Here is a 71,907-nt window from a genome sequence, read left to right as displayed (position 1 = left end):
AAGAAAGAGCAAGGGAACTGCATGGGTTCGTTAAAAGCTTAAGCAAAATAAAATTAAAAGGCTTAAAGCCTAAGCACATGGGAACATGAAATTCAGCTGAGTGCAGTCAATCTTACACAGTTTTCTTTACTATTAACAACAACCCTGTGTGAGGCTGTTATTGACCCTGCTTTACAAAGGAGGATGCTGAGACCACACAAGGCATGCAGTGAAGCTGGCATCCTAGAATGACATCACTGCACTGACGGCCATCGCTAACATCCATGCACTTACTGTACACGGAGCACTTTATATCCATTTTAACCCTTGAGTCTTACAAAGGTCTTCAAGCCAAGCTCCACTTACATCGGGGGGGGGGGTGCTCAGTGAGATCTGTTACTTCCTTCAAGACAGAGAGGAATCGGTCAGCTGTTTACTAGGAGTCTGACCCCAGAATTCAGGAACCTGGCTCAGAAAGAGATAAAGTTGGAAACTGGTTTGCTAGCGTTCTGGCTGCCAAAATCTGATGCTGGGAGCGGCTGCTCTTAGAGCCATTGTATGTGGCCTTGGATTGTGTAAGAGACATAGTAGAATATGTATACACACAGTTCCCACATGCAGAACAGACACACTCATAACATCTATATACACACATGCATTCACTCATCGCATCATCAGTATAAGATGCCCTCAGTTCAGAACTTTCCAGTTAGGCATGGTGGCACATGCTTACAATTCCAGCATGCCCAGCAGACAGGACAATCATGAGCTGGAGGCCTGGACTATAGCAAGACTCTGTCTCAAAAACAGGGAGATGTAGCCTAGAATAAATCAACTACACTCCAGTGGAAGGCCACACATCCAAGAAATTTTGGGCATCGCAAATTGGTCTTGATGGAGGGAAGGACACAAAGTGAGGAGTGAGGAGGGCAGGGGGTGGGGGTCTGGGGAGAGTGGGGGAGGGGTGGATGTGATTGAAAGGCAGTGAGTGGAATTCTCAGAGAACTAATGAAAAAGGAGGAGGATAGGGAGGAGCAGGGAGAGAAGGGAGAGGGAGAGGTGCGGAGGAGGGAGAGAAAGAAGAAAAACAAGTGATGATGGTGGTGGTGCTGATGGGGGTTGGGTGGTGATGGTGATGGTGGGGGTGGGGATGGTGGGGGTTGGGTGGGGTGAGATGGTGGTGGTGAGGGTGAGGTTGAAAGGAGGGACTACAGAACTACTCCATACCGGGAACCCTCTGCTCCCACAGCCTGACCTGTGCGGGAGCTCTACCACCTGCCTGTTCTGCGTGCAGATGAGAGCACCATTGCCTGCCCGTGTCTGACTGTACTGTCTCTCCCCAGCCTTCCCCTCCCTGCTCCCCATGGTGGGGGTAAGCACCCTTATCTCCCTGCAGAGCCAGGGCCTTCGTCGCGGTTGTGGCCTCACTTCCGTGTACCATGCGGGAGGAAGCCCTGTTGTTGGGTCTGTAGGACAGTGCGCTGTGTTGACACTTCCTCTTTCTCAATGCCTGTGCCACTCGCTCAGCTTCTCCTACCACAGTCCCCTCCCTCAAGTCCCTGGGGCCTAGGATCCTAGTCCCTTCCCCCTCCACCACTGATAATGCCCCATCTCCAGATGTCCCGTCCTTCCTGCATCTTGGGAATCCTCTCAGACTCCGCTCAGAGGCACACGTAGCCTCTCCTGTTGCCAGACATCTGCTGGAGAAACAGAGTGAGAGGAAGTTCTGGGGGGCTGACATAGCCACAGCTGGAGGGAAACCAGCAGCAGAATGACAAGGAACTCATTTTGTCTGATCACCATACTTAAAGACGGTTCAAAAAAGAAAAAAAAAAATTCCTGCTATCTTGATCCCCGCTCCTTACAAACCTAACACATGCTCTGTTGTCTGTGGGTCCTAGCTCCTTACAGTCGTAACACAAGCCTAGCTCATGGGCTGGTATCAGTTCAATTTTGTCTCCAAAATTTGACAGGGAACTTGAGAGTACACATTACTTGTGATCAAGGTCGTTGCTGATACAATTCATCATACCGGGGCTCAGAAGATGACTAATGCAACCACGGAGACAGCTGGATGGATAAGAGCTGCTCTTGTGGAGTGCCTGGGTTTGGTTCCCAGCATCTGCTTGATAACTGCAGCTCTGTGGGATCTAGTGCCTTGTCCACCTCTGTGGGAACCAGGCACATCCATGATGATACACAGGCATGATGAAACATAGGCATATATACAAGCAAAACATCCATATACCTAAAAAGCAAATAAATTAAACTACAAGACAGAGAGCCTTCATCCAATACGAGCAACATTCCCATAAGACCCTGCAATAGACACACTGGGGTGGTGGGAGGTGGGCAGGGCACAGCATGTAATGAAGGAGTCAAAGACGGGAGCTTTCTGTCTACAAGTCACTAGCAACACCAGAAGCTGAGAGGAAGGCATGAAGGCTTCCTCTCAGAGCTCTCAGAGAGAGAGCACAGTCCTGCCCTGCTGACACCTTGACACTAGACTTCCATTCTCTATGTGAATCGATCCTCTGTCGTATGCCGCTATAAGAACAATAAAGAGCTCAGATAAATCGCCTGGCTCAGAACGCCTCCTTCTGATGCCCCCTCCCAGTGGAAGACACGTGTGTTTCAATCCATCACACCGAAATGAAAAGTTTCTGGTTGAAGCCTGCCGTGCTCTCACCTGCTTACTGTCACCTATCAACAGAGCTTCCAGGAACAGAGACAGGATACCGCTGAAGAAAGACAAGTGGCCACAGCAAGCAGGGTACATGGGTTGACAAATCCTGCACGCAAAAAAAATGACATAATCGCTCATCTAGAAAACTTGCGCAAACACTTGCTGGAAGACACGGGAAGATTCCCAGACCAGTCAGTCAACCTGTGCATCCTTCACTCTGTCATTAAGCAATAAAAGGCTGGACCCAGAACCGTATGCTGAGCTCACAGGCATCCCTGGGACCCAATATCTGTCAACATGTCGTCTCTGGCTTTGACATTGATTTATTGAAGGTTTTAAGGAGGTGGGTATTATTCAAGGATTCAAAATTTTCAAACGCTATCAGTATTCTGAAAAAGAAATTGCTTTCAGTGTTGTAAATAGAGTTGTCCAGTAAAATATAGGAGACTCAATTAAATTTTAATTTTGGACAATGAATAATGTTCTGGTATAAAAGCACGTGCTTTTGTGTGTTTGAGGGGTTTTCACATCTTTTGTTAATCCTGTGAACGTTTCCTATGTGCTTGTAATGTATTTTGATCATAGCCATTGTCTTGCCCCACTCTGAACCTTTCTTCTTCTGAAAGTTCAGCTTCTACTTTCATGTAATGTGTGTGTGTGTGTGTGTGTACTGTAAGTGTATCTCAAAATATGCATTCATACCTCACGTATGTAGTGGTGTGGAGATACACACACATACACACACACATGTTTATCTTGTATATGTGCCTGAACATACCTATCCACACCATATACATGCAGTGCCTACAGATGCCAGAAGGGGACATCAGATCTCCTGGAACTGGAGTTACAGGTAGTTATGAGCCATTATGTAGGTGCTAGGAACTGAACCCAGGTCCTTGGCAAGAGCAGTAAGTGTTCTTTAACCAATGGGCCATCTATTTTGTACCTGGGATGGTTTTAAATAGCCAGATTGTATTTGCCAAAATTCTCTGAACTGTGCATTTAAAATGCGTAAACAACATCTCTAAAAATAAATGCCCTGTTTGCCTAAGATTGGGGAGTCGGGTTTCTGTGAAAGTGGCTGACCGTAAGCCCTGGCTAATTAGAAGATGAGAGCGGTGAACTGAAAGCAAGTGGAACCTGGGATTCTCAGCCCACTGGGTTCTCAAGCCTTCAGAGGGAGTGGTACTGGTTGACTAGGCACTTTCTTCGGGCTTCTGGTTCTTTTGGGTGATAAAAACTACCCAAAAGACTAAGATTTGGGACAAATTCGGTTGGGTGAAAATGAGACCATATATGCTTATTCCAAGGGGAGACTGAAGGGCCAGGAGAGTTAAACTCTCTGGTATGTACAGGCAACTTGGGAAAGCTTTAGAAACTCGCAGCCATGAAGTCAGGTGTTTGAACCAGACATACTTAAGTTTTTGACACACAGAGGCCCAAAATGGCACCTCAGTTAGATGGAGGGGAGGTGGGGAGGGAGAGACGGTACACCTGGTGCTCTTGTTCCCACCAGCAGCCGGCAGGTGTCTCTGTCCCTGCCCTTTCTGGACTCATCCTGAGTGGTTTTAGGTCAAAGCAGCTTTTGCGGCCACACAGGACCCTCCTGTGGCAGAGCCTTCCCTTTGCTCATCATTCTACCCAAATCCGCTGTCCACAGGGGGGCAAAGAGTCTGCTCTGCAGGTCCCTAGCCTTGCTGGTAAGAAAAGTTTAAAAATAACCTCGGAAGGGAACGGGAGGGAGTCAGTGAGCTAAAGAGCAACATGCCAAGCAACAGGGAGATGCCAGCAGCTGCCAAGAGGATATGAAAAGAGGGACAAATAGAAACTCAAGGTCCTCACAGAGACAACTAAACGACACTCTGTGGAGGACAAGGTGGGAAAAATCAGGAAAGAGAAAGAGAAAGAGCCCGGTGCTCAGAGCCCCTGCTTCTTCCGTGTGTGAAGGAACACAATGTTGCTTTCTTCTCCGGGTAATGTGGATCTTGAGCACAAACCCAGCAACATCTTCCTTTCAGATCAATATAGGAGGAAGTATTTAACCTTAATATTAGTTAGGATAGTCTGGCAGCCAGCTAAAACCTTGCTGGGGTAGCCTCAGACTCAGGACAGGTCTAAGAGAGGAAGGTATCTTCCTGCTGGCCATCTTTACTGCTGTCTGCTTTGCTGGTGAGCCATAGCTCTGGGCCAGGAGAGAATCACTAAAAGCAGTGATGGCTGTCGGCTTCCCTTCAAGTTTTGTCAGCTTTGAGTCACTCTAAGGCCAATGTCCTCGGTTCCTCTTCAGTGCTGCAGTTCGTTTCAAGCTTCTTGTGGCTCTTCACCACCTACAGAAGACCGGTGCCAGCTTTTGTTAATATAGCAATGGGAGACTTGTGATTAAAGATGAGTTAAAAGCAACATGCAAGTTTTTTGTTGTTTTATCAATTGGCTCTCTCTCTCTTTCTCTCTCTCACTCTCTCTTCCTTTATAGTTAGTCAATCATGCCACTTGCCTCAGAGGAAGCCACTATATTGGAATTCATATGAGGGGTCACCCCCAAGCTCCTTATAGTACTCCCTACTCAGCCAGTCCTAGTGGAGACTGCGAGAACAGAAATCTGAAGCTGTCCTGTCTAAACTGCATGCCTTTTGGGGGCTGTGCATGTCAAGCTACCAAGTACAAATCCCAAGATGTCTGCCAGATTCCTGGTGGAATCCAAATGGGGTGGGGAGGAGGTGTCTTAGTTAGGGTTTCCATTGCTGTAAAGTGACACCCTGACCAACGCCAACTCTTATAAAAGACAGCATTTAATTGGAACTGGCTTATAGGTTCAGAGGTTCAGTCCATTAATTATCTTCAAGGTGGGAAGCATGGCAGCGTGCAGGCAGACGGGGTGCCGGAGAAGGAGCTGAAAGTTCTACACCTTACTCCAAAGGAGGGAACCAGGAGAAAACTGTCTCCCATGTGGCCAGGAGGAGGGTCTCAAAGCCCACCCTCACAGTGACTCGCTTCCTCCAACAGGGCCACATCTCCTAATAGCAGCACTCCTGGGCCAAGCATATTCAAACCACCACAGGGGTGTGGGGATTCTATTCCTAATCCCTACTTCTGATTGCTGGGAAGACGCCAGGCAAACGCTGCTGCTGCTGCTGCTGCTGCTGCTGCTGCTGCTGCTGCTGGCAGTAATGACGGTGCTTGTGATACGAATGGCACTATGGGAAGATAACACTCTCGGAACCACACAGAGGAATACATGAGCAATATAAAAGTAACTTTCTTTTTATAATAAAGCGGTTACCTAAATTGGTACTACCAAGCTTACACAGCCAAGATGGCCTCCGTCTTTTATCCCTAACTCATGTAGAGACTGTATCTGATTCTACTGGAGGGAGATCAACTTCACAACCACCCAGAAGAGGAAGGAGAAGGCTCAGGGAGCATTCAGTTCAGTTTGAACGTTCCCTCCAGTTGGTGGCACTGTTTGGAGACATTTAGAAGGTGCTGGAGGAAGTATGTCACTGGGGGGGGGGGGTTAAGAACTTGAACCCTCACCTACTTCTTCATGCTTGCGGCTTAAGATGAGAGTTCTGCCAGGTCCGCTTCCCACCTGGCGCCATGGACTCTCACCCTCTGACACTGTAAGCCAAAATAAACCCTCTCTTCTCTAAGTTGCCTTGGTCATGATGTTCTATCACAGCAACAGAGGAAATTGCCAATACGGAGGGTGATCCATTTACTAGAAGAGTTATTATTGCTGCCACAGGCAGATGACAACATGGCAGGAGCTCTGAAGGGAGGAAGTGAGGGATCACGGGGCACAAGTGGGAATTTCTTCCTTTTCTGAGGATGGGTGTGGCTTCGCAGCATAAGCCCACAGCCAGGCTCTCTGATTCCCCAGACAGGAAGCAGGCAGGCTGGTGTGAAGCAGGGTTTGTGGCCATTAGTACCCATTTGGATGTCAACTCCTGGCACCTGGGAGCGTGTTAGCTAGAGATTCACAGTCAATGTTCCTATGAGAGGAGAAGGGCTGAGGCAGATTCTGTGGCCTGTGCAGCAGCTGGATGCTAACATGACATCCACATTTTTTTTAAAGAATTATTTATTTATTTTATGTATGTGAGTACACTGTAGCTGTCTTCAGACACATCAGAAGAGGGCATCAGATGTCATGACAGATGGTTGTGAGCCACCATGTGGTTGCTGGGAATTGAACTCAGGACCTCTGGAAGAGCGGTCAGTGCTCTTAACTGCTGAGCCATCTCTCCAGCCCACATCCGTATACTCTTAAGGTGGGCTCCCAGGTTCAGAGCAGAGGAACCCTCATCTTCCAGCAGAAGTGAACAGTGGAGGCTCCAGCTTTTTTTTTCCCACTCCCCAATCTAAGGAAGGTAACTTGACTTACCCAACCTGGAACTGTGAGAGAAACACACACACACACACACACACACACACACACAAATGCAGATGTGCAGCTCCGCCCCTTCCCAGCCCCATGGTCAAGCTGACTTGTTCCTAGCTGTCCCTCTCACCAACCTTTTCCTGCAGGTGGCAAGATGCAACATGGCATACAAAGCTTCAAACCTTCAAATGTCAGGTAAGCACATCATTTCAGAGCGATAGGTGAGATTGTGCTGAGGTCTAATCCCCGACAAACCACTCTGGCATTCCTGTGTGAACTGCCTGGCTGTTAGTCCCTTTCTTCTGAGGAAGCTGTTTTCTACAGGAATGGTATTACCATCTGCCATCATGGCTGTAGTGGAGACCTCCAGAGTACATTGGCCCTGCCGAATACTCTGCCCCTGCTGTAAGTCTACTCGGCAAAAACAGACAAACATGCTTGTGTCTCTCCCCGATGTCAGAACGTATTGAATAACAATACGTTCACAAGCTGTATCAGTTTACCAAGCAGTTCCCGTTTCCCTTGATAGCTGGCTGTTGGCAAACATGAGTTCTTTTATTCTGATCTTCAGTGTTAACGCTCAGATCACACATTACACATCACACAGGAGGTATTTTTATATATGTTCATATGCATAGATGTAGATGCAGAACCTGTAAATGTTGAGGAGGCCACAACAGCAGTTGCCAAGTTCAAAGAGGTCTCACTAGAGGCAGAGGCACAGCTGGATGCTAACATTGAATTTTCATACACTTAACCTGGGCAAATACAGGTGTTTAGATATTAGCAAATTCAGGCCTATCCTGGCAGTATACTTCCTTAATCCTAGCACTCAGGAGGAAGAGTGGGGTGGATCTCTGAATTCTAAGCCAACCTGGCCTACCAATGGGTTCCAGGACAGCCAGGGCTACATAGTGAGACCTAGAGGCAGGCTGGAAGCTTTTGGGGATTGGGCCAGGTTTCCAGCTTGAGTGAAGCTAGAGGTGAGGAGAAAGACTGGGTTTGGATGGATGGATGGATGGATGGATGGATGGATGGATGGACAAGTGGGTTGACGGGTAAATAGATAGATGGGCAGATGGGTGGGTGGGTAAGTGGATGGAAAGGTGGGTGGATGGATGGGTGGATGGATGGATGGATAAATGGGTAGACGACAGACCAGACGGGTAGGTGGAAAGGTGGGTGGGTGGGTGGATGGATGGACAGGTGGGTGGGTAGATGGATGGATGGATGGATGGATGGACAAGTGGGTTGATGGGTAAATGAATGGATGTGTGGATGGGTGGGTGGGTGAGTAGGTGGATGGGAAGGTAGATGGGTAGATGGGTGGATGGGTGGGTGGATGGGTAGATGGATGGATGGACAGGTGGTAGGTAGATGGGTGGGAGGGTAGGTGGATGGGTGGATGGGTGAAATGGATGGATGGATGGATGGATGGATGGATGGATGGATGGATGGATGCAATTCAACTAATGCAATGGTCACTGAGCTCAGGTAAAGTCCTTGGAACAGCTGAGTGTTCTCTACCCATGTGTCCCTTGATGGCACACTCTATGGGCAGATAAAATACCAGTAGGGTCTTATAGTGTTAAATACCCTCCTCTCTATGGCATTCAGGCCAGGGTGCTGCACCCTATGACCATCTGGTGGCTTCAAGTTCTCCAACCTAGATTTTATGACATGGATTTAACATGTCCACATGGTTATATGATCCAAATATATTCGAGTACGTTCATAGGTAGCCCACAGTTACCATTCTTAACCTGTGCCCCCCAAAAGCCAGATTTAATTAATAAGTCAGCAAAAAAGAGCCAAATGAAGAGTAAAAAGCAGAAAAGGGAGATGCATTCAATGTGGCCACACTGAGAAGAGGAACACAGAGAGATCTAGCAACCCCAAGACCATCTTTAGGATGTTTAAGTAGAGGGCTGGGGTTATGTGTATTCAAGCAGTCCTGGCCAAGGTGTGGTCCATCACTGATGGACACTCTCTCTCCTGTAAGGTGGTGGTTTGACAATCTGTAAGTCCCTTTCATGAGAAAAGTTTCCCCAGACTGGCCCAGGCTTTCAGCTTTCTGCTCTTCCTGCATGGAGTTCCTGGGGACATTGTAACTTCTTGGACATCTATTGTTTCAATGGTCTGCGAGGCAAAATGAGGGACAGCAAGTATCTCTTTTTACTATGGTAATCCCTGCCAGACTGGACAGGGGACATTTGACTTATAGGAATAAGTTATCAATCTGTGTTTCCTGGATGGTTACAATCCAGTCACCCTACCTCTATATTTATGCTTAGAGCCGAATGCTGCTTGTTAAATTAGTCACAGCAGCCAGGAAGCAAAGGAAGGAGGACATGGTCCCAATGTCTCCTTCAAAGGCCTGTCCCTACGAACCTAACTTCCTCTGCTAAGCCCTGCCTCCTAGAGGATCCATCACCTCCCATTGGAACCGCAGGCTGGAAGCGAGCCCTAGGCAGACCCATACTGTATCAGTATCAGGTCTGAGTTAGCAAGATAGTACTCCTGTGAGACAGTATCTTCCAGAGAGCAGAGAACGCACTCATTTTAATGTTTGATTATCATGAAAAGGAAGACACGATTTTAAAATGCTTGCATTGACCTTCTTCTCCACGGCAGTCGTGTCTGCTTTCCTGGCCCCAGCAGAATCTAATTTAGAAGCTCTTCACCCTTTCTCGTCTTCCTTCCGTGTTTTCTGGCACGGTCCCAGATCAGACTTCATCTGGTGCAACAAAGCATGATACGAATCCCAACGGGGTTGGCTTGGGGCCTGTTGTGAGATCTGTAGAAAACGATGTTTACATCGTGGTGTTTTTGATCGTCCCGTATCACCTGGACAGGTATTCCCTTCAGGCTGTCTGTAACTGTCACGGAAGGCAATTTCACGAGAGGCGTCCTTCCACTTGGGATTTCTGGGCGGAGGGGTTGCCGTTAGCATCTGATTTGCGCCGACTCGGTTGGCCTCTGCTGCCAAAGAGAGAGGCAAGAGACAGGCTTTCTGTAACACTGGCAGTCTGACTTCATCTCCTCCAACAGATCGGCAGCAGAACAGGCTCTTGCCTGTCAGACCTATCTGAAGTGCCCTCTTTCATGCAGTCCTATCTGTCAGCGGGAGGACCAGTTCTGGGAGGTGGATGTTGTTCTTCGGGCTCCAAAGGCCATATGCTAAAAATACTGATGGCAGAGACTGAGACGGACACCCGAAGAGCACTTGGCAGTGAGGATACTGTGCTGTGTGGAGCCTGTCCTTCAGGGGAAGATCTCCCGCTGCCCAGTGTAAACAAGCACAGTGCCCCGCCCTACGTGAGCTCTGAGAACAGGAGTGGGGGGTTCTCACTCTGGGTGACAGGGGACCCCTCCTCTTTCTGGCCTCTCACCCTCTGCTTCCTGGTCTAAGTGTCCTCTTTGGGTACATGAGATCTTGATACCCCATAGTTGTGGGTTGAGTATCCCTCTAAATCAACCCGTGGGAACACGTGGAGGTTTCAGTGGATGGCTTAATGTCTTTCTTGTGTGTTTTGGGTAGTTCTCAGGAAAGCTAGTGAGTTCTCACTCCCGTGGTGCCAAACTAGTTCCTGGATCATCAAGTTCTGAGAAGGAGAGGCAGCCTCCTTTGAAGCAGCACACAGCCTTCACCAACCAGACATGGCTGTCCAGTCTTGGACTTCTCAGGTTCCAGAGCAATCAACCAAAATAAACAAGTGATTTGGGCCTCGGGTAGTCTCTTTAGTAATGGAAAACTGAAAGGTCCCGAGTATGAGACTCAAGGGGGATAAATGGGCAGATTATCTCTTCAGGTGAGAAGTTTACTGTGGGCTGAATAAGATGGCTCAGAAGCTAAGGGTGAATGCTGCTCTCCCAGAGGACCAGAGTTCAATTTCCAGCACCTGCATTAGGCAGCTTACTCAAGTACAGCTTTGTGTAGAATTCCAGCTCTAGAGGAGGTGACTCCTGTGACCTCTGAGAGCATACACAGAGAGGGGAGGGGACGGAGGGAGGGGGAGGGGAGGGAGAGAGAGAATAATGTCTTAATAGCAGTTTATTGGGCTAGAGAGAGTGCTCAGTGGTTAAGAGCACTGACTGCTCTTCTAAAGGTCCTGAGTTCAATTCCCAGCAATCACATGGTGGCTCACAACCACCTGAATGGGATCTGATGCCCTCTTCTGGTGTGTCTGAAGACAGCGACAGTGTACTCATACACATAAAATAAATAAATAAATCTCTTTAAAAAAAAAAAAGACTGTTGTCAGATACACAGGAAGGTAATAGATTGACTTCTTAGCCCGAGGTCATCTTAGCTTCAGACTTGTAACATCCTCCATACCTAGCAACAAAGTTCAGCTAAATCTACTTTTCTAGAACTTGAAATCTAACAGGCACCTTTCACTGTCCCTTCAGATTGCCTCGGCCCTTGACTTTATCCTGAAGTATCTCCTTCCATTCTCACTAAACAGACTTTCCATGCCCTCTGTCTGCAGGATTTCAGGACACCCTTAAGCCATGACTCTGCCTCTAACCTCTCTCTTGGCAACCCAGACATGCACAGAATTCGCACTAGTCTTGGCTTTGCATCTCTTAGAAAACATTACCCCGTTGTTCACAAAACAGTGAGCAACACCTCCGTGTCTCTATTCAGTTATCCATTGCTGTGTGACAAGTTACTTCCAAAAGTTAGCGACTTGTTATAGCAATAACATATCATCTTTCCAATTAGAGAGATTGGCTCAGCTGTTAAGCGCACCCATCAGTCTTGAAGAGGACCAGGGTTTGGTTCCCAGTACACACGCACACACACACACACACATACACACAGTGGCTTACGACCCTTTTCTGCCTCTATGAGTGTCAGATGTGGTGCACATACATAAATGCAGGCTATCACTCATGCATTCATAAGTAAACAACTAAATCTAAAGATTAAAACAAAAGACAGGGGCCTGGAGCGAGCAAGGGGGTGTGGGGAACAGAAGACAAAAACAAAAACAAAAAAAAAACAAAAAAAAAAATTATCTCATTTTTCCTGTGGCTCAGAACTCCAGGGGTATCTTAGCTGAGCTTTCTGGCAAAGGGTCTCTCTGGGGTCAAGATATTGGCTGTGGACATAGCTATCCTCAACCTTGGTTTGTTCTAGAAGAATCTCTGCTATGACGGCTTGCTCACATGCAGAACAAGTTGCAGCTGGCTGTCAGCAGGAGACTTTATTTCCTCCTCTGGGTGAGCTTCTTCCTAGACCTTCTGCCTCCTCATGACTGGGCAGCTAGCTTCCCACAAGCAGACAGGAAGGAAGTGGCTACGCCTTCTTCAACCTGGTCCTAGAAGCGCTAGCCCATCTTTCCAGCCATAGTCAGTTGCTGAGTCAGTCACCAGTGATTCAGAGATGAGCAAGACACTTGCAGCTGGTTTGAAGGATGCGAACAGGTTCACAAACGAATGCTGGGCAGCAGCTGGCATTTGGAGGGGGCCAAGGTATCATTGCAGACTCCAGGGACGGTGCAAAAGAGGTGTCTTCAGGTCAGGAAATTAACTCTGCTGCAACAGGCTTTGAGAGCAACAGCAACCCTGCAAAGAGTACCAGAGAAATGGAGTATGGTGTGTCCATTTCACCTGGACCATCTTCTGAAGCCCCAAATTAAACAACCTCACCAACATCACCCTCTTTCCATGTAGAGAGATTAAAAGAAGACAATAAAGAAAATAGAGGGGGCTGGTGAGATGGCTCAGTGGGTAAGAGCACCCAACTGCTCTTCCAAAGGTCCGGAGATCAAATCCCAGCACATGGTGGCTCACAACCATCCGTAACGAGATCTGACTCCCTATTCTGGTGTGTCTGAAGACAGCTACAGTGTACTTACATATAATCAATAAATAAATCTTAAAAAAAAAACTGCTAAAAAAAAGAAAATAGAAAAGGTGATGACCTAGGTGTGGTAGCGCACATCTTTACTCACCGCATTCGAGAGGCAAAGGTATACAAACCTCTGAGTTCAAGACCAGCCTGGTCTACAGAGCGAGTTCCTGGACAGTCAGGGCTACACAGGGAAACCCTGTCTCAGAAAGCCAAAGGAGGTGGCCAGGGGAGACAGGGGACAAAGCAAAAGGTGATGTTTCAGCATTTGCTAGTGGAAGGAGTCATTGGCATATATGGCATATGAGTTGATGCAAAATGAATCAGTTCCCCTCTGCAGAATCTCATAGCTGCCCTTCCTCCTGTACTGGGAAGCCATTAAGGTGGGTCAATCCTTGTGACTCCATCGAATCTACAACTTGACGACCTAATGAAAAAGCCAGACATGACAGCATATTCCTGTAGTCCTAGCACCCAGGGCGCAGAGCAGAAAGATTATTGAGGCTAACCTGGGCTATACAGAAACACCCAGAGCAGACTCAGAAAACTACAAGATCAGACCAGAGATACAGCTTAACTGGAGAGTACTTGCCTAGCAGGTACCAGGCCCTCTGTTAAACCCCGAGCACCAGGAAGAGAAGACATGAAAACATCAACACAGGCATCAATACTAGCCCTATAGGACCCTTACTTTTGAGCCATGACTCAGAACACAGTACAGTACCATTATTTGACACAGGGGTTCAATAGCAGGATGGGGTGTTTCTCTCTATTTTGGATTTCTGAAATATCCTCACACGCGCTCATTTATTTTTAATGTACGTTCACCCGAGTCCTACACACATCATGCACATAAAAAGTGTTCGTAAGATCTATGAGCATTTGAAAACTTAATCAAAAGAACACCCATGTATTTACCACCTGCTTGGGAAGTGTATATCAACTTATTATTAATAATAAGTTCCTACTATTTTCTAGGTATTTATGATGTGCCAACCCTGTTGCAAGTATTTTGCATATATTATCTGCTGGGTCTTCCTGCTACCCTTGTGAGTTAGCTACCATTAGCATCATCTGACTAACAGAAGAGCAGGTGGGGAGGGGGCTTTAGAGAAAGAGCAGCGAAGCCCAGGGTACCAGAAAAAGCATACTTAGATCCTGGCAACAAGCATCTGAAAAAGACATAAAATGGAAAAAAAGAAAAATGTACACCTTTCTGACTCAAGATGAACAGACCAAGCTGAACCTCCCGGTGGCTCGATTCATAAGGACTGCACTGTGTGTGTGTGTGTGTGTGTGTGTGTGTGTGTGTGTGTGTGTGTGTGTGTGTGTGTTGGGGATTCTCCTGGGGGTGGTCCCTCCGCCAGGTCACTAACCCGTGCCTCTGAACTGTGAGATCTCCACCTAGGCCAGAGATTCTGGTCTCTCGGCCAGAAGTGTCTCCTTACTGAGCCTTTCTTGCCCTGCTAACATTGCCTCCTCCAAAGTGTTTGCCTACAGATTATAGCAGCCATCTACACTGCAAGGTAGCCCCGAGGGAGACTGATGAACAAGGAACAAGATCGTAAATACTCTAATCCTGCAGTTTAAAAAGGAAATCAAACTACCGGGGGCTGGACAGATGTCTCCGTGGTTAAGAACACTGACTACTCTTGCAGACGACCCCGCCCAGCACCCAGGTGGCAGCTCACATCCGGAACTTCAGTTCGAGGGGATCCGATGTCCTCTTCCAACCTCACCTCTGCAGGCTCCTGTAAGTGTGTCTACAAGCTGCATTTTTGGTGGAGGAGAGAATTGAGGAGTCTTCAGGGAAGCTTGTTCTCCAGGCTTCTGTAGAACCAGTGCCTGAGAAATGGGCCTCTCTTAATTGCTTGTCCCTGCTGCCAGGAGTCAAAGCTCTGAGCTTTGCTGCTCTGCCGTTGAGCTGCATCCTCTGCACTGAGCTGCACCCATCTCCTCAGCTAACACTGACCTCTTAAGAGCTATGCTCAGAAGAGCTGGCTCCACAGTCAAGAGCATTAGTTTTTCTTGCAGAGAGGACCTGAGTTCGATTCCCAGCACGGTGACTCCTAATAGCCTGATAGCCTCCATGGGGACCAACTATTCACTCAGTGCACAGACACAAATGCAGGCAAAATATCCATAAACATAAAATAAAAGTAAATAAATATTAAAAAAAATCAGACAACTCTGCCTCAGTGACCCAGGGGTACACAGTGGTCCGATACCCTGGCCCCTGCCACCGTGTCCCCCGATCTTCTGCTTCTCAAGGCCTCATTTTGAAATCACCAGCAGTCTGAACTCCAGCCATCTCTCCAGCCCGCAGTGGGTTAGTATCATTTAAAAAAAAAAATGATGTCAGTTGATTATACAAGTAAAACGGGCTCACCGTAGGACTGCCTGTTTATTAAGAGAGTAAATCAGCAGAAAGAAAGCACGGCCCCAAAGCAATTAAAAGAAACACAATTGTCTTTCTTTTTTTTCAAATGGAAGATACACTTATGTGTGTCTTAAATTAAGAAAAATCAATAAAAATGATAAAATGCCATGCCAGAGTGACTCTAGGAGAAGCTGTCTGCTTACACAGCATGGTGGGGGGGAAGCTGCCGTCACTACAGAGAGAGAGACCTTTGTGAGAGTGAGTCAGAGAGGCTTTCCTGTCCTTAGTCCACAACACCTGCCGTCCACCGAGAGCTTCTGTCTTCCCCTGTTAAAATTCTATAAAATGTGTCTGTCCTTTGTGCCCTTATCTCATTACCCACCAGGTACAGGATGAGACCAACGGCAAACCGACCACTGATCTGTATCTTACATGAAAACACCCTGCTCCTTACACTGCCAGGGAGATGTGGTGTACATTGCCCCCGAGACAACAGATCTCAGACCACTCCATCCACCTGCTCGCACTCTCTCTGCCGCTGCTAGCCTGAGTCGGAATCTCCCACAGTCAATGCTGTGTGCTTTGCATCAGCCCTCTTCGTTCCCAATTAAAACCCCTACTGGAGTCTTGGTTCTTATTCCTGTAATCATGGTCGACGGTCCTTTTGTTGGATATGGCTGTCTTTTTGGAGCACCACCCAGGCACACACAATAAGACAGTTTCTGGGATGTGGGCGTTGCACTTGGCATCCAGGTGTCTTGCCAGCCAGTTCCCCTCTCCACACCCACTCTGCTGCTGCTTCTTCTCCCTTGGCTCACCCAGCCTCCCTTCACAGTGTGCGTGGAGCTCACCATCATTGTCCTGCCTCACCTCCCTCTGCACATGAGGATCCTTGCCCTACCTGCGTTGGTTACTTTTCTTATTACCGTGACTAATTACCTGACAGACAGAGCATCTGTGGAGAGACTAGCTCTTGTATTGTATGGATGCATCACCTGTCAATTAAAAAAGCCAGTAACCTATGGCAGGAAATTTAGGAGGTGTTACATCCGGGAGGCAGAAAGGATTCTAGGATACAGCCAGGCACACAAAGAGCTGCCTGGGAAGATGTGATGAGATGGACACGTGATACCTGAGCATAGTTAACCAGCCACATGGCAGAATGTAGGTTAAAATAATTGGGTTATTTTAGTTATGATTCTAGTAGAGCACATAGAAGAAAAATAAGAGAATTCTACAATTCAAAAGAAGGGCCCGGAAAAGAGGCGGTACTAGTAGAAGAGTAATGTAAAACACTTCCATTTAGGATGGTTGTCAGTTTTAAAAACGTGAAGAAACTGGAAACTTGTGAGAATATACAATCAGGCAGACACAGATATTCAACTTTTGGAGTCAACAAAACTAAGAGACTCAAATAGATGTCAGCACAGCCTTCTTCCTAGAAGTCAGCCGCGGAGAGCTGAAGGACCAACAAAGTGTAGTGCAGATATGTAGCTAACTAGTACTCAGCATAGAAGGAAATCATGGTTAGCGCTACTGTACAGATACGTCATCAGGACATCACTGAGACCAGCCAGTCACAAATGGGCAAAGACTGGGTAATTCCACCTAGGGGAGTTACTTAAGAATAATTAAATTAGTAAAGATAGAAGACAGAATGAGGCTTATTAGAAAAAGAAGGGGGAGCTGGGAGTTGTTTAATGGATGGGAGTATTGGTAACATATAAGTGCACTTAATTCCGTTTGAACCGTAAGCTTTAAAGGGGTTAAAATGGAGATGGAGGTTAGGCGGTTGAGAGCTCCACTCTTGCACAGGACCCGCACTCAGTTCCCAGCACCCACCTTGAGGGACTCACAATCGCCTCCAACGCAGGCTCCAGGAGAATGCGACGCCCCGTTTGACCCCGAGGGCGCTGAACTCAGGAAGCACGCCAACACCCAGATACAAGATTAAAATAAGTCTTGAAATATGGCTCAATTTATACCAAGAGAGTAGCAATAGCTAAGTGGGAAGAGCCAAACAGAGGAGGAGGAGCAAGAGGAAGGGGGGGGCAGCATTTGGGATGTAAATATATGAAATAATTTTTTTCTTTTTTTAAAAAAAAAGGAGGAAGGGTATGGAAGCTTGAAGAGCGGGACCTGAGGTCTGTGAAGTTGCCCCCTCCTCCCCTTCCGGTCTTTGGGGTGATGGGGAAAGGAGAGGTCTGATAGGGGCTCGGGCAGGTCTATCCAAAGAATTATCCTTTCTCCCCCTCCCTTCTCCCTTCCTCCTTCCCTTCCCTTTTGCCCCCTCCCCCTCTCCCCCTCCCCCTCCTCCGAGTGGGCACAATGCTACCTACCCCAACCCTCCCAAGGCAACCCCAAGTCAGTGAGTTAAATTCAGAAGTCAGGGGAAGGCCTAGACGTCACTGGCTATTTAAAAAGAGCGTTTTAATCGCCATAAATCCGTTTCTGCTGTCCCCCTAAGCCATGAGTGCTCGAAGGAGGCTCCAGTCCGCTAAAGGGGTGTGAATTTATTCCCAGGAGGAGACGGGGGAGGGCGGCGCGGTAGGTGTTTAAACGTATAAAGTATAAGATTCCCATGGCCCACACAGAGATCCAGTTTATCAACCACACAGAGATCCACAGTTTATCAACCTCGTTAAGCGGGAGGCGACAAGAACACTAAAAGGGGAGGGGCGGTAACAACCTTGAACAAGGGCAGGGCGCCCTGGCTCGGAGCCCACGCAGATTCCCGGAGCCTCACCCGGCGCCGCCCTGCTCTGCGGAGGATTTGCTGGGCTCGGCGGCTCCTCCCCTCCCCGCCCTCGCGCAGCCTCAGCCCGCAGGGCTCAGCAGGGCCCGGCGCCTCCCGGGAGTCCGAAGCGGCGACGCCCATGCTGGCCGCGGCAATGTGTACAAAGCTGACGGCGGTTCAGGCAGCTGTGTCTCTGTGGCGCAATCGGTTAGCGCGTTCGGCTGTTAACCGAAAGGTTGGTGGTTCGAGCCCACCCAGGGACGGCAGTGTTTCTTTTTGCAAAATTTAGAAATGCTTTCTGCCATCCTGGGACGCCCAATCTGTTGGATGGCTTTCTAGGGCTCAAGCTACAAGCAGGCCTGCTGCTTCCACTAATTTTCAAGAGGGTACATGCAAGTCTGTTTCTGGAGCTTCGTCCAATCCTGCTCAGGAACGGCTAGCTGCTTTTTGCACTGGAAACCGGCAACCGGGACCACCCAGAAACAGCACCATTTGTGTGGCTCAGGAAAAAACAAAACAAAACAAACAAACAAACAAAACGACCCGCGGAACCTACTAATACAGTCTACTTCCAAATGGATGAGCAAGAGATAACATTGTGGGCAGAGAGTTTGGGGACAGCAGGCCATGCTGACTTTAGCTAAGTGGCTCCCAGACTTGGGCAATGGGTTTGAATCTATCTAACTACATTATATTTAACCTTAGACTGCTGTCAATTTCCCCCCTCACATTTAACTTTATCAGAAATTGTATAAGTTCGTGTTTAAAAGAGAGCCAGGAGTGGCGGTGATGCCTTTAATCCCAGAACTCAGAAGTCAGTAAGACAAATCATGGTGAATTCCAGGACAGCCAGGGGTACATAGAGAATTCTTGTCACAGAGGACGTTTTATGTTTTTTTCACGAAAGACTTTCCATAAAGACAGGAAGTTGTGACGTGAGGGTTTTGTATCTGGATCTACACCCACTCCTGTAGAATAGAGAGAACGGGAGTCTACAGAGTGGTTCTCAACCTGTGGGTCACGACCCCACTAGGATCGTATAGCAGGAATCCTGCATTCAAGATATTCATAATGATTCATAAAAGGAGCAAAATTACAACTATGAATGAGATAATTTCATGGTTGGCAGTCCCTGCACCATGAGGAATTGTATTGAAGGGTCACAGCACTAGGAAGGCTGAGACCCACTGTCCTATGATGACGTAAACATTTCCGATCTACACTGCAAGAGCTCTCACTGCTAGCCACATCTGGCTTCTGAGTACTTGAAATGTGGCTAGGACAACTGAGGGATGAGTGTCAGAGTAACGCCAGGCCCTGGAGACGGTGCCGTGCACTCTATCCTAGCACTAAACAGAAACAGCAGGAACAGGGCCTTACTGTGAGGGCCGGACTGGCCTAGAACTCATGGCCCGGCTGCCTCAGCCTTCTGAGTGCTGGGATTATAGGTGTGTGCTGCCATGACCAAGAAAGACTGGATGTCAGTGAATGTAGACAAATGCAGTTTTAGTTTTTAAATATGTCTAATTTTTATTGCATTTTTATTGACACATATGTGTGTACATGCAACCGCATGCACGTGGAGGTCAGAGAAAACTTTTGGAAACTGGTTCTCTTCTGCACCCTTAAGGGTCCCAGACACTGGACTCAGGTCTGTAGGCTCTGCAGGGAGCACCTTCACCTACTGAGCCATCTCACTGGGTTAAATTTAAGCAAATTTAAGTAAATGTGAGCAAGTAAATTACAAACAATTCAGGATTAGAGGATGAAGTTCAAGACTGCTATGGGTAGGGTGTTTGTGTTCCCCCACCTTCCTGTGTTGAATTCCTCACTGTTGATAGTCCTGGGCCCTCATGAGGGGGTATGGCCCGCACAAGAGGCCAAGGGAACTGGTTTGTCCTTACTACCACGGGGTACAGTAGCATCAGAAGCAGATGAGACCTCACAGGGCACCAAATCTGCTAGTGTTTTTGTTTGTTCATTTGTTTGTTTGTTTTTGTTTTTCTGACACAGGCTTTCTCTGTGTAGCCCTGGTGTCTGGGAACTCGTCAAGCTACCCTGGAACTTGAATGCTTCTACTAAATACCTGCTGACTTAAAAAGCCCAAAGGAGCCTGGGATGCTAGGCAGAGTAAGAGAATTCCCCAGAATGTTCTTAGGTTCATGCCTTTCTGAAGTCTCCATAATGCAAGGCATGAAGATTCCACACTGCCTATTGGTATATACCTCACAGGAGAAGCAAAGAAAGAGAGTTGGGCCACATGATCATGTCTACACTGTAGGGGTTTTGTTTGTTTGTTTGTTTGTTTGTTTGTTTGTTTTGAGACAGGGTTTCTCTGTGTAACAGAGCCCTGGCTGTCCTGGAATTTGTAGACCAGCCTGGCCTTGAACTCACAGAGATCTGCTTGCCTCTGCCTTCAGAGTGCTGGGGTTAAAGGTGTGTGCCACCACACTCAACTTACACTGTAAATCTTACCTAGCACATCTGCTATTGTTAGAATTAGGAGGGCTTCCGTCTTGATACTGAACATAGTTACCAGAGGGTACAAGCTCCACAGAATGGGACCTGGCTGCTGTGCCAATGATCATTTTTAGGCCTGTAGACTTCGTTCCAACACCTGAACTGAGCACACAGAGCCTTGTCCTGTGTCCCTCTGTGAAAATTCCCTGCTGACTATAGGCTACTTCCAGGGGCCTTTCCCTAATATGTCCTTGACCCCATTTGTCAGAGTAACAGCTGAGCAGTCTCCTTCTATGAACTGCCATACCACCCTGAAACCAGCAAACTGCTTGTCGCCAGCCCTGGGAAACAAAGTCACCGAGAGCAGTGACTCCGTTGTCCGTGGGACACAGGGCTGTCACAAGATCAGTACAGAAGCAATCCTGCTTTGCTCAGGGTTGGATGATGGAGAAAGACATGATGACACCTGATTGGTGGTCAGCATGAGACCCACAGAATTATTTCTAGGCTGTTGAGGAAGCAATCATCAGGGCTGGACCTGTATCTTCCTGACATGGACCAAGTCTTCAAGACCAAACAGGAGGAGGAACATTTAAGACTGGAAAACTCAAGCTAAGAAAGCAGATAGGGGGTAAATGCAAGAAGCACGGGGGACAAATGTCCTTCACTGAGCTTGTAGGTCAGGCTCTGGAGACCCCTGGATGAGGCCACACCTCAGGTGAAGTTAGGAACTAACTCCCAGAGTTCCTGCTTCAGGAACAAGAGGTAAAAGTGAGGCTACTCCGTCTCGTGATTTGAATATGCTTGGCCCGGGAAATGGCACTATTTGGAGGCGTGGGCTTGTTGGAGGAAGTGTGTCACTGTGGAGGTGGGCTTTGAGGCCCTCTTCCTAGCTGCTTCAAAGTCAGTCTTCTGGCTGTCTTTGGATCAAGATGTAGAACTCTCAGCTCCTTCTCCAGCACCATGTCTGCCTAGATGCTGCCATGCTTTTTGCTATAATGATAATGGACTGAACCTCTGAAGCTGTAAGCCAGCACCAATTAAATGTTGTCCTTAATAAGAGTTGCCTTGGTCATGGTGTCTCTTCACAGCAATGGAGACCCTAAGACACTAGGCTAGTTTGGCAATAGTGCCAAGAAACAAGAGATCAGAGACTGGCTGAGAGACAATTATATGTCAAGGGCAAGGAGAGGCAGTTCAGGGCTCAGAGTATTAAAAAAAAAATGGATGTGACTCTAGAAGACTGGATGAGCAGGGGGACCTTTATTTATTTCCGCCTCTGTTTCCAGATGTTGCTCGTACCCTGGACTACAGTGATCTGTCAAAGTCACTGTGAGCTACTTTACTGAAAGTTCTTAAAGAAGTGCCTTCTGTAACTGAGACTGTAAAGTGATTTGGGGGTGTATTAGACTCAGGGCTGAGAGGAGAGCTCACGCAAGGTTGCAAACATTCCAGCCCAAACATGCATGGTTCACCGTGTCTCTAACGTCTCGAGCATCTGAGCGGTCTTTGTGAAAACACATCTGATCTGCGAAGGCAGTTCTCACTCCCTTACGTAGCGTAATTTCCTGACTCTTCCTAGGAAGTTAAGGCAGGTCGCAGGGAAGGGACATCTTGCTCCCTGGGGTGGGGGTGGGGGGTGGGGATTAGTATCCTTGTCCTTCATTTAGGTATGCAAAGTAACTAATATGAAAGGTTTGAAGGTAACACAAAAACCTGAATAGAATAAAAAGCCAGTTGGATCTCTCTCCTTTTTCAACTAGATCAGTTAATAAGATTTGAGACAGTAACAGCTGTCTTGATGGCTTAACACAATGCGTCCTTGTTTCACTGTGGAGTGAGTGGCTCAGAAGGGCTTTGAGGGTGACCCTCTCAGTGACTTCTGTGGAGATTTACATCAGCAGGTACAGATTTGCACCCCTTTCTCTCTGGCTTCCTTCAATGACGGCACTCGGCACTCGTGGGAACTGAGCCAGTTCTTACTGTTTGGCTAGGGTTCGTTTGTTTTGTTTTGGTGTGGATGTAGGGGGTCTCTGCAAATACCACAGCCAGCAGCTGTCAATCCAGGGAAAGGAAGAAGGGAACCCAGCTCAGCAGGACTCAGTGGCCAGTGTTAGTGCGACAGTCTGACACCAGCGTTTACTGTAGGCATATTTAAGCACAGCACAATTTGGAAACGTTTCCTGGTGATGATGAACCTAATCCCATGTGCCCAACTAAACTTAAGACATGTCTCCATCCAACTCTTGTAAAGTACACATGACATCTTCCATAAAGATGGGTTCTACAGACAAGTAGGGAAGCAGGCTCCATCTAAACAATGCTCGTAAGGGTCTCAGGCAAGATAGTGTCGTAGATGGACTGTAATACACAGGCTCAAGATGAGGGCCTGGGAGAGTCAGGTGTGGCCTGGCCATGCACACAGCATGGAGGTTACTAACCACCTCCAGTCCCAAGTCTTCTAGGTTTATACGTCTCTCCCATCGTAGGGATGACATGTTTACCATTGCTGGTTTCCCTAGTGCTTTTCTGTGATCACCGGGACCTTCATCCCTCCTTCAGGTGCAGATGGGTGTGTAGTGCTCAGAAGCCAGAGGAGGAGGCTGGCTGGATCCCGTGAAGCGGAGTTCCAGGTAACTGTATGCACATACCCAGACACCTGGCGAAAAGCAATTTAAAGACACATTTATTTTGGCCACACATCTGGAAGGCATGTAGCCCCAGCACAGCAGATAAGCATGGAAGCAGGAGCCTGAGGCCATGGTCACTGTATCCAGTTAGGAAGCAGAGTGACCAGGAAATGTTGGCAGGCTCTGAAAGCCTAAGACCCACCGAAGTCCCACACCCTTCCCCCATGCTACCATCAGCTGGGAATCAAGTGCTCAAACCACAATCTGTAAAGGTACCCCTAGAAATCAACATGTGCAATGTTGGGCGCCATTTTGGTCCTGGTTTGGGCCTTGAGGACAAACCTGAGCCTGGCTCAAGGTTTGAGACCTGTCTCAGTCACTTCCATATCGGGGTGACTCAGCAAGACCTGTTTGGCCCTGCCTCTGCCCCACCATTGCTGATGTAGAGCTTTGCCATTGGCCCCATCAGTCACTCCATACCCTCCGTCACCCTTCCCTGCCTTCTATGTCATCTTACCCCACCTAACCCCTCCCCCCCCCCCATGTTCCCAACCTATATAAGCAAGAGGCTAATGCCATAAAGTTGAGTTCCTGCTTCATTAAGACTCCTGGCTCGGTGCGTTTCTTTTGGGCCATTCTGCTCAGGCCCAGAGAGACCCTGGCAGGACCAGGACCTCTCTCCTCTTTCCTGGACCTGACAGCAAGGAGCCAGCAGACTGGTCCTCCAGGTGAGGAATCCCTCCCTCCTGACAGAAGAACACTGACGGGCCAATCTGTCTGCAGGTAAGTGTACCGCCATAAATTATGGGGCAGTTCTTATCCAGGTCTAACCACCCCTGCACCCCCTGTGACCCTATATCCTATATCCCTCACTCAATCCCTTTGATAGCACCCTTTGGTCCTCCAGTAGACCCCCAACCCCAAGACCACCTCCCTTGGACACCCCCCCAACTGACCCCTTCCATGTTCCTCCTTCACCTCTGCCTTCTGCCCTGCCACCTTACAAAAGGGAAGGGCTCCGTACCCAGTACACCACCAACCTTTACTCAGTGAATGTCAACCCCAGCCAGCAGCTTGGTATCCTTGGGACCCCCAAGAGATTAAATAACTCAAGAAGGCAGTGGCTGAGGACAAGCCCCAATTCCCCCTGGGCTAAGACTAGCCTTGAGGGCCTGGTGTTGCCTGACTGGAAGGATTTGGCTAAGACTGCCCTCTCAGGGTCGGCCTACCATAAATGGACTGCCTATTTTCAAGAAGAGTGTCGGGTTCAGTGGGAGTGGAAAAAAGTGCTGAGCCCCCAATCCCCATCACTGCTGGCATGCATCACTGCTTGGCACTGCTGATCAGTACCCTACCCATCCAACAAGCAGCCATTCCCCCTCCTTATCAAGATCAGATTCGAGCCTTAGGCTTAAGCAGCCTGTTAGAAGCTCGATGAAGGGCCGGCTGAGTCCCTGACTTCGGGAATTAATCAGAAAGTCACTGAGGACCTTCCTCGTGTTTTTTTTTTTTTTTTTTTTTTAAAGATTTATTTATTTATTATATGTAAGTACACTGTAGCTGTCTTCAGACACACCAGAAGAGGGAGTCAGATCTTATTACAGATGGTTGTGAGCCACCATGTGGTTGCTGGGATTTGAACTCTGGACCTTCAGAAGAGCAGTCGGGTGCTCTTACCCACTGAGCCATCTCACCAGCCCCGACCTTCCTCGTTTATTGATAGGGTTCATAAAAACCTAAAGAGAAAATTCCCCACCAGCAATCTTCGAGATCGCTTTCTCAGATCGCTGGTGTGGGAGGGCATGAACACCAATCATAAGCTAGCTTATGCAGGGCTATGATGCAACCACCCTATCAACCGGTGGATAATTACCACTCGGAATGTAGGCTCCGCCTCCTCCTGTCGCCCATAAAGAAGACATGGCCGTCCTTGTAAATACCCTACAACAGACCTCTGTCGGCCAGGGGAAGACTTGTTTTGGTTGTGGCAAAGAAGGCCACTTTAAGATAGAGTGCCCCAACCTCTCAAGGAGTGACAACCCATCTAACACCCCTTGAACCCCTTCTCCCAGATGCAAAAAGGGCTTCCACTGGGCCAGGCACTATAAGTCTAAGTTCAACCTAAATGGTCAGCCTTTAAACTCCCTGTCTAGCCCTGCTAAATAAAGGGGAACCTCCAGTTAGTGCTAACTGGACTGTGTGCCTCTTGTCCCTGGGCTCCACCCTAAGATGACCCTTGCCATAGGCGTAAAAGCTTTCTGGTTCCTCATTGACACCCAGAGATCTAATGGTGATTAGAAAGGAAGAAGTCCCCACTCTCTGCAGCTTGTTCTAGGCCCACCCTTACTGGGCGTGGGGAGACAATAGACCTCATGGGAGACTGCCTGCTGGCTCTCCTGGGAGGACCATGATGGCCATCGTGGTAAAGTGTGCCCTCTCGTGGTTTCTAGCCTGATGGCTAACCTTCTGGGCCAAGATATACTTGGGGAGTCTGAGGCCTTTATTACCACTGATTGTAAAAAGTTTCATTATAGAGATGGCTCAGTGGTTAAGAGCACCGACTGCTCTTTCGGAGGTCCTGCGTTCAATTCCCAGCAACCACATGGTAGCTCATAACCCTCTGTAATGGGATCCGATGCCCTCTTCTGGTGTGTCTGAAAAGAGCAATGGTATACTCATATACATAAGTTTTTTTTTTTTTTTTTTTAAGTTTTATTATGACCCTTTGAATACAGGAGAGTATGAACAGTCTTTTGAACAGGCAAAGATAGTGTTTCCAAATGATAGAGACGATCCTCATTTTGAGAAGACGCGCCAACAGTGCCCTTCGTATCACTCCCATTTCTAAAGTCCACTGCTGCCCCCCACCCACCCACGCAAGATCCACTAGAAACCAGGAGACCCCATATGGGTTGAGCAGTGGCCTATTCCTGCCCCCAAATTACACCCTTACACCCAGAAGATAGTGAGAAGTTTACCTTTTCTGTTCCTTCTGTTCATTTTGGTGGGCCTGATTCTAGGTTTGAGTGGATGGTTCTACCCAAAGCCATGGCCAATAGCACCCTGCCTCCAAGTGTCAATATTATATGCTTAATATTTGTTCACCCTTTTTTGATGACTCTAATATTATATTTTACATTTGTATGAATGATATTATTTTGGGTGCCCCTAGCTGTATGGGCCTCCAGGACCTTACTGATAGGTATCTCTCCATCCTTAAATATAATTTTTGGGTTGCTTCTGAAAAGGTTCAAAAGGTGCAGCTGTTTAAGATCCTGGGCTCCATATTGTCCTTGGATGCTATGTCCCCTATTAAGCCTCAACTTCAAATTAAAAATTCCTATGCCTTCCCACAGTTACAAAAGCTTTTGGGAGAAATTAAATGGATGTGGTCTTGGATCTCCATTGCCACAGATCTGACACCATTATTTGACCTCCTTAAGGGAAATGACCTCTCCACCTCCATAGTGCTGACATCTGACCATATCCAGCTGTTGAATAAGATTCTACAGACCATTGATTTGGTCACCCTTAAACGATATGATCCCAACCCACTTTATATATTTTCCCTGGAGAAACATTGTGCACTGCACTACTTGGTCAAGAGAGTGAACCCCTCCATTGGATCCACCTTTCATTAGGAGGGTCCCCTTTAGTTTATGCTATGGCTAACCAGCTGGCCGACTGCATTGTTAAGAGGAGAGATCTTTCTATTAGGCTCTTTGGAACAGAGACTTCTGCCCTCGTTACCCCATCTAAAAACACAGATTTCCTTTGGTAACAGAGAAACAACAGCTGGGTCACTCTGGCTCTAGAGGGCTTTCCAGGCAAAATTGATTGCCAAAGTTCCTTTACTAGACTTGAATGGAAGTCCCCCAGACTCTTTCTAGCCCCAACTCAAATTATCCCAGTCTTTACTGATTGATGGTGGGCTCCTGGGCTCCCCTATTGTTGTCTTCCCCACTTTCTCATCAATATGATTTCTGAATTCTTTAACTTGTTTTCTGGCAGTCTCTATGTAGTAAACTTACTGCCTAATTTGGTAGAGGCTCATATTGGGCTTGATTCTAACCCCATGACCCCCCTGATGATTCAGACACTTACCCTACTAAAACAAAGACAACAACCTACTTATCTCCAACACCTTCGAGGTTATCAAGACCTCCAAGGGTTCCTATCTGCTGGAAACATCTGGCAGATCAACTTGCTTCGGGCTTACAATGTGTGCCCTTCCCTCAGCCTTGAGCAGGCTTGCTCAGACCTTGTTTTGCCACGTCCACCTAGCCCACCAAGGGTGGAATCTTCTGACCTAAGTGAAGTCTATTTCTTTTTTTTTTTTTTTTTTTTTTTTTTTTTTTTGGTTTTTCGAGACAGGGTTTCTCTGTATAGTCCTGGCTGTCCTGGAACTCACTCTGTAGACCAGGCTGGCTTCGAACTCAGAAATCCACCTGCCTCTGCCTCCCGAGTGCTGGGATTAAAGGCGTGCGCCACCACGCTTGGCTGTGAAGTCTATTTCTATTGTCCTGCCACATCTGCAGCTTCCTGCAAGAAGCCACTACCTGGTGAGCAGCTGAGCTTGTCAGCCATTCCTAAAGGTACCTCTCCTCCATCCCACCGGGAGTAATCCTCGGGGGCTCTGCCCTAATAATCTTTGGCAACTCAATGTTACTCTCTATTCCCCATTTGGGAAGCTAAATATATATATATTTATATATATAACAGTCACACACACACACACACACACACACACACACACACATATATATATATATATATATATATATATATATATATATATATATATGTGACTGTTGATACCTTCTCCCATGTGTGTTGGGTGTCAGCCACACTGGAGTAAAATCTAAACATGCTATTAGCCATATGCTTCAATGTTTTGCCACTCTCAGATTTCCAGATCAAATTAAAACAGATAATGTTTTTACAAGCAAACCTTTTTCAGAGTTTCTCCAGATGTGGAAGATCTCCCACACTACGAACATCCCTTACAACCTGAGAGGACAGGCAATTGTTGAAAGACAAAATCAAGCTTTAAATCTTAGTTACGAAAACAAAAGGGGGAGTCTTTACCCCCACATGATCAGCTGAAAATAGCATTGTTTGCTTTAAATATTTTAAAGTTTTCAAAAGAAAATACTCAGTTGTCCCCATTTAAAAGACATTGGATCTCCTCCATCTCCTACAGCTTGATATGAGTCAGATGGGGGGGCCCACTGACAGGAGCCTGGAGAGGACCAGACCTGCTCCTGACAGCCAGCAGGGGATTTGGCTGCGTATTTCCCCAAAGTGAAAAAGACCAATTTGGATAGCGGCCAGAGATATAAAGTATATGCCTCAACAAGGGGAGGCTGACAACGACATTTCCAGGGAGTCCACCTGCCCTGAGAAACCTCCTATGCTTCTCCCTCAGGAGGCCAAGATGATCAAGAAAACGGCCCTGCTGCAGACATGGATGCTGCTCCCCATCTTGAATGAGGGAGGATTCAGTGACCCCCCCAAGGAGCACGAGAGATCCTCAAAACACAGTTGGGTAATCCCTGTGACTGTAAAGGAGATGCTTATAAACCTGGGAGGCACTACCCTACAGATTATTTACTGTGGATGCTAATCGATCCAGGATCCTCCAAAACAAGATAAAGAAGCTTCAGGAAGACCTAGAAAGGAGGCGAATATTCCAAGACAACCCGTTGTGGACTGGATTTCATGGCCTATTACCCTATTTTCTCCCCCCCTTTCTTCTCCTTATCTTAACTGTTGGGCCATATGTGCTCAGTAAGCTCACTCAATTTATCCATCAGAGGCTAGAGGTGGTCTGGCTTCACCAAGTTGAGATCCATTACCAAAGACTTGTCTCTTCTGAAACAGGCTCTACATATCCCTCCGCCTATGAGCACCCCCTCCTCAGCTCTCCACCTGACCATCGACAGGTAAGATCTTAGATGTGCTAGGACAACCTAAGACAGGTCATGGAGCACCCCCCCCCCTTTTTTGAGCCAGAGTAACATGGGTAAGATCCCCATGTGGTGGACAACCTAAGACAGGAGCCATGTAACCTGCTCATTATACAATCAAAAGGGGGAGATGTTGGGCCCCATTTTGGGCCTTGAGAACAAACCTGAGCCTGGCTCAAGTTTTGAGACCTGTCTTAGTCACTTCCATATCAGGGTGATTCAACAAGGCCTGTTTGGCCCTGCCTCGCTTTGCCATTGGCCCAGTCAGTCACTACATACCCTCTGTCACCCTTCCCCACCTCCTACATCATCTTACCCCACCCCACTTATGTTCCAAACTTATATAAGTGAGAGGCTGGTGCCATAAAGTTGAGTTCCTGCTTTGACAAGACTCCTGGCTTGGTGTGTTTCTTTTAGGCCACTCAGCCTGGGAGAGACCCCAGCGGGACCTTTCTCCTCTCACCTGGACCTGTCGGCAAGGAGCCGGCAGTGCAAGGCTTTCCATGGTCATGTGCTCAGTGTAATGGTAAACTTGAGCTGCTAAAGACACACATTCTTGGCTGAGGATGAAATACACACACACCCTTCCCATTTCAGCTTCACACTGTAACCAAGTTGTTGTTTTTTATCATGGTAGTATTTAGTGTGTTGGCCCTGAGCAGTGCTGAGTTCTATACAGTGATGCTGAGCACAGGCAGTTTGAAATGCCATACACAAAAAAAAAAAAAGGAAAAAGAAATAGTGTCCCAGTTTTGTTCAGGCCTGAGTTACAGACTGCTGGCCATGAGTCCTAATAAATACTGAATATTAAAAATGAATAAGGCTCAAAAAAAAAAGCACAAGGCTGGGCTTTCCCTAAAAGCAGTAGTATTTTCCTAGTGAGTTGATAGATCTTGACTGCCAAAACTACCTATCAGCAATCAACTGAACGCATCTCCTACAGCCACCAACCCATGGTCACCTAGTGTGGAAGTTCCTCCTGAAGCTCGGGGCTTTCATTTTCCTGCCTCATCCCGGGCTCACATGCAGTGCTTGGCACTTACACGGAACTGCTGTGGATGGGAAGCAAGGAGGTAAGGCTGAGCACAGAAACCCCACTGACCCCTGGGCAGAGCAAATGTCCCACCTTGACAGCAATCACAGAATGTAAACAGAACCAGCCCAGGCTGGTTCCTGTTGATGGCGACCATAAGCACTTACTACTTAGTGCTGGCAAGAATTAAAAGAAGCTGAGCATGCTATCCGAATCGGTTATCTTTTGACCCCCAAACACCAATCTTCATACAACTCCCCCCCACATAAAACTTGGATCTGTGCAAAATCTGCCAAAAATAACTGTGGCAGTACAATTAACCATAGCAGAACTGTCAAGATTGTCTTGATTAGTTACAGGTACAATGTAATAGGTATGGTGGCTCCTATCTGTAACCCTGAACTCAGAATGTAGAAGCCATCACAGGACCAGTTTGGGCTACAGTGAGTTTAAGGCCAGCCTGGGCTACATGAGACCCTCTACCCTATTTCAAACGGTAAACAAGAAAGTTTTTTCACACCTGGGGAGGTGATGTGCAAGCTGGCTAGGGAGAACAGTCAGCGCCAGTGAGCAGCGAGGGAGGTGAGAGCTTGCCTCAATGAAGAAAAGGGAGTGTGATGGAGAAAGACTCAAAAAAGTCAACTTTGGAGATCCACACACATGAATGTTACCCACAGGTGTATCTGGCCCTAACACAAAACATTTTCCTTAGAAAATGCCATTATTTCTAGAATTCTGTAATTTATGGGTAAATAGGGAAGATAAATAATTACATACAAGGTTGCCTGCCAGCCCCCCTAAATTCAAGTTTAATTATCACTAGAGGTGCCTTTGTGAACGTTCATCTGGAGCCTGAGGCTAACTAGCCCAATATTTCTAATCCAGCTGTCATACTTCACCAGCTATGTGCTGTTTTTCTGTAAACCCACTATCAGACTCACAGAAGGCCGAGTCTTAAATATTAAAAGGTGCTTTGTGTGTGTGCATACACACACGCGTGCATAGACATGCGCATGGTTTAGAGGCCAGGGCAGTGTTAAGTGTCCTCCTCAGTCAACTACACCTCACTGCAGCTGGGGTTGGTCTAGCTGGTCAGCAAGCTCCTGGCACTCCAGATGCGCACTGCCAGATCTGCCTGCTTACACTGGGTCTGCGACTGAACTCTAGTGGCCATGCTTGCTGAGCCTCCTTTAGCACCTTAACCACCTCCCCAGACCCTACACACAAACAGCAGAACCCTTCCATTCTTCCACAATCACAAAATGAAACTGACAAAAACTGGGCCGAGGTCTTTAATTTGCAGTAGATCCCATGTCTCACAGGCGGACTCCAGTAGCTCACAGCTTCCCATGGCTAGAATACAAGGCTATGCATTTCAGCCAACACTACCCAAGAGGCACAGCCTCCTAGCAGCAGTGGTCAGTATTTAACTAAAACACTAGCATGCACTCAGCAGTTCTCAAACAGAGAGTCATCAAAATGAGGTATGTCTAATGTGTCGTTTGTTAAAGAATTCAATGCTGAGGTGGAAAAAAAATCATCAAAAATATCAGTCTTCATGGGACTCCCCAAGTTCAAGGTTCTTATACAGGCACTGTCCATGACTGAATGCAGATCAACTTCCCGCTGGTCTTTCTCAGGGCTGCAGTAATCATGGTCCTGTTTCAGACATGTGTTCTGGGAGACAGCACTGAATTCACTAAGTGCTTGAGCTGGGGTGCTGTCCCCCATTTCCAAGTACCTCAACTCAAGCTCCCCACTTTCTGAGGGCTCTGACATGGCTGTAGGTGACAGCAACTCTGCTAAAATCGCCTCATGACTCTGGCTGTTATTTGAGGTGGCATCAGGAGCAGAGGTGCACCCAGATTTGTTGTCTGCAAGGTCAATTTGATGCTGTAGCTCTTTTAACAGATCTTCTATGGACTCACAGTCATTTGGAGAGGATACAGGCTCTGATTGGTCACTTGCAGGTGTTCCACAATGAGACGCAGGCTCCGAGTGGTCACTTAGAGATGTTTCACGGTGCGGGGAAGACATGAGGGCAGCTAGTTTCTTCTTTTTTGCCTTTAATTTTTTAAGAAGTTTGAGCCGAAGCTTATGAACCTGATCTTCAGCCGCATCTCCACGGCTTGCTGGAGAGATGGCGCTTTCATTGCCAGGAGATCTGTGCCTGAGGGGAGCTGGACGTGAGCCTTCCTGCTCCCTCAACAGAGCTGAGGTGGCGTTCCCAGCAGCCTGTGGCAGAGCAGCTGTCCAGCCCAAAGGTGGAGGAGAGCTGTTCCTCGGAGACAGTTCCTCCACGTGCTTAGCTTTCCTGGACATCCTTTTAGACCTGCGGCTTATACTTTTTGTTTTAAAGCCATCAAAATTACTGGCTCCTTTAACAGAGGGTTGCAGGTCAGTTACTGCTCTACTCTGAGACAAAACACAGGTTGGCATAAAAGCACCACCCCTGCTCAATAGCCCCTTCACCCAACTTCCCACGAAGGCTCTCTTCTGATCATCTTTCCGAGGCTGATTCTGTGCTGACCTGGCTGCTACTGTTTTAGAAGACGCTGTGGTTTCTCTTTTTCTCAAATCAGATGCCTGAGATTTACCAGGTTGCTCAGGGTTTAACTTCTCGGTTTTCAGTGGCAGCAACTGTATCTGAGAGTCCTTCTCAGTTGCCAGGGACTTCAATTCCTGAACAAGAACAGGAACAGGGGCATCAGTCACAGGTTTAGGAACCACTGTGTCCCCTGCCTGGGACAGTACTGCCTGCAGGTCTGTGCTCACAGCTTGGGATGGGAAACTTGAATCCACACATGGGGCAACTAGCTTTCCTTCACACAGGCTGGACACTAGGGAAGAGCCCGGGGAGCCCTGTGGCTGAAAAGCAAGCACTCTGACCAGTGCTGCACTTCCTGCCACAGGTTTGTCTTCCAATAGGCAATCTGTGGAGTCAACCTGAAAAACAGAGGCAGTTTCCTGGATGGTTTCTTCAAGTGCTGAGGGTAAAATGCTGTCGACCATGCCTTTTGCTCCTGAAAGTACACTATCTCCATGAGCTACAGCTTGGATTTCTGGAAGAGTCTGAGGAGCGCCTGCCATAGATGTGGGATGGGCGACTGAGGGTTCTGAGGTGGCGGTCCCAGCCAGAGAACACAGTGCTGGACGAGTCGGCTGCTCCTCACCTGATACAGGCTGCACATTTGGCTTCATGCATGGAAGGCAGGCAGCTTCTTCAATTGGCACCTGGGATTTTCTTTCCCAAATAACAATATGTGTCTCCGAAGCTGGCACTTCACAGGTCACGTGCCTTTTAGCACAGGGACCCTTTAGGTCATCACACTCCAGCCAACTCCCTGGGAAACAAGAAACACAGCTTCATGTTAGACCTTCCTGATACCATTCTTCCTTCCCAGCTGCTGTGTCACTCAGCACCACAAAGAAAGCACTGGCAAGTCTGTTTTCAGTCACATGCTAAGATTTTCCTTCTGATCACAAGAGTTCCAGGCTCTAAGATGCAGGCAGATCTGCTGGCTAGTTTACATTCTTTATTAAATGCACAATGAATCACGACAGAATCTGTTTAACTTCAATTCAGAAGAGGCAGATTCCATGTGTAAAGGCTACAGATCAGACACTGCAGCACTGTGGGAGCAGCCTCAGAGACCCGTCACCTTCATCGGTAGCGTGGTCATGTGGCAGTCCTTTCTGTTTGCATAGTTTCAAGGATGTGTTAGGTATGTAGCCTAAGGGTCATAGGAAGTGGACTATTGCATAGAGGAGAGGAGGAAGGAAGTAGATTAAACTATTCCTTAAAAGAAGAAAAGGGAACATCTTAGAAAGACAGTTTAAGGAGGAGGAAGAAGAGAAGGAGGAGGAGGAAAAGGGAGAGGGTAGGGGTGGGGAAAAGAGAAGAAAGGGGATTCTGGAGGGGGATGAAAACAAATTGGATTCCTGTGTATTGCTTGGTGGAAATATAAAATGGCTCAGAAATAATCTGTCATCCAAGAGCAGATGACCCCACTCTGAGAAGCAATGACAGCGGCTAAAAGAGTCTACCCATCAGAGTCCAACACATCAGTAGGGGGTCATTACTCAGCGTCAGAAAGGAAGGAAGCTTGGCACACTGTAACATGGATAAATAAACCTTGAAAATGTGCTAAATGAAATAAGCCGGACACGAAAAAGCAAAGCCCTGGTTCTACCTGCATGAGGGGCTGAGAGACACAAGGTAGGACAGTGGCTCCAACAGCCAGAGAGGGGGCCTGATGTCTACCGTGCAGTTTGTTTTGCATGATGAGAGAGCTCTGGATACAGACGTTGGTGATGGATTTATAGAACTGTAAATGTAGTGACTGTCAATAAACTGTAAGCTTAAAATGTTGAAATGGAGAAATTATACTATGTCCATTCTGTTACATGGCCTGAAAGACAGTGGAGTTACAGGAAGGTGGAGTTTTACATTTACTTACATTTTATTTATGCCACATGAGAATTTGAGAAAAGCTAATAACTACAAGTCTGGATAAATAAAAGCTTCTCAATAATTCACATGGGAATTGTGGCAAGGCAAACATAGAGCTCTGTCTATGGACTCAGATGTGCTGAACTGAGGAAGCATGGTGCCAAGTATGATCATGTCCACTGCACAGACATTCTCTGTCCCCATTTTAGATATCATGGTTACAGCAGGCAGTGGAGATAATCACACCCTACAGCGCTCTTACAGTATTACAGTCTACTTAGAGACACCTTCAAAACAGCACCCATATTATAGCTGTCCCCGGAGAGGCTCTGTCAGAGCCTGGCCAATACAGATGTGGATGCACACAGCCATACATCGAACTAAGCACGGGGACTCCAATGGAGGAGTTAGGGCTAGAACTGAAAGAAACAGAAGAACAATAACCAACCAGACCTCCCCAAAAGCTCCCAGGAACTAAGCCACAAACCACAGAGTAGACATGGGGGGACCCATTGCTCCAGCCAGATATGTAGAAGAGGATGGCCTTGTCAGGTATCAATGGGAGAAGAGGCCCTTGGTCCTGTGGAGGCTCAATGACCCTGCGTAGGGGAATGCTAGGGCACTGAGGTGAGAGTGGGTAGGCGGGTGGGGGAGCACCCTCATAGAGGCATGGGGTGAGGGGATGGGAGAGGGGAAACTGGGAAGGTGGATAACATTTGAAATGTAAGTAAATAAAAATAACCAATAAAAAATATGAAAAAAACCCTTACTTTCCCTTAAAACGGAAAGGTCCCATTAGAGATAATTCTGAGACTCAGGGAGGGAGTTTGGAATGGACAAGGTCCTTTCTGTAGCTGGGTTTCAGATCACTTTAGATGCTATGTACCTACTAGTCAGTTTCTAAGGTATCACAATAGTGACTAAGGACAAATAGAGGTCTAAGATCCAACAGATTTTTTTAATTCCTTAAAGGCATAACATTAAAACAAGATTAAACAAGATTAAACAAGATTAAAATACTACTAGTGAAGTGGACCATGCCCAGCAAGGGGTAGAAAGGGAGGTGAGTGTTGGGGTTGTGGGCAGGGACAAACACAGTCAAAGCACATTGTATACAGGCAAAAATGTCACAAAGAAAACCAGTTATGCATAATTAATGTAGTACAGGCACACATGCAAGCATGTACAAAGAGACACACATTTATTGGAACAGCCAACATCTCTACCACCATCAAAGGTGAGCAATAATGGGGACAATAACAATTGTCAGTCACAAAACTAAAATGCTGCCATTTGATCTAGCAACCAAAGTCCTTAGTGTTTATAACAAATGGACTACAAAGTTCATGTGTAAACCAGAGCATGGTTCCTCATATTTGCCTACAGGCAAACAATCAAGATGGTCTTTCTTTGTTTTGTGTTTAGGAGAGTACAGACCAGAAGCCAGACTTAGGTTGCATTCCTTAGCACTGTCCACCTTTACTTTGAAGAAAGGCTCTCCCATTTGCCAAGAATGATAGGCTGGATGGCCAGCAAGCTGCAGGGATCTCTGGGATTACAACTGTGCACCATGTCCAACTTTTTGTATGTAAGCTTTCAGAATAAATTAGGTACTCCTGTGGGACGGCAAACAATTGGCCATTTTCCCAGCTCCCAAGACATCTTCTCCTTATGTGGTGAATATACATGAACGCCAGCATTCAGCGACAATGGAACGTCACTTAGAAAACAGTGTTAAGCTTTGAAAAGATGTGGAAGAATACTACATTCACATTCCTAGGCAAAACCAGTGCATGTGAAAGACTGCCATGTGTATGATTCAAAGAGAGAGCTGGACTACTTTACTGCAGGTCTTAGGATGAAGGCAACGGAACCGGGGAAGGGTGGAGGTGGAGGACAGCAGTGCTTTTAGGGCAGTGAAACTGCTCTGTATGGTGCTACAATGGTGGATAAATGTTGGCCCCTTCACACACTCACCAGTGGACACAAGTATAGCTCATGTGAATTATGAGCTATGGCCTTTGGGTAACAGTACACTATTGTAGGTTTGCTCAATTAACAAATCCTCCAGCCTTGCATAGAAGGTATATAGTAAGGAAGAAAAATAGGCAACATAAACAAATTCAGTGGATGATCCAGATGCCATGGGTACCAGAGCTCTGTTGATGGTAAGTTAGAAAAAAAAACAAAACAAACAAACAAACAAACAAAAAAAACGGTTGGAATGCATAGTGAGAAAGAGTCTACAAAACAAACGAAAGAGAGAAAACAAACACGGAGTAAGTACATACACCCTTCAGACACACAGCGCAGTCAGGAAGGAGACACAAAACACCACGGTTAAGAGGAACAGGAGTGGGCACACGAATTAAAGTCAAAAGTAAGAATACAGAAGGGGGAAAAAGTCCAGATGAAATCTGTCTTTAAACTAAAGCAAACCCCACAAGGCTCTATTTCTCATGTGCAGTATCATAAAAGAAAACGTTTAGACACTTACCATCAGCATATAAAACCCATGTTATAAAATGGTTATTTGCTTGGTACTGTATTACCGACGTGACTTGATAAAGACTTCCTTCAAAGTGGAAGGCATAGTGTTGCAAATCCCTCCTTGGTAAGCCCTCCACGAAGTGCAGCATGAGTATGGGCGACGCTCTGTAAAAAGGAGGCACAAGTCAAATCAATTTCATGCCACGGCTCCGTTGAGGGACACGGTGGCCCCAGCTGTGTGCCGTGATTAGAAAGGGAAAAGTGGCTCCATAGAGCATGTGACACTAAAGCCTTTGAAGCGGTGGCCAGCAGCTGGGAGCCACTGTGCAACAGGACGGACAAAGACCCTTCAACAAAACTTGCTGCCAGAGAACTATGCTGCAGAGCTCTGAAGAGAGAAGTCCAGCCCTTGCGGAGCTCCTCTGCTGTCAGGTGCCCACATCAATCACTCTGTCAAGTGGCAAAAGTCAGAACAAACCTCATACCTAAGATATTCAGACACTAAGTTCATCTCGAGAAATTAGGGGACCCAATAAATTCAAATTTGTACTTAAGAAAAACTTAATAGCCGGGCGGTGGTGGCGCACGCCTTTAATCCCAGTACTCGGGAGGCAGAGGCAGGCGGATTTCTGAGTTCGAGGCCAGCCTGGTCTACAAAGTGAGTTCCAGGACAGCCAGGGCTATACAGAGAAACCCTGTCTCGAAAAACCAAAAAAAAAAAAAAAAAAAAAAAAAAAAAAAAACTTAATAAATAAAGTGCACGGGGGACTGGAGAGATGGCTCAGCAGTTAAGAGCAGTTAAGACTGCTCTTCCAGAGGTCCTGAGTTCTATTCCCAGCAACCACATGGTGGTTCACAACCATCTGTAATGGGATCTGACGCCCTCTTCTGTTGTGTGTGAAATCAGCTACAGTGTACTTATTTATAATAATAAATAAATCTTTGGGCCGGAGCGAACAGAGACTGAGTGAGTGGGCTGACCGGAGGCGACTGGAGAGAGCACCATCTGTACAGCTACAGTGTTCTCATATACATAAAATAAATAAATCTTAAAAAAATAAAGTGCACTAGTGGATTTATTGTAAACAATGAGATGCTCATAATTTCAAAACTACACTTCACTATTACAGTAGTAATATGTCAAACTAGAAACAAACCTACGGCTAGGCCTAAAATAACAAAGCTCTTGGGGTTTAAGAAATGGTGGTTATTCCTTCTCCTAATATTTAAACAGATGTCAAAACTTACTTAGCTTATCAAAATTTATTCGGTTGAAAATGAACTCGAATCAATGTCCAGATTCGAGTGAGATTATTCTGACTGACAGGAGTGAGCTGTTTGATTACACCCCGCCCATTTCTTATTAAACGGCAATTAAGTCCTGAAAGTTCTGTAAACTGTTGGTATCACCTCATTCTTTGTCCTGGGTTTAAAATCTGACTTAATTTACCAATTCCAAGATGTTACTGTTCATAAAATGTGCCAGTAAAGTACACACTCTTCCAACTGTGAGGATATGACATATCTGTCTTTCAGCCGATCCACAGTAAAATATAGGTTCTCACAGCTCAACAGGCAGGCCTTATTAGGCTATGGCCTTTCCATTGCTAATAAGACATCCGAATACGGACGTCTTGTATTTAGCTTTCTGGGCCTCACACATGTGACATCTACTTACCTAAAATCTCATGAGTCTACACTAGAAATCTGTGTCTTCCCTTCACGTGAGTGCACATGAAAAATTTAGGAACTACATATGAGCAAGAATTCCACAATACATGAGACAGAGCCTGTCAGACCTCACTCTTTTTATATATCCTAAGGCTTGTAGAGCAGTCCCTGGTAAATGAGTCAAAGGAATGGGCCAAGATGAACTCCACCTGCAGTCTGAGCTGCAGCGATGCTCACAGTCCAGCTGATGCAAACAGATGCCTCCCAAGCTGTTCTGAAATCTCATAAAGAGGGGGAAGGATTCGACCAGACCCCACAGGTTCTATGCAAGCCCCTGTGCAGAGGCTGACAGATACACCTCAGCTCTCTATGGCCTAATGGAAAGGGACATGCCGGACAATCCCGACGTTCATTACAAGGTTTGGTTCAGCCCACTTCAGCCAAGCCGGTGAACGCTCAGAACGCTCTCCTATTCCTGGGCCTCACAGGTGCTGAACAGGCTGTGGTCCTGGGCTTTGCCCCTCACCTGTTCTACTCCCCATAACTAGGGAAGTTCTAAAAGACAAACTAACTCCCGAGGCTTCACACATCCAACCTCATGACAGCCTCCTCTGCTGGCATACCTCAACAGGCAGAGTTTGTTTTAAATACAAACAGTAACATAATGTGTATCCTCCACCCCTTGTTGCTTTTAATTCACAGAGAGCCGCTTTTCTCTCGGAAGGATGCAAGTATCTCAGGAAAAGCACTGAGAATATTCCCACAGCCACCCACAGACGCAGAACTACCCACCAGGGGCAGCCACACCTTACACTAAGAGCTGGATCACAGACTTGATTTTCATCAAAACTTCTCTAATAACTCAAATCTTAGACAATATACATTTAACAATTACAAATTTGTACATCCGTAATAATCAGTTTCAGGAAAAAAGAAGGTCTATAAACATTTGTAAGTTAACAGTCTTCATGTGTCATTTCCAATCTTTCTGATAATAAGAAATAAAAAGCCTAAATCACATCAGCTGCAAGCCAAATGATTGGAAGCCACAGTCTCACGAGTGCATAAAGAAACGCATCTTCAGAAAGCCCAACTGTGTCACAAAGGGATACAACTGTTCTCTGGAGATAATTCAAGGAGCTTTAAAGCATTTTCTACCAAGAAATAAAGACTTTAATTGAGAAATAGAATCTTCAGCCATGAGGCTGTGCTTCTAGTCCCAGAATTCTGGAGGTCAAGATGGATGGATCTTGAGACTAAGGCCAGTCTAAGCTACATACACAATTTCAGGCCAGCCTAAGCTACAAAACAAAACCCTGTTTTGCCAGCCAGAACTACACAGAGATCCCATACCCTGTCTCAAACAAAACTAAACCACCAGAAACAAAACAAACCAAACCAGCACCAGCACCAGCACCAGCACTCACTGTCAGTGCCTAACACCATGGAACTCACTCATTATCTCAGTCCTTAGAGTTTGAGGACAAGGGACTCTAAGTTCCAAGACTAGTCTAGACTATATAATGAGACTATTTTGCAACACAACACGAACAATCAGGAAGCTGCTAAAACTGAAGTTAAATATAATAATCTTTTCAAATGCCAGCCCGGACCATGTATGACCTCCTGAGACTGTGGCAAACACTCTAGGCTCATTTCAATAACTCAAAGCTGACTCTAGACCGTCAAGTGTCCACATCATCACCCTCAGAGTAGAATTCCTCAACAATCCCTTAAAGAGAAGTGGTGGAGTTAGACGCAATAGGCATGACTTACCACTAGATTTTCCCTGTGGGCATGCATCACACATGTGGGTAATCAGACAAGGCCCCCGGGGAACTCGTAACATTGTGAGATCTTAGAATGATATATGGTTAAATTACTCACAGCCTCATGATGAATTTATTTGTTTAGCGTCTCATGATAGATCTACCATTCATCTATCTATCTAACTATGCTGGCTGCTCTAGAACTCACTATGTAGACCAAACCAGTCTTAATTCACAAGTTCTGCCCACCTCTGCTTCCTACATACTAGATAGAGGCATGTTCCACTACATCCAACTGATAAATTCTCTTACATTATCCCTAAAATCTATACTAAATTTGTTTCTAAGTTCTACTAAATACCAACAAGTCAAGTAAAACTGTAAGAGTCTTATACAAATACCTTGCCATTTAAATTTTAAGTATAATTTTACATAAATTCAATTTACCTTTGATGAAAATAGGAAATGTCCAAATTATAAAATTGGCTTATTAAAATAACAAGTCCATTGAATTTAAATTTAAAAGACAGTTGTATCTAATGGAAACACATGCTGATCAGAACATGAACCTTTTATGTAAGCAAAAGCAACAACTTTTGTAACTAAAAAGTTTATGTTACAATGCTGTCAATTAGCAGATCAAACAACATAATAAAATCTAGCGGATCGTCAACCCCCCCACCTTGAAAGAAAGCAGACAGAGTCATCTGCTGTTTATAAACACCAGGATGCTCAGGCTTCTGCACAGGTGTGTGCAGGCCAACAGCCAGCCTTGCAGCTGCCTTTGCCTGTCTCAGTATTAAGGAAGAGAAGCCCTGACACAAAAGATCTCAAACCCTGGGCCCAGGCAGCCAAGCAGACTAGATTTGTGGGTAAGGCAGCACCTCACTCACACTGAGAGCCAGGAAGCAGGGACAAAGCAAGCTAACAGCTAACAGGGAGGAGGACAGTAAACCTGACAGCAGCAGAGTACAAAGACAGACGGGAGAGACGCTTTACCCAGCACAGCAGAACGGAGGAACGGCAGGCATACTGTGTGGACAGCTCTCATCTGTCCACAGCCTCCAAGATTCAGTATTTACATGCAACAGATGCTATGGAGCGTGGGGGTGAGGCCAGGGCCAGGCGATGAGATCGTGTCTGGAGAATATGCCTAGGTAGCAGGCCCAGAGAAGAGCTATAGAAAGGAAACTGAAGGGAAGGATGGAGGTCAGCAGCAAAGTTACTAGTTCAAAGAGGCCAGTGTGGGGCGGACCCACAGACCTAAAAAGCATTTGCATGTTGGGAGTATTAAGCTTTTAAACCGTTCAGCAAACAAACAAAGCAAATGGGAAGCAAAACCTTCTATTACTACGCGCACTATCTGACCAGAGGGAAACAACAAGGACAGATCTACTCTGTTCTGTTTACATTCACAGTGCAAGGACATGCAAGCACCTGAGCAGACAGGGCCAGGTACACACTCAGCAGCACTAGTCCTACAGCAGACAGACAGAGACAGCTGACCCAGCGCTTGCCAAGGAGTCAGCGGAATGGCAACTCTGAGACTACCCTAGGCCAGCAGCAGGAAGTTTAGAATGAAGCCAGCAGCAGGGAGCTTGTAAGACGATGAAGTTATCAGCAAGCTGATTGATATCCAGAAGAAAATAGACATTAAGACACACAGGTGGGCGCACGCCTTTAATCCCAGCACTTGGGAGGCAGAGGCAGGCGGATTTCTGAGTTCGAGGCCAGCCTGGGCTACAGAGTGAGTTCCAGGACAGCCAGGACTACACAGAGAAACCCTGTCTCGAAAAAACAAAAAACAAAAAAAACAAAACAAAACAAAAAAAGACACACAGGTGGGGCTGGAGAGATGGCTGAGCAGTAAGGAGCACTTCGTATTCTTACTGAGGACCTGGGTTCGGTTCCCAGCATCCACACAGCAGCTCACACCTGTCTATAACTCCAGTTCCAGGCTTCCAACACCCTCACACAGACATACATGCAGGTAAAACACAAATGCACATAAAATGAGAGTACAACCAATGGGAGAGGGGACAGGATGAGAGAAACACTACAAGAGACAAACCAAGCACCCTCCTGAAGCCCTACTGTGTCCAGCTTGCCCACCCTCAGTTTTTAGAGTGGTAAGCAACTGGTGGCCCTAAGTAAGTGTCCACTCCAACTTCTGAAGGGTAAGTGGTGCTCACTACTTCCCTTTCCACGACACGAGGAACTGTACATGCATCTTCACTGTCTCCTAAAAATGTTTAAGTAAATGGAAACTCACCTTTCCAACACCATTTTTCTTATTTGTGATTTACTGTTGCAGCTGTTACATGGACCAAAATGGGCAGCATTGAGTGGATGCCACTCAGGAACAACATTGGTAAAGGTGACCAGACTCTTCACACACCTAAAAAACAGGCACAGTTTGAATCCCTCAGCTAACTTCGCTGGAGTTAGTTAACACGTGCAACTGCATGCTCATGCTTGTCTCCCAGCCTCGCCCGTATCAGCACAGCCATGCCCTCCCCCTGCCACGGCAGAGACACTGGAGCCTCCACACCAACTGACAAGCACAGAAGGGTGACCAACAGAGCTTCCCTCCACTAATGCTCCAGAGAATCACTGCTGAGGCCCTGCTGAGCACACTGGTTATTTCAGGGCCACCCCTGGTCTCCACTTAGCACATTGTAGAATCAGTCCCCAGCTTCCATACCCAGTGTACTGGCAGCTACCTAGTGAGGAGCCATCAGAGGCTCTGGGTGAACATTGCTACTCTCAGGCTGTCTGACTCAGGCTGAGTTGTGATGCGAAGTGGCTTAGCATCACTGATAACAAAGAGAGTACTGTCTTCAAACAGATACAAACTTAAACTTTTCATCTGCTGGGGTGGGGGTGGGGACAATCACTTGGAAAATGGCAACAGTTAAAAACCATCTTCAACCTTCAGCCAAGTATACTAAATCTTAGTTGCATCAACTCTAGTAAAAACATTTTCATTAAAGCAAGTATCACATTACACCCCCCCCCACACACACACACACATACAAACAACTCTCAGGTGTCAAGTGCCATGGCCTTCATACAACAACGAGTGGCAGATAAACTGGGTCTGAATCAGGACCATCAGCCTCCAAAGGCCAGGCTTTTTTATGCTCTCCAAAAAAATAACTACAGAACCTAATACAAGTCCTTATACTGGCACAAAACCCAGAGACACTAAAATGAAAGGACTAGTTGTCTAGCTTCTGTCAGAGGAGAAAGAAGCCAGTAGTTATAACCCCAATGTACACTGATTAAAGGCCATCCTGTCTTAGCTTTGACTCTGAAATTGCTTTTTTTTTTTTTAGAATGAAAGATTAAAGAACGTTTAAAGAAGTTTCAGGTTTTAAAGAAATAAAGACAAGATGCAAACCAAAGTGGCTGCCGGTTTCCCTAGGGGTGCTTTCTGAGCTCTGTGCGAACACTGCTAGAGCCCACTTACCTTCTTATGCACAGATGCAGAGCTGCCGAAAGATCACAGAGTGCTGAGTCACTGTGGCCTCGCCCGTGAGTTCATAACTACTTTCCTAAGCAGCCAGTCATCTGAATTGCCACAACAGAAATCACTCTCAGTGGCTAGGTGACTCCTGGCACACACAACCCACTCAATGAAAAGCTGTCAAACCACTAGCCTGTGAATTCTAGAAAAGCTGTAATTAAGCTGATTCTAACCATCAGCCCTGTTTATATTATTAAAAACACACGTAGTGATTAGGGAGTTTAGCACAGGGAATCACAGAGGCAAGAAACGACACTAGAGGTCTCCTGATCTACTGACTCGTTACTATGAGCAGAAAACCTGACCCCTTGTACAAATCAAGGGAAATCTGGGAGCAGAATCCTCCCTGGCGTATACAAGTCTTTCAAGTCCTAGTGTGAATCCGCACCGTCATCGTTTCCTAAGCAGTTAGAGCAGCTCTGCTGCCTCATCCTCTACAGCGCTCTCCCAGGCTCGGCTCTGCCTGCTGTCCAGATCCCACGGACTCGCTATGCACAGCTCGCTCCTCATCATTTACCTGCTGACTGTTGAAGCTTGCTGGTGGGTGAGCTGCACTGGGAAGCCTGATTCACTGAGCAATGACCGGCGAGGCAGACAAGTACCCAGCCTCTCTGACCGCTCTCCTGAACACTATAAATGCCACCATACACTAAGAGCAAATCCATGATGGAGGCCTAAAGCAAACAAAAGCCTTGTCTCTAACAGAGGGCAAAACACTGCCAAGGACTTCAGAGAAGACGCCCAGCTAAGAACCTTCCAGAGAGTGAAGGGTGCTAATCTCATCTGTTCCTAACTTCCCAGTAAATAAATTAAGACAACTCCTTTTAGCTATTCTTCAAGCCATAGATTTTTTTTTAAAGCTAATTTAGACCAACAAGTTGACTCTAGCCTCTTGTGTCACAAACTGTACCTTTAATCTCACTAGTGAGATGTTCTCACAGCAGACATTGCAGTGATTCATGCCTCCATTGTCAGGACTCAGAGGACTGAGCAAGAAAGTGGCACTCTGAGGTCAGCCCCAGCTACTGAGCTAGACTAGACCCTCTTAGAAAAGGATCAAATGTGTGTTGGGGTCCAAGAAATGCTGATGCTTCCTGAGGCAGAAAACCTATAGTCTTGGCCAACCTGGGCTACACAGCCAAGTTCTCCCTGAGCTATTGCAACCTTGGCTCCATCCAAGGAGGTGGAGGGTAAACTACGGTGGAAGTGTTGAGACACAGTGTAATGTATGTGCAAAATCTGTTATTTAAAGTACACTGTTGAAAACCATTATAGCACAAAGAATCCATTAGCAATCAACACTGACCTGTTTTGGTACTGGTGTCCACAATGGGAACATTCAAAATTCCAAGAAAAAGAATATGTAAAGAGGCTTTCAACATGGGGTTCAAGCTTTAACAGTACAGGAAGTGCAAACACAGGACTTTCCATGTCACCTGCAAAAGAGAAAAGAAAAAAAAAAGAACGATTAACAGTCAGGACCTGCAAGAACAAAGGAAATCCATATGGTCCAGTCTCCCTCCACACATGTGTGAACACAGACTGGAAGAGTCAGCCAGTCAGGGTGGACCTGGAGGAAGGTTGTGCAAACACGCCAGCATAAACTCAGTTCCCATGCTAGTCTCTGATTTCTGAAATGTTCTGAAAACATAAGGCAAGAATGGCAAGAATGCCACATGTGAGACCCATACTGTCCCCAGGATAAAGTCCTCAGAACTGTAACACTGTTAAACTACAACAAAAACCATGGAAACGAAAAGTTTAGAGAGTCACATCAGAGTTGGTCAGAAGCGTTCAGACACTTCTGTTTGGAGCAGGTTTGCTATACAAGAGTAAAGGATCAGTTCTAACCCCCGCACTCATCTCAACTGTTAGTCCAGCCCTTGCATGATTAAACTGCTGCCACTTTAAAACCAGAGATGGGGGACATTTTGCTGTCCTTAAAACAAAGATGGAACCATGACTGGTACCTTTCAAGAATGCAGTTTAATAGGTGAGCACCTCCTGATAGCACCACCCCATTGGTTCCTTTCCTTCTCATCTTCAAGGGAGCTTACAAGGCCCAGGAGACAGTGGGTCCCACCTCCTCCCGAGACCTTCTTCTCAGGCTGCTGTCCTTCCCTATCCTGGAACTACAGCTGCCTACAACATAGCCAGCAACTGTTGTGATGGCAGGACAGATAGCAGGTTTCATACCCAACACCTGCACCAAGGCTCTTTTAATAGTTCTTTGTGATATATTCCCATATGTATATTTATTATATATGTATATTTAATAGTTCTTTGTGATATATTCCCATATGTATATTTATTATATATGTATATTTAATAGTTCTTTGTGATATATTCCCATATGTATATTTATTATATATATATATTTTAATAGTTCTTTGTGATATATTCCCATATGTATATTTATTTGGGGAGGTGAAGAGACAGGGTCTCACTAAGAAGCCCTGGCTGTCCTGGAACTCACTAGAGACCAGGCTGGCCTTGAAATCACAGAGACCACCTGCCTCTGCTTCCCAAATTCTAGGATTAAAGATGTACACCAACACATCCAGCCACTGCTATTTTTATATACAAATGTAAGTCAGAACGTCTTTCTTACAAAGAAAGATAGGAATCAGCCTCCAGAAATGACATCTAAATGAGTTGTGGACATTTATTACACATCTGTGATTAAGTCACCAGACTTTAAATTCCAACTCTGCTGTAACTAAATAGTAACTAGGAAGGCGAACAATTTATAATTCACAGGAACAGCATACAATCTTCAGAGCACGTATGTGTGTATATATATATATATTCTGTGTGTATATACACATATAATTTTTATTATATATAATACAGAGCATGTATTATGTACATGTGTGTGTATATATGTATATATCTGTGTGTGTTTGTTTATTTATTTATTTATTTTGAGGCAAGGTCTCACTGTATTGTCATAACTGTCCTGTACTCACTCTGTAGACCAGGCTGGCCTTGAGCTTGCACAGATCCACCTGCATCTGCCTCCCAAGTGCTGGTATTAAAGGCATGTGACACTACACCTGGCTTCTAATACATATTTTAAAATGTGGAGAAGTTATTGATGTCAACCTCTGTCCTCCGGTTTACATGCAGCACACGTATAAGTCCAGTTACTTCAAGGGCCCAGGCAAAAGATTCTTGAGTTCAAAGGAAAGCCTGGGCAATCAGTAGGACCTCTCCTCTCTAACAAAACCAAACCAAGGCACCAAATACCAGTTTTTCTTGTCACAACACTATAAGCCTTGGAGAGACCTGGACAGAGACTTTGGTTCTTGCCTCACTCTGCTCCCATAAGCCAGATATCAACTCAGTGGAGAGAGCAAATCCACCCCTGTGCTCCTCTGTAAAGGACAATGAGATCCTGGATGGCAGAATGAAGATATCCTAAAAGAGGCACTCACACCCTCCCTTCCTGCAATCACAACATTGAAACTTTGGTTTCCAGGGAACTGGAATCCCTCAGGAATCTTGTGCTAGGGAATGGAAAGGCTGAAGCTCTGGTGCCAGACAGACAGACAGACAGACAGACGCTGCTGTCCCAGGGATTTCACATCATATGACAACTTGCTAGCCTACCCTGCAGGCAAACTCAAGCCCAAACAAGGATGGATCAGAAGGAGGTGGTCCTGCCCTCTAATAAAATCTAAAACTCATGATAGAACCCTGAGGGTGGACTTGGCCTTAGTGTCACTGGACCACCTTACTTATTCCTCTTCTGGACATGGGCCATACTGAATAAACGTCTCTTCTTGGCTTCTCACTGTTTCCTGTCTAAATGGCTTACTGAGCACCAGTGGCTTGGGCCCTAACAATTCTGCTAACATGCACATAATGTCCTAACATAGCCCTGGCCAAAACTGCACCACAATTTAGCCTTGTGTTGTTCAGTAGATTTGGTTTCAAAGTTCAAAATGTTCACTTGGCTTTGAGAACTCAAACACCAGCACACACACACACTTACACAGAACAGGCGTGGCTAACAGTGACTTAACCAGTGGTAGATGGTGAGAAAACTGCCCAGAGTCCCGCCCCCCACCCCCAAAGATCAGATCGCAGTCATTAAAACAATGCACCTCCTTATGTGGTACAGCCAAGCTTCACAACTACTTACCTAATGTGCATCTAAGCTTCGGTTGAAGTTTAGCAAAAATTTCATCTCTAACTTTATTCAAACAGGTATCTATTTCTGTAAATATTTCTGATGTCAATTTTTTACAATCTTCACCTTAAAGAGAAAAAAAGAACACCATCATTTCTCATCAATACTGAGGTAGGACTAAGAATGAAAGTTTATCAGTGCACTGCAGAGACAAAAAGTAAATCTCATCTCTTCCTCTGCCTCTCCGTGGTACGTCATACGCTCTTTTGACACCTGTCACGGCACAGCACCAATTGTCCTTACTACCTGGATGAAATCTCAGCTTACGAGTAAAAGCAACAACAGATGTAGTGACAGATACACATTAGAATAATGAGTGTTCTGACATTCCGGTTTGACTCTGGAAACAATCCTATGGCTTCATCACACTATGCTTCAAGTGTTTTAACCAAAGAAAATACTTAAACATGAACATTAGCCAAGACTTGTGTTATTTATTCCTGGAAAGTATGGGGGAGAAAGAAGGAAAATATACCATCAGAATAATGAAGCCCACACACAGTTAACAAGATTAGAAAAGCTCTGAGTACTCTGTAGATAGCTAATATAAACTAAAAGTAAAAAATTAGAATTCCAACATCAAATTTTGCTCTTCTCAGATCAATGAGCTGTCACTCTGTCTGCTCAAGGGTCTTAATATTGTAAGGAAGACTGATGAATGAAAAATCAGTTTCAAACTCAAACTGAAACAAACGCATAAATATTCATACCCAAAGGTGGTTAAGGAATCTGAGATAGACGCTTTCATGTAATAAAAAGAGCAGCATTTTTTTTTTAATTCTTAAAAAGAGTTATCCATATGTGTTCTTCACTGCATATATACCTATCACATGTGTGCAGGTAACCGGAGACCAGAGAGGGAGGGTTGTTAGAACCCTGGGAATTACGGGAATGACAGACAGGCGGAGGACAGCCACCATGTGCATGTTGGAAACTGAACCCTGCAGGAGCAGCCAGTCCTCCACGCTGCAGTGCAGCTCTCTAGCCCTAAAAGCTATTTTAATAATTCTTTTGAAAAAAGCCACTCAGCAAAAACCTTAATATGCACATTCAATACCCTCCTAGGATACTAATCTGCAAGGTATTCAAGACCTACGTGACTATGGTCATGATACGAACCCATAATGGCAAACACAACAAGGGAGCAGTGCAGGGTGGCTACACAAATGGCCTCCCGGTTCCCCATTACACTGTTTAGTTCGTTAACAATGAGAAGTCACAACAAAACCAAACAAACCTAAGTTCAAGCAAAATCAGGTAAAAACACAGAGTAGAGACTTTGGAAAAAATTCAAAAAAGGTTGAGAGGTCTTGACAGACATAAGACTTCACGAGCCATAATCTAACTGTGGGTGCAGGGAGGGACCAAGTGACCACACAAAAATGAAAAGGAGCATGGACACACAATGCTGGTCACAAAGTGGCAAAAGTGTCTGAAAACGAAGAGAACATGGACATGAGTGACCTCATGTCACACACAATTATCAATTTCAGTACCAGGCTCAGCAAGCAGGCTGAGGCTTATAGGCTGAGCCCTGAGCTCAGCTCGGAAGGGGAGACGACTCCTTTAAGGTGCTCTCCAGCCTCCACATGCATGCAAGCATGCACACACACAAATGTCATTTTAAAATGTATAAAAAGGATTTCAATGCTAGAAAGTAAACTATGCCTTCTCAAAGAACATAGTGAAGGGCTTTCTAAATGAAGAAAAGGAAAAGTGTTCTTAAAAAGCCACAAATATCACTGGATTCTAAAGGAAAGATAAATTAATTTCTTGTAGATCAAGACATCCTTTAAGTAAGAAAGGGTCAGCACAATGGCTCGGAGGGTAAAGGCACTTGGCAATCAAACCTATGACCTGAGTTTGACCCTAGATCCCACATGGTGGAGAGAACAGAAGCCTGCAAGAGAACACTCAGCTCCAAGTTGACCTTTGACCTACACACACACACACACACAATAACTAACAAATTAAATAAATAAATGTAATAAAACAGTCTTAAAGTAAAAATACCAACTGCAAACAGAGAAGAACCAAGAGTATGTATCAGATATAAGAACATGATAGTCAATAGAACAAACAGGTATTTCACAGAAAGCAAAGGAAATGGAAAAAAAAGCAGAGACAACAGATCTAACAGATCTGTCTCTTCCAATTCTGAGAGATGCCACGCACGTCTGAAGACCTTTATGTACAGCAAGACTTTCAGAGACTACATGGATTGGAAGGTATCTTCTACACTGCTGGAATAGTACTGACACTCCCACTTCCAGGTGAGTAACCACACAAAGGGCCTCCAAACCAGCAGGTTCCAACATCCCATTCCCAACCACCCACAGAAGGAAAATACAAGAGGGAAAGCAGCTGGACTAAACAAGCAAATCTCCATATCAGTATTGCTACATAGTATCATCAGTATTTGCACAACATTTACATTGCATTAGGAATAAGTATTCTAGAGTTGACTTAAAATCCAAGTGATGGGCTTAGCATATGCAAAGCCCTGGGACTGATCTCAGTTTCACAGAGTAGAAAAAAAGTTGCATGTGACTTTAACATGTACAACAGGCCTAGGAAGATCATTAAATCAAACTTCATTAAATCAATATGAAGTATATGAGACAATGTACACTGGTATTATACAAGCATTATGCTGCTCCTTTCAGAGGACCCTGCTGTCTGTAGGGCGTCCTAGAGCTAAGCTTACATAGACACCAAGAGAAGACTGTACTGATGTGTTTCTACTACTAATTCATTCATTCATTCGCATGTGCTTGGGGGTGGGGTGGATGTGGACTCCACGATTTCAGAGACATTCTTCTGCTTCTACTGTATGGGTTCTGGGGAACTGATACCAGATCATCAAGCTTGGTGGCAAGCACTTTTACCACTAAACCATCTTATTGGCCTGAGAATATTTTAATTCTTTTCTGGGTGGAAGTTAAGATTCCTGGGTATCCAATTTTGGAGGAATTTTTTCTTTTCTTTTCTTTTTTCTTTTTCTTTCTTTCTTTTTTTTTCCCCCAGACAGGGTTTCTCTGTGTAGCCCAGACTGTCCTGGAACTCACTCTATAGACCAGGCTGGCCTCGAACTCAGAAATCCACCTGCTTCTGCCTCTGCCTCCCAAGTGCTGGGATTAAAGGTGTGTGCCACCACTGCCCTGCAATTTGGAGGAGTTAAAATAGGATGCAATGGTACATGCCAGAGGCTAAGGCAAGAGGAATGCAATTTCTAGGCTGGCTTGAGCAACACAGAAATATACTGTCTCAAAATCAAAGCAAAACAAACAGACCATTTGTATAAATATATGTGTATGTACACATATAAACACAAAGATACAAAAATCCAAGGCTGCCCAAGTCATTTGCATATACCTAGTCACCAAGGGCAGGGTGTTGGGAATTACTACTTCTGTTGAGGTTTGGTCTGCTCTATTTATTGTCTACTGCTAAATCCTAGCCCCGGTTGCCTCAGGGACAAGAGAATCCTCACATACACCAAGTGATGCTATGTGACCTCACTCCTTAAGTTAAAACTACTGGTTCAACAACCAACAGTTGATGCCATCAGCCTATAGCTGGGCAGAAGAGAGATAGGTGGGGCTTTCAGTTCACAGGCTTGTGTCTAGGGAGGACCAGGAGGGAGAGAAGAAAGAAGGGGGAGAAAGAAGACACCATGTAGGTGAGTCATGAAAACATGGCCATAAGGGCTGGTCAACTGGGAGTTAGGAGCAGCCCAGATGGAACATGGTGAATTATAACCCAGGGTTATTGAAGGGAAAATAAATTCTAATAGCATAGAGGGTCAATGCCTGCCTAGCTCTAATGCTTTAAAGGCTTATTATAAATAAAAAATTGTGTGTCTTCTATCTGGGAACTGAACTCAGGTGGGTAGAAACCTGACTGGAATTAAGTATTTATTACCACGACTTTCTTCTCGTTGTTTCACTTTTACAGACTTCAGATCTTGGACGGATTACAGACTATCTATAGGTGATGACTATGATCACCCTGACAAGCTAAAAAATACCACTGCCCCTGTGTTCTTTACTGGCAGCTTTGGGGACAGTCATGAGCTGTAACTGGCACTATCTCTAGGTTCCCTGCCTAGGTCTCCATACAGAACAATGACTACCCATGGCTTTTTTTCCATATTCTGAGAGACAGCAAATAGGAAGAGTACGTAGCACAGACCTGTGACGCCATGCAGGTGATGGGTGTGCAGCAGCTCATCTGCTTGGTGGTACATTTCAAACAGCCTCCCAAATACACACTCCTCCCTGGAGCACGCCTCCAGCACAGTCTTCCTCAACACCTCCAAGTGCACCAGGGCTGACAGGATACAGTCTAACCAGCACAGGGCCTGGGTGTTTTTCCACTGGACACACAGAGTCTGACAAAGTGGTAAACATCTGCTCTTAGCTGGCATTTCCAGCTCGGATGTGACACTAACTGTAGCAGGATCTTCTGTAGCGGCCACAACCACATCATCAGCCTCCAGAGTCTCACTCTGCTCCACAGAAGCAGCTGTGCTGACGGGATCCTGGTGACCACTGGGATCTGGGAAGCTTGCTGAGAAGTCATCACAGACTTCTCCATTATATTTACCATTCACAATTGGTTCACTATCAGTGACAATGTGACTTCTAGTCTTTTTAGAATGTACTGGAAGAGGTGAATTCCTACAGTTGGTTTCCAATCTTTTTCGTTTTTGAGGCTTACTTGGAGTGGGACAATCTTCTGAATCAGGAGAAATTAAATTAGTAAGTGACTCAGAGCCCAAAGGATAAATGCACTAGAAAGAAAAAATAAAATTGTTACAAAACAATAAACAAAACAAAAAAACCAACAACCTTGATAATTCAAATCAGTTCAAGTTTAATTTAGATTCCTGTGTCATGAAAAATTTTAGCATTCATTTGACATGAGTATCTCTATAAACCTAAACTGAAAGTAGAGGGAACTAACTCAAGTGTGCCCATCTCCAAAGTATAGTTTCCCTAGTTAAGTTAGATCATCAAATCATGTAAGTCCAACAGGCCTTTAATGCCAACACTCTACAAGTTGAGTCGTATGGGTCTCTTTGAGCATAAAGCCTTGTCTAGACAACAAGTTCCAGGACAGCCATAGCTACACAGAAAAAGGCCCGTCTCAAAAAAAAAGTGGGGAAGGGGCTTTAAGTTAAGAGTAGACTAGATTGCCAGGCGTGGTGGCGCACGCCTTTAATTCCAGCACTTGGGAGGTAGAGGCAGGCAGATTTCTGAGTTCAAGGCCAGCCTGGTCTACAGAGTGAGTTCCAAGACAGCCAGGGCTACACAGAGAAACCCTGTCTTGAAAAACAAAATAAACAAAAACAAAAGCAATTAACAAACAAGCAAACAGAAACTTTCAACTATATGAAGAAAGACTACAAGTGCTATTTGAGAGAGAGATACAACTTATAGCATTAAAAACTGATAAAAGTATTTTTAAATAAAAAATTTACCAGGTCCTTTCTATGTATCCTATATGTTCTAAGATCTATTTTTATTACCCTTACTTATATGTATGTATCTTTGAGTGAATGTGGTGTACATAGATACTCAGATTCTAGAAGAGGGTGTCAGATCCCTAGGAGGTCAAAGAACTGTGAACTACTTAATGTGGGTGCTAGGATTGAACTCAAGTCCTCTGCAAGAACAGTACTTGCTCCTAACCTCTGAGTCATTGCTCTAGTCCTACATCTAAACAAAGTTCAAGGACTTGCATATTAAAGGTCTCATTTAAAACATGCCTTCAACACCAGTATGGTAGACTTGTGTTCTCCAGATAACTAAAGAGCCATATCTCCCAGTAATTTGTCAAAATAGAGTCAAATCAGCCTCATGAAGAACTAAGATTTCCAACTAACTGACTGACTGCACCGAGCTCCTGATCAGCAATGAGCACTAATGGTTAGTGCTCAGCTGTCCAGCAAACACTTCTATACACAGCAGAAGGCTTGCCAGGTCAACCCGAAGAACCACAATACTAAATCAATCCATTCCACCTAGGAAGCTAGCAGGTTCTCTGGTGATTTACCTCACAGCTACGGGCAGGCGTGCACTGAATTCCCTTCCCATTCACACACTGAACTCTGCCTGAGCACGTCAATTCTTCAGCACACAGAGGAGCTCTGTACTGCTGGCTGTACAGTGAGGTCAGTAATAACCTGCCCTAACCCTCACGCCCTGAGAGTTCCTGACTCCGGCTGAGCCTAGGAACGATAACACAGAACAATCAGAGGTGAGCCAGGAGTACTGGACTGTGCCTACAATCTAGCATTCGGAGACTGAAGTGGGATTGTAACTTTAGATCAGTTTGACCTATATATGGCCTGTCTTGAAAATTAAAAACAACCTATCTCAAAATATAAGCAAGCAAACTACTGCATATAGAGTTGAGTTCCAGAGTACTCCTTATCATTTAAAAAGGGATACAGAGCTGGGCAGTGGTGGCACACTCCTTTAATCCCAGCACTTGGGAGGCAGAGGCAGGTGCATTTCTGAGTTTGTGGCCAGCATGGTCTACAAAGTGAGTTCCAGGACAGCCAGGGCTACAAAGAGAAACCCTGATGCCGAGAACACTGAAAGTGTTAAATCCATGTCTAACAGCCAAAGACTCCCTCCTGAGGGCTGGATTTAAAGACCCTGGCTAAAAAAATCCAGCTAAATATGAATGTATTGTTCAAAGGTGGGTAGATGCTTTGTCTAGAAAGCTTCCATACCCACACTTTTAGGTTAACGGATGCTCCAAATACATCTGTTACTCTCAATGTGTTGTCCAAATATCCAGATGTGATTCTCAACCTGTGGGCCACGACCCCTTTCGGGTTGTCAAACAACACTTTCACAGGGGTCCCCTAAGATCATCAGAAAACAAATTTTATTATGATTCATAACCACAGCAAAAATTAGTTATGAAATAGCAATGAAAATAAATTTTATGGTTGGGGGTCACCACAACACTAGAAACTGTATTTAAGAGTTGCAGCATTAGGAAGGCTGAGAACCACAGTCCTGGATCAACCCAATCCTTCTCTTGGGCATTAGAGCCTACCCTCTGTTCCAGGGGGAGCCTTAGCCACTTTCCCCTCCCTAACTGGTAGGATCAGCATATTTACACACCCAGGTATTTTCCCCAACTTAAAACAAACAAACAAAAATACAAAACCCAACTTCTTCCTTCTTGTGCCACAGTTCTCAAATCCAATCGCATCAATCCTAGCCCTTTCCCCTAGCTGGGGAGAGGGTCCTCACTTTCCCAGAGCTCTCCTCGTTGACCTTCTGGATACTACCGTCTCCTTCTTGGTTTTATTCCTACCAAACTTGGGAGTCTCCCTGATGTCTCTAACCGCTTAGTATTGATTGGCTCACGGCTCAACGGCGGTCATACTTTAACTCACCACCCACAGGTATAGTTCAGTTAGCCACTTGTTGTACTCAGGACTACCAAATCTTTCTCCAAGCTCAAAGTCTCCACCAGTTAGTTGTATGTAAAGCTCCAACCGATTACTCTGCCTGTCTCGAGTTGATCTTAGTCTGCCCCCAAATTTTGTTTTTCCCAACATCCAGCTGATGAGGAGGAACATGTGGGAACCACCCTCACTCCCACTCCCATGCTGTTTCCCGGACCTTCAGCAAATCCTGTCATTTTACCTTCAAAGAACTGTTGGCCCTCGGTTTCCACAGCTACGTACTTGGGCCTATGATGCTGTGTCTGTACTGAGCAAATACAGACTTCCTTGTCAAATCTCTAAATAATACAGCACAACATTCCATTTACATTGTAGTAGGTGTTATGAATAATCTAGAAATGTTTTGAAGTAATGCCAGAGGATACAGATGGGCCATAATGAAAAAACACTATTTTCTAGCAGGGACTTAAGTGTCTTGTCTGCAAAGGGACTGTATAAATGGGATCCATCCATAGGCTGTCACTTTAATTCTATCTATCCCATCTCTCTAGAATACTGCAGCTGCTTTTCCACTAGGCAGGGGAAAAACCAGCTTATTAGCTTTTTGCATTGCTCTCAGGAACTTGCAACGTTTGTAGGCAGATGTTCGGGGGTTTCTCTCTACACAAGCACTCAGTCCTGTAGACACCAACTACCTGTCATATAATTTAACTGGACACCACATGTGTAAAAGTAACTTTTATTCTCCTGTAGTAATTGTCATCTCTGAGGCTTACTGCCTCTATCAGCTAAGCAAGGCCTAGTCCTGGAAACTTCTAGCCTCCATACAATCTTATCTAGTCCTAGAACATTATCAGCTTCAGAGACTTACTGCTGAATAAGCTCAGCCTTTCAGAAACCTCATGTCTTTCTGAACTCTGGCTGATTCAACTGAGCTGTTCTGGCTTAAACTCCTCTTCAAGCAGACTGATTGAATCTGGCTTCTCTCAATTTTTTACTGAATTGCTCTGCTTGGCCTCAAACTAATTACAGCAACCTTTTGTAATCTTCTGATTCCTTCTCCTTCTCTTGCTTACGCTATCTTCACTGTTAGTAGCTTGTTCTCTCTTCAGTCTGTCTCTGTGAAACTCTCCTGGTAACACTGCCTCCTCCTCCCCACTCTGGGCTGCTCTGCTCGCCCTCTCACTCTACTGCACTGCTCTCCACCAACTGGACTCCCTTCCTGGGCTGTCTGCCTCTCCCTTACGTAGCTTCCCTTTCCTTGTGAGAGTTGGCCATATCCTATTTTGTCAGATCTTTCTCTGATTTGTCACTTTTTCTATGTGCCATTCAATTAGACATCACTTTCAAAACATGGGTGCTTCCTTCTGCAAACTAACTCTACCTTCACTGTTTGGAATTAAAGGTTGAGTACTAAGGGTGCATCTGTATTCCAGCCAGAGGGATTAAAGGTACATGCTGAGAAATGAGCCACACCCTAACTAGACAGAGGTTCAAATACCCTGTTAACACACGTTTCTGAAATGGACACCAAGTAAGCAAATGTCCCTCTAGAAAAGCCACCTAGCAACTCCAGGCACTTGTACCTGATGGACTGGGGACAAACTGTTTCCTATAACCTGAGTGTCAAGATTATCTCAGAGAAGTCAGAAAAATGTGTTCAATGGTATACTCTAGGGACCATAAGAACAACACTGGTAAAGCAATACACAGGGCACGATGTGGGGCAGGAAAGGAGTGGTGTGGCACCTCTGTTCCATCAGGTCACACCAACCTACAAATTCATGGAATACTCCTGTTCCTGCAGTGGCTGGTCTGTAGCCCTCCTCCTTTCCTGTGGGTCAGTGGATGAACTTGAGTGCCAAGCGTCTAAACAGTTGGTCTTTCTTGGGCATCCTGAAGCTTTCTAGGAGCACCACCCTAAGTCACCCTCTGGGAAGTCAGAGGATAAATGACTGGACAGCGCTATCACTGAGGAACCATAGCTGTTAACTGTGTAAGGAAATGAAGACCAGGACAGCCAGAGCCCTGCGCATCACCTAGTCTGTCAATCTGGAGGCACAGTGATCATAACAGACAAGACACTCTGCCCCTCTTTGCCTCCAGACTCCTCACTTCACCCGGCCTTACTTACTATGTGCCAAGTTGCATATGTGAGGAGAAAGAAAACAACAAAAATGGATCTGGGAGTACTGTCTTGGGTTTCTTGGGGAGATGTAAGTGGCTATTTTTTAAATGCCCAATTAGTTTGCATGTCTTTTTTAATACCACAAACTTCTTATTGTAAAACAAAATAAAAACAAAACCACACAGGATTATTTTTAGTGCTAAAATTCTTATGAAGAAGAACTTTTTCATCCAATGTAAACTGAATGCTTGTGAGAGGCCTTATTACTGCTTTTACTTAGCAGACTGTGGGCACTAAAGATATAAATAATTATGAAATATTGTCTATGCATTCAAAGTCTATACTCTGAAAAATATAAAACTAATAAAATTTAAATAATGAAGAAAAAGCAGAAGTACACAAAATAATATATATATGAAAGCAATATACTAAATAATACTAGTGGTACTTTACCTGAAGATCCTCACACAGAAAGACAGATTCTTGGAAGCTAATGCGGTAAGGTTTTAAGGCACTTAGCTTGCCTTTCGCTCTACAAGCAGGGCAATGCCCGTCTGTTGTGACTTTAGCTGAAGCATAATTCTAAAAGAGAAAAAAGCAAATTAAAAGAGACATTCCTATTATAGTAAGTTACAAAAGAGTTAAATGGAAGGGTGACCAGAAAAAAAATGTATAATTTTCCTCTAGAAGATTTCTGCCAAGACTAAACACATTTACTATCTTAAACAGCTATTATCCAAACAACATTAAAATTTGACTTAGCTTCATTCACAAGAAAAAGGAAATATCAACTGCCAAGGAAAATGTATATAGTCCATATTTTCAAAGAATAACAAACCATAAAATCTAGGCATTAGTTTCTACTTTCACATATCAATAACAGAGAGGTAAACAAATTATAATCATCTTTCGCCATTGCTGTAAGATTTCCGTGGAAGACAGAATTTTTTAGGATTTTATTCATAGTATAAAATTTTAAATTTCATTTAAATTTCAAACATAAGAGGAAAATAACCAGTTTTGCACTGAGGCCAAAAATAAGTTCACTAACTTTTCCCAAGCACCCCAGCATGGGGAGTGAAGATATCCCTATATCAGTCCCTGGTCCAACCAGTGGCAAACCAGTTCCAATCTTCAGAGAATCATCCGTCATTCCGAGTCATTGGCTAATTTATGTCACTTGGAACATGTCAAAATCACTAAGGATTTTTCAATGAACCCTGGAAAAAAAAAGTCAACAGGCAATTAAATAAAAATCCTATTTACTCTAAAAAGAGAGTTTGCAATTTTATAAGACAAGAGATATTAAGTATGTTTGTGAGCTACATGCTCTTGGATAAGCATAGCCTAGACTCTAGTCTTCAGAACACCTCCATGTATGTAGATATGTGTAAATGTATGAGGAGAGTGACCGCAGGATACAGCTTCCTAACACACAGAACTCTCCCTACAAGGTCAGAGGGAGCTAGTCAACTAAGTTGAAGAACCCAAGCTTTCCAGTCTCTGCATCAAACAACCGTGTCAGCGTTACAATGAGAAAGTACCTAAATCCTTCAGACCCACTGTTCTACCAAAGAAATAAAGGACCTTGAACTCTGCTTACCTGTGCCTCCCAAGCACTGGGATTAAAGGCTCATAACCAGCAGAATTTTAAAAGCTACCCACAAAATATTATGTTCTTTGTAAATGATCTGTATCAGAACAATAATATAAGTATTTCTGTAAGACAAATAAATTTCACATGCATGCCTTGAGTGTATTTCCACAGAGCATATTTCTGTAAGACAAATAAACTTCACATGCATGCCTTGAGTGTATTTCCACAGAGCAGACCCGTTTCCAAGATCAGAGAGCAAAAAATCATGAGACACAGCTCAATACAAGGAAAAAATATGGACTTAAATTACAACAAAAGCAGATCTAAAAGACATTTAAGCAAAGGTAAATTATCATGTAGCTAAGGAGTTGAAACTTCAAACCATAAGTCTTTCCAAAACCTATGGATCCATAATTCTAGAACAACCACTGTCTGGCTCACAGATCCACGTTTAAAAACTTGTTATGTACTGGGTGATTGTGGCCCATGTCTTTAACCCCAGCCACTAGGGAGCAAAGGCAGACATCTCTGTGAATTTGAGGCCACCTAGTCTACAGAGAAATCTGCCTCAAAAAAACAAAACAAAAAACTAGTTATGCTTTTCTGTCCTGGCTGAAAAGTCTGAAAAGCCTTTCCTATGAAGAAAACAGTAATTCCAAAAATATACACACAGTTTGAAAGACATCTGTGCCCACTCGGGAGGGGAAGCAGATACAAGTTAAGGCCAGCCTCAGCTACACACGCACTCCAAGTCTACTTGGGCTGAGGGAGAGTCAGAGAGAGAGAGACAGAGACAGACAGACACACTAAGAGGTCAGTATTAGTGAATCTCAATTTCCAGAAGCTGGAAAGTAACCACAACTGTTAGCTGGTTCTACTTATAACCTAGAGAATTACAGGGCGCAGGAAAGTCAATGTGCTTAAGTGGTAAAAGCCTAGGCTACACACCTGGATTTGTTCTAGGAAGAAGTCGCGCTGACAAGATGCTAACACCTAAGTTACAGTTACCATCTGGTCTACTTTGCTCTGAGGGAAAGAGATGTGCTCCTTCTGTCATTCTGCATTCATTCTCAGAAGAGAAACCTGCAGGCTCCTGAATAGGGTGTTGAGAAAACTTTTTATCTGCCTGAGGGTCTAGGTAACTGTGTGGAATGGTTCTTTCTCAATATGGAGGTAAAAATGAGAAACCTTCAAGTCTGCTTTCCTGTCAATAAAGAAGTCAAGGCATATTCGAGCATGGTGGTTGGTGCACACCTTTAAGCCTTTAATTCCAGTGCACAGATCTCTTTCAGTAGAACTATCGAAGATTTCTGTGAGTTTCAAGCCAGACTGTTTCACACAGTGAATTCCAAGCCAGGGAGGGTTATATAGCGAGACCCTGTCTATGGAAGGAAGGAAAGGAGAGGGAGGGAGGAGACCCATTAAGATGGTAGTAGAAACACCAAACAATATTAAGAAACTCCCGCCGGGCATGGTGGCGCACGCCTTTAATCCCAGCAGCACTTGGGAGGCAGAGGCAGGCGGATTTCTGAGTTCCAGGACCGCCAGGGCTACATAGAGAAACCCTGTCTCGAAAGACAAAAAAAAAAAAAAAAAAAAAAAAGAAAGAAAGAAACTCCCCCTCCTCAAATAATATTCAAGTTTTAAAATACCAGAAGTAGACTCTCGGGGTTTTTCAAGCACCGTGTTATATACAAAACCCCGGGGGTGGGTCACAAATTTCAATTTGTGTAGGAATAATTACCTTCATTATCTTTTCTCCAAGTGTAACCGCTAGCTCCTCCCTGTACAGTATCTAAATTTTGGCATCTTTGGGTTTCCAAATACAGACTAGAAAGTTTGTGCTGTCTACTCACTCTCATCTCCCATGTTTGCACAGTAGGCGCCATCTAAACTCGTGGACGAGACTTTGGAAATGTTTCGAACCTGTCTCTCTTTCCATTCATATCACTGTCAAAATGACGGCTCCGCTTCAAACCACCTATTTGATCCAATCTGATTGTAGGAAGTCCGCCCAAACAGCTCAATACATCCTAAAGATTATGACATGAGCTTATTTCAAGGAGAACAACCAAGGTTTTCCAGTGTTCATCACCGACACTTTTCCTCTTACCTACGCCCACCCCCGAGCCCCCACCTTCAACGTAGGTAAGTCACATTCTGGAGACCTTAATAGGAGGTGTCAGCCCAGAATAGATCCATTTAGCGGCCAATCACGAGAGGGATTTAAATTTAATTCACTGCACGTGTAGAAACTATTACAGGTATTCGAAGGGCCTGGAACCCTTCGGAGCTTTACCTCTCGGCTCTGCATATGAAGACTTAAGCCCCAGGCAAGGGATAGGCTTTTCAGAGCCCAGTCCTGTTTGGTACCCAGCCCAGCTTCCCGAATTTGAGACGGATGGGGCCACGCGAAGTGAGCTTCAAAAGCCAACCAAGGAAGTCCAAGAGGCGCGGCGTTCCGTTACCCAGCCCATCTCCACGCTTTTCGTGGGGCGGGCACAAACTCTGGTTTCTCTTCAGCGTTTACCTCTTTGAGCCTAACTGGAACCTGAAGACCCAGCCTGCACCTCCATCCTCCACCTTGCCCACCACAACCTCGTCCTACCCCATCCTTTCAGCGCGCCAACGACCCACCCCGGGCACTCCAGCCGTCCCAATTTCTACTTCCCGAGGGAACTACTGCCTTCCTTACCCGCCCGAAGCACGCTCCTTCTTCGCATACAGTGGACCCGAACTCCTCTTCCAGGTTGAGATCCCCACCATCTAACCGTAACGTTCAACCCACGTTCCCTCGGACGGCTCCTCCCCCACAGCCCTCTCCGCCAGGAAAGCAACTTCCGCCTGCGAGTCCGCCGCCCAAGAGCTACCCCACAAACACTTTCCTGCGGCAGGCCGCCCTGCTAGAGAGCACGTGGGCAGGACTGGGGAAGGGGAAGACCAGAGCACTTCCGGCAGGACTCCGCAGAGGCGTGGCTTGCCCGCCTTGCAGGCGCAGGCGCAGTGGGAACTGCGGCGACAGGGCGGGGCCCCTCGCTACAGAGCCTGCAAAGTGTGAGTCGGAAGGACCGGAGGGTGGGGGGTGGGGACTGGAGGGGGTGGGGCAGACTTGGTTCTGGAAGCTGCTGGAAAGCGCTGGAGTGGCGGAGGTGACGCCAGAGGCTAGGGGGCGGGGCGTGATTAAAATTAGTGCGCGGCCTTCAGCGGAGGGATTACGCGGCGGAGGAAGGAGCGGTCGCTGGGCGGTTGCCTGCCTGGTGCGCAGGCGCGGTGATGGGCCTCCCTGGCGGGCAGTCATGGCGGACGCCACGACGGGCTCCCATAGTTGGTTCTTTTCGGCCCGCGCGCCACCACCCTACGTGTTCACAAACGGTTACCACACACGGAGCTGCCCCTCCCTTCTTCCCCAAACCCATCCTTGGAGGCCACTTTCCCTTTCTTCCCTCTCTGATCTGCTCACGGTAAGGGGAGTAGCGAAAGACGAACACTTGACCCGGGGTGGCACTGAGCGGTCGACCCGAGCATCTCAGCAGCCGCCCTGCCTCCTTGAACTTCAGAGAGGGGAGAGCTCAGTTGCTAAGTTTTAAGAACTGCCTTCGTAGAAAGGTCATGTGGTGTCAGGGAGGTCGTGACTGATCGCGTCCATGAGGACATCCTATTCTTGGAGTCCTTTGCATAGGCTGTTTCCGTGGCCTGGGACTACAATTTGGGATTTTTCTGGACTTTACAGGAATCGTGACTGGCATTTTGGATTGCGGTTCTGTAGGGTTTCATTAGTGGTCTTAAACGACCATGTTCTGGCAGAATACTGATAATTTTGGTAGCGTGCAATGGGGGAAACAAGTCCGCTGTAGGAAGAAATTATTCAATAAAAGAATTTCAGTTTGTGGTTCTTAGGAATGGAAATCGCTGAGCGTTCCAACAGAGACTTTGTTAGGGTTTTTTTCCTCTCTCATGACGAAAATAGACTGGTTAGGTTTTGCTTTTTTTAATTTTATTTATCTTTGCATTTACACTACATACTGTACTGGTATATTTGTTGTAAGATCAAACAAGTAAGATTTCTTTTTGTATGGATTATGAGGTTTTGAGAAAGTATTTCTTCCTGAGAGAGTAGCCAAGATTAATAGGATTGTTTTCTTATTCAACATGCTATTTCCATTTTTAGAGTGGAGTACACTTCCCCTCCCAATAAACACTTGCTGAATGTCAGCTCATAAATTGAATGATCTAATTGGTTCAATTAAAATGTAACCAGACCTTTGAGGTGGAAAGCAACATCCACAAACAACTAGAATAAAAATAAAATGGATTATTGCTGCCTTTAATGAAAATTTTATTAAAACAAAATTTTTGGCCAGAAAAACTTAATAGTGACAAACAAAATGAAGATGGAATATGGCGGAGCGGGGAGAAAATTCCCAGTTTACTTCAGGTTAATAGTCCCCAGCTGAGAAGATACCATGCACTTCTGTGTATTCTTTCCACAGTATGTTTTTATATACATCGGTCCCATAGAGAGTATAGTTACCCTCAGTAGACTAAAGTAGGCTTCTCTATTTCCACTTAGAAATTCATATTCAATAAATGGAAGCTTTTATTTAATTAATAATTAAGCTGCAATAGGAATACAGTGCTCTGCAGATCATTTTGTGAGCTCTTGTTCTTTTTTCTGTTGTATTCCTTAACTGAAAACAAACCTTTAGCACCAACCTGGGATATAAATGCTACCTCTAAACCAGGTATGGTGGACACCTCTGTGAGCCCAGCACTCAGGAGGACCTTGGGTGGAAGCCAGCTTGGGCTATATAAGAAATGAGTGCTTACAGTTGAGACTTGTCCTAAAATCAAACCCTGCTGTGGTTGTGTATTCTGGTCTCTTTGACAACTTACTGGACTGCAGAAACGACTTCCATCAGTAAGTTACTCACCCTGCAGTAATGAGGGCCTGAACTGGAAGCCCCAGCACTTTGACAAAGCTTGGCCCAGCTGCGTGCATCTGTTATCCCAGGCTGGGGAAGGTGCAGATCTGTGGATCCCAGGGGCTCGCTAGCCACTCAGCCTGGCTGAATCTGTGAGCCCCAGATTCAGTTAGAGACCCTGTCTCAAAAAGTAAGCCGAGAGAAAGGAAGACCGTTAGCATCCACCTCTGTCCTTCACCTGTGCACTCACGACACACCAGCGTGTACCCGGGCAACCTGACTTTCCAGTAGCGCCCAAGGAGTACAGTCTATAATCCCTTTACTAAATCTTATCTTCAGAAAGCTTTTGGAAAAACCAGAAGCTCTTTAGTAGTAAAAACTGGTGCAAACCAATGAGGTAAGTGAGCTTTATCCTGTGTATTTTATTGAAACAACATTAATAGGTTTGATTGCTGTGTGCTGCTGTTGGCCGCTGGCATGAGGGGTTTTCTATAATGGTTTGAGTACTTTATAACTTTCCTCCTCTTTGTTTTGCCAGTACTGGGAAATGAATCCAGGACATCACACCCATGCTGGGCAAGTACTGTACCACCCAGCCATTTCCCCAGACTTCTTTTTTTTTTTTTTCCTTTTTCTTTTTTTTTAATTTGAGAGACTGTTTTACAAAGTTTCCCTGGCTGGCCTTGAACTCACTGTGTAGGCCAAGTCAACCTAGAATTGGTGTATTCATGCCTCAGTCTCTCCAGTGAGATTTTAGTACTGTTCTACCAGGCCCCACTATAATAACCTTTTAAATCTCCAACTCTTAGGTGTTAGTAAAAGAATTATCGGCCTATATTTATATTTGGCAAGTTCTCTTGTACAAGGCATTTGCTTAAAAAAATTTATTTGAGGCATTATTTGTTGTCAATGAGCTCAAGTGAGTTAAATATGGGGAATGGTCTACTCGTGTACAATTTTTGGGATGTGCAGAGCTTATCCATTAGGCCAAAGGTTGTATTCGTTGTCCCAAGGTATTGTTTTGTTCTCTTAGAACTTTTAAGTAAACTTACATGATATCTCATAATGCATCCACACTTACCTGGTTCTTTTCCCCAAACGAGCAGATAAAATATGAGTCACAGAGTAGATACTGGAGTATCTGGTATCTAATTCTGTCTCTTTTGCTGTGTACTTTATACAGGTTGTTTAATTTTGGTGCCCTGGGGACATCTATACAGTGACAAGTTTGGAGCAGATAAATAGCTCAGCTCAAGGAAAGTCCCTTATAGTTGTGACATCACCTGCAGATACTTTCTTGAGACTACCACTAAGGACATCGTCCATCTCAACCTACACTGCTGTCTTGCTGGTCAAAACTTACTGCTTAAATTGAGTAGTACATAGCTCAGACTTGGAACAATGAGTCTTCGTGCTATACCTGTCTCTCAGTCACCCGGCCTAGGATCAATAAAAGCTGAGGGGGCGGTGCATGCATAGATAGGCAAATAAAGTACTATTAGGGTGTGGTTTGTGTCCTGCCTTTTAGTGAGAGTGTTGCATAGTATGCCCCTGTTTGCCTTACTGTTCACTTGTCTCAGAGGTGGCTTTCTGTCACGGTGTCAGTCCGCTTCGGATTTGGGTTGCTTAGGTCTCTTTCAGAATCTGTCTTGGTTACTTTTCTTGTTGCTGTAACAAAATGCCCAGATAATGGCAGTGCAGGGACGAATGGGTTTATTGTGACTCACAGTTTAAGGTTAGTACATCTCCTGGGGACGTCACTGCAGCAGGGGCTTGAAGTCGCTGGTCACAGTCCTGCACAGTCAAGAAGCAAAGAGCTAAGTAGATAGATTAAAGTGGAATAAAAATGTAAAGCATTGTACAATGAATGATATACTCATCACTTCTCACACATGTGAGTCTCTGTGTCCTAAACAGTAGCATAGCTACTTCTGTCTGCTACGGCTCATACATGCCCTGTGCCTGCGTCATGAGAGTGGGAGAGTGGTGTGAATATAATACCTGACTCTAAAAATTGATTAATCACATCACCTGAGTGGCATCATCATTTGAACCCAGAGGAAGAAAGAGCTGTGTTGAAGGGACCTTGACCCAGACAACTTACATATCTTTGAACATCACAGTCATGCAGCACAGCAATAGTAACAGTGAGCGTGTGACGGTGAGCGTGCAGGGTGGAGATGAGTTAGCAGCAGACCGTGGCTTTCGAGAGCATGCTCATCAAATGCTATTTAAACTGAATTTTTCTTTTAATGGTCTTGCTCTACACGTATAGTTGGATTTAGAAGGCAACTTCTTCATGCTGCTACTTTATTAAAGATTTATTTTTATTTTAATTATGTGTGTGTTGGTGCAGATGCCTGAGGACTGGAGAGGTTTTGGATTCCCTGGGGCTGGAATACCAGGGAGTTACAGGAAGTTGCAAAGCAGCTCATGTGGGTGTTAGGAACTGACCTGTTATCCTCTGCCAGAGCTGTTCGAGTTCTTAACCGCTGAGCCACCTCTCCTGAGCATTCCCTGCTCTGAGACAGAAAACTAAGCCAGAAGGAAACAGTGTATCTAAGTTTGCACATTAAACTGTCAGACCTGAGGCTGAAGGCTGCATCCTCTAACTTCCAATCCAGAGCTTTTTTTTTCAGCCTACTACCCACCCCCAGAGCTGAGCTGAGCATGTAGCTCCCTCCCATTGTCGAAGTGCTGAGAGCTTAGACTGAACCAGCCTGGCCTTCAGAAATGAGCCCTGCATACTTCAGTGAGAAAACAACATACTACAGGACTTTGAGTAAGGCCTGAACGTAATCATGCAGCATGCTGATTAGCAATCAGGAGTTCTCTACATTAAAAAAAAAAAAAAAAATTAAACTCATGTAGAAAAACACTTTCTTAATTGGGACATAGTTGTCACTTCAAGATGAATTTATCAGTCAGAAATACTGGACTGAATTTAGGACTTTTTAGAAGTAGATTGTCTTACTCTCCAAGAGTTCATGCCATCATTTGGTTTAGCCAGGAAATTTAAGACAGGAAATTGCCAAGAAAAAAAAAAATAAACAAAATAAAATTGAAACTTACCATAAAATCAATTTGACTATTTTAACTAGGTTGGTAATAAACAAATAGCAAGATCATAGTTTAGTCTTATGACTAGACTCTAACTTCCTATAATTTGGGCGCTAGTAATTGTTTAATAAATAAAAACTGGAATGGGAAGAAACTGTGTGTGTGTATATATATATATAAAGTAATTTTAAATTATTTTCTTTAAGTTATTAGCATCTTTACTGTGTGATTCCCAGAACTGTTTCACAAGTCAGCATTGGACTGTGGAGCTGGAAAGATGGCTTTAAAAAACCTTAGGTTTTAAATCTGGCCTGCTTTTCAGTGGCATACGCCAGCTTCTTTACTCGTGCTGTGCCACCGAGTGCTGTAAGTAGTGCAGACTCCTCCTGCTCTTAGACAATGAGAGAGGCAGGGATGCATCGGCTGGGAGACACAGCCTGCCTTCACCAGGGCCACTTACTCCAGACCAAGTAATAAACTTCTCCAAGGCTCAATTTCATCTAGAAAATGAAGATATCTACCAGTCCCACTTCTGCCATCTAGCTAGTATTGTAATCTCAGGAAAATTATTTCACATCTCTGAGCCCAGGTTTCCCATATAAAAAATAAACTTATCTTAAATAAGATAATATGTAAAAAAAGCAGATGGCAGTTAGGAAGCCCTCAGGACACATGGCAGTCTTCCCTCATCCTCCACACCCTACAGGTCCCTTAAGGGTTGTCCTAGTTCTATCATTGAACTCTCCTGGGCTAGGTCTGTAGTCTCTCGGCCACAGTCTCTCTCTTGCCCAGGTACGACGAATGGGTCCTCAAATTATTGTGGGTCAGCTTTATATCTGGGGACTTGTTAAAGCCATAACTGTGCAGTCCTCTCCTGACCCCAGGGTTTGGATGAGTTCCGAGCATCTGTAATTTTTTTCTCTTCGCATTTCCTAATGCTTGCCAAAGGTCCTGGTCTTCCACCTATCCATTAATAAACGTGTTCTTACTGTTTGCTGTGTGAGTCTCATTGTATAGCCCTTCAGAGATACTATAAATTCCGTTGGGCCAAGGCCATGGCTGTCCCCTACAGTTGCAGGAGGCCCGAGAGCAGCCCTCAACAAATACTTGTCTAGAAGCTGCTCAAGACTACCTTCCCTTTCTCTCCCTCTGCATACATTGGATCCAATTACATTAGTGACGATAAAACATAAGCTGACACACACCCCCTCCCGAAAAAGATTTCTTAGAAAATGTGGCTGAGGTTGGCAACAGCAACGAGTTGAGTCACACCACACTTCAGAAACAGGCCGATTTCAGTCATTCTCAAGAGGACTCCAAGAACATAGCTTATCCCATACAGTTACAGGATGCTAGAGAGCGACCCTCAACAAATGACTCCCTTCAGTCTTCCAGAGCCAAGAAAACAGAGTAAAGAGCTGAGCCACTGAGTTCCTTCTACCAAGCTTGCCTAAGACAGTTCACCCTTCTCTAGGAAAGTTCAGATGAGAAAAGTTCACGTCGGCATGGATATTAACATGTGCGGTATTAAAGGCTTTTTCTGCACTCTGCATATACACAGTACAGCAGCTCAGTCTAATGCAGGTATAGGTCAGATTAAGATACCTCGTGACTGTTAGCTCAGCCATGGTTCTTAGCATCCTGTCTGCTAGCTGTTAGGAAGTATTCATCTGTGGTCAGTCAGTTATCCTAGGCTTTATAGCATGAGAAATCAGTCCTCTCTCCTCACTGTTCCTGGTAATGGGTTTTATTAAAGGCATTACATCCCGATATTATTATTTTTTTTATTTTTTTATTTTTTTTGGTTTTTCAAGACAGGGTTTCTCTGTATATATAGCCCTGGTTGTCCTGGAACTCACTCTGTAGACCAGGCTGGTCTCGAACTCAGAAATCCTCCTGTCTCTGCCTCTGAAGTGTTGAGATTAAAGGCGTGCGTCACCATGCCTGGCTATCATTTTATTTTGTCTTTTTTTTTTTTTTTTTTTTCCCCCAGAGCTGAGGACCGAACCCAGGGCCTTGCACTTGCTAGGCAAGCGCTCTACCACTGAGCTAAATCCCCAACCCCCTGGCTATCATTTTAAAAATACCTACATTAAGAGTTAGATAGTTGGGCCTGGAGAAATGGCTCAGTAGTTAAGAGCACTAGCCAGTCTTGCAGAAGGGCCACTTAGCTCCTCACAGCCATCTGTAACTCCACTTCCAACAGAACTGACGCCCTTTTTAGGCCTCTACAGACACAGCATGCAAATGATGCACAAACATACATGCAGACAAAACACTCATAGCCATAAAATAAAAAGATATCTTACTGTGTTTCAAAACCTTATACCATCTCGAAACACCCCCCAAAAAAAACAAACCAAAACAAACAAACAAACAAAAACGTATACAACTTGAGGTAAGTGAAGCGTATTCTGGAGGTATCTTCTGTGGCTAGCAGATGACTTCCAAGTAGCCTAAAACAAATACACTGGTTACATGGCTTCTGATAGAGGCACCTGGAAGTGGACAGCTCTAGTTCAGTCTCCTATGGATCATCAGAAAGGCTACTTTTGTGTCCTTCCACCATGGCACCTGAATTCCCTCTAGAGAGCAAATGATCTGAGAGATGGGCAGAAACCATAGCTCCTTTTGAAACCTTGCCTCAGAAGTGGTACATCATCCCTTGCTGTATTCTGTAGATTAAACCACTCTCCCTTGTTAGAGTGTGGGAGGGACCTCTTAAAGGTATGAATACCAGGAGGCAGGATTCAGTGTGGGCTGGCAGCCACAATTATATTGCATGTTTTATACTTGAACGAACAAGTAATTTAATATCTCATTATAAGCTTATTAAAATATTGATGGCAGTTTCCTGCAATAATTGTATTTTGTATATATTACATATGGTAACGTAGTTGAAAAGTAAGTTGACAGTGTTTGTCTACAGGACAGCTTCCGGTCTAGCTGAGTGTCTAAATCTGTAACATACATTCCACCAATATCCTACTCTGTTTGCATGGTCTTCTAGACAAGTGTGGAAGTTCAGGTGATCTATATTATAAGGTGGAGATAGCTACAATATTTTTAGTACAAATTAATAATTATGGTCTCCCTAAGAGGTTCCCCATAAAGTTTGAGTCCCGGGCTCTGATTTATTCAGGTAAGGGTCTTTTGTTTTGTTGGATTCTCTGGTTTTTTTTTTTCAGTAGTGACCGGAATGAGGTGTATGAATGTAGCTGGCTAATGGAGGTCCTTCACCTTACTTAAATTATCCTTAGGCCGAAAGGCATTGAAAGGGTCTGTGGTTTGATTAAAATTCAAATGTCAGACCATTAAAGAAGTCCAAGTTAGTGAAATAAAATAAGTAAGAACATAACTCACTTTGATATAGAACATTAAATAATTTTAAGTTTTGTAATACAGCACACAAAAAAAATCCCCAATGAATGAGAGCAAACTTGGAACATTCATTTACCCTCCATTTTTGTAGCCTAAGGACAACTAACAGTGCAAAATGTTCTTGTGACCAAAAATAAGCATTGCTGATCCCCCTGGCATTGCCTCCAGAGGCTGAGTGCAGGCCTGTACTCCAGCACTCTGCAGACGGACGTAAGAGGATCCCTAGACCAAGGCTTGGCCTGAAGGACAAGACTATTGAATGAGCAGTAATGGAAACCCTGACACTTACTGTAGTCGGTGTTTGCGTGTTGGCGTCTGCTCACTGCACAGTAGAATGCAGAGTAGACAGCCGACTTAGCCCACTTGCATATGCTAATTTCCAGTCACATAGGCAGCTCTGACAAGCCCCCTTCACCTGCAGGTATTAGGAGGGCCTAGCTGGTAATCAAGAAAGAACTTTTGGGAAATTATTTTACTTTCTAAGTGTGATTTGTTGTGATTAATCCATAAAATGTTGCTTGGTTTCATGCTGATTGGATTTAAGCTGACATCTCTTACAACAAGTTCGTCTGGTAAACGAGAGGTGGGAGCATCTACCGTATGCTGTGAATGCAGAACACATAACCCTAGGATTTTCTCACTGGAATCTTCTGAGCTACTAGACAGTGCTTACATCTAAGAAACAAACAAAATGAAACAAAACCAAACAGAGTAAATTAAGGTTTTTCTGAAAAGAAAAGGGCAAAGTGATACAGAAAAGTTCAGAAATTGCAACTTTAGAATATTGTGCCAAAAGTAGTAAGTCTATTCACTACTTTAAAAAAACTCTTTCCTGAGTAGAATAAGTTCAGCTGTATGTATAACAATGAATCGCTCTGATTCCATTCTATAGGAAAGGTCAGAGATTAAAGGAAAAAACACTGCAGGGACTTTGCTTACACCTGGTTTGCATAATAGGAAGCAGAGAGGTGGTAGCACACACACCTTTAATCCCAGCACTTAGGAAGCAGAGGCAGATCTCTGTGAATCTGAAGACAGCCTGGTCTACAAAAACCCTGTCTAAAAAAAAAAAAAAAAAAAGGCAAAGCAAAATACATTAGGAAAACATGACTATGCCCCCTTACAAAATATAACACAGAATACATTTTAATTTTTGTAG

At 45.1% G+C, this 71,907-nt stretch overlaps 1 protein-coding gene, 1 long non-coding RNA gene and 1 other non-coding gene across 7 annotated transcripts; 2 read left to right on the top strand and 1 right to left on the bottom strand.

Moving 5' to 3' along the window:
• Positions 1-18,215: 18,215 nt before the first annotated feature.
• Trnan-guu (transfer RNA asparagine (anticodon GUU)) lies at positions 18,216-18,289 on the top strand. Its single transcript has one exon. It is a non-coding gene; the product is annotated as a tRNA-Asn (tRNA).
• A 13,106-nt stretch (positions 18,290-31,395) lies between these two features.
• Uspl1 (ubiquitin specific peptidase like 1) lies at positions 31,396-62,253 on the bottom strand. 5 transcript variants are annotated; one of them, XM_029477634.2, is made up of 11 exons: positions 62,081-62,252; positions 61,242-61,418; positions 58,840-59,008; positions 58,242-58,370; positions 52,420-53,020; positions 48,178-48,291; positions 45,337-45,466; positions 42,774-42,899; positions 37,069-37,226; positions 33,292-33,462; positions 32,516-32,800 (listed from the first exon to the last, which is right to left on the bottom strand). In XM_029477634.2, exons 3-11 carry the CDS (start codon positions 58,939-58,941, stop codon positions 32,778-32,780), a joined length of 1,554 nt encoding a protein of 517 aa, XP_029333494.1. In that variant the 5' UTR covers positions 58,942-59,008; positions 61,242-61,418; positions 62,081-62,252; the 3' UTR covers positions 32,516-32,777. The 5 variants fall into 5 exon arrangements, with proteins under 5 accessions (XP_029333488.1, XP_029333489.1, XP_029333492.1 ...); XM_029477628.2 differs by having other exon boundaries at positions 31,396-33,462; positions 62,081-62,253; XM_029477629.2 differs by lacking the exon at positions 61,242-61,418 and having other exon boundaries at positions 31,396-33,462; positions 62,081-62,253.
• A 360-nt stretch (positions 62,254-62,613) lies between these two features.
• Positions 62,614-66,643, top strand: LOC147005416 (uncharacterized). Its single transcript, XR_015047032.1, has 2 exons — positions 62,614-62,846; positions 65,491-66,643. It is a non-coding gene; the product is annotated as an uncharacterized LOC147005416 (long non-coding RNA).
• The last annotated feature ends 5,264 nt before the right edge of the window (positions 66,644-71,907 follow it).

The sequence above is a fragment of the Mus caroli genome, unplaced genomic scaffold, assembly GCF_978045245.1.
Source record: "Mus caroli unplaced genomic scaffold, Mus_caroli_1 scaffold_4, whole genome shotgun sequence".
Taxonomy (NCBI): domain Eukaryota; kingdom Metazoa; phylum Chordata; class Mammalia; order Rodentia; family Muridae; genus Mus; species Mus caroli.
Note: the sequence above shows the minus strand (reverse complement) of the source record. Positions and strands in the feature narration are given on the sequence as shown.

Bases quoted from the DNA above. Each gene is read 5' to 3' on its own strand.
- Uspl1 (XM_029477628.2), bottom strand. From the start codon at position 58,941: ATGACGGATGATTCTCTGAAGATTGGAACTGGTTTGCCACTGGTTGGA. The intron at 53,021-58,241 runs GTAAAGTACCAC...TTTTCTTTCTAG, and splicing joins TTCTGTGTGAGGATCTTCAG to TGCATTTATCCTTTGGGCTC. The intron at 45,467-48,177 runs GTAAGTAGTTGT...TCTCTTTTGCAG, and splicing joins GAAGCTTAGATGCACATTAG to GTGACATGGAAAGTCCTGTG.